Raw genomic sequence first — 69,529 nt, forward strand, 5'->3', positions numbered from 1 at the left:
GATGACAAGGAGAATAAAGCCAACTCCAATGTGGCAAAGAGGCAAAGCAAAGCAAATTATGCACGGTATGGAGAGATTGGACAGGGAGCTGTTTTTCTCCCTCTCTCATAACACCAGAACGCAGGGTCGTCTGCTGAAGCTGGAGGGTGAGAGATTCAAAACAGACAAAAGGAAGTATTTTTTCACACAATGCATAGTTAAATTGTGGAACTCCCTGCCCCAGGATGTGATGATGACTGCCAACTTGGAAGGCTTTAAGAGGGGAGTGGACATATTCATGGAGGAGAGGGGTATTCATGGATGTTAGTTAGAATGGATACTGGTCATGGTGCATACCTATTCTCTCTAGTATCAGAGGAGCAGGCCTATTATTTTGGGTGCGGTGGAATACAGGCAGGATGGTGCTGCTGCACTCGTCTTGTTTGGGGGCTTCCTAGAGGCACCTGGTTGGCCACTGTGTGAACAGACTGCTGGACTTGATGGGCCTGGGTCTGATCCAGCAGGGCCTTTCTTAGGTTCTTATGAAAGCCCCCTGCCCCGCAAGGAGTCCCTGACTCACCTTCGTGGGTCTTCTCCAGGAGGCCCTGCTGCTCCGAGATGATGCCCTCCAGACTCTCGATCAGGCCGAGCTTGTCCTTCACCCGCTGCCGGTAGGCCCTCTTCAGCCCCCGCAGCTGCTTGCGACGCCGAGTCTCCTCCTTGCGCAGGCGGGAGCGATACTCGCCAGCCTTCTCTTGCAGCTGCTGCAGCTGGGCGTAGTGCTCCAGGAAGGAGAGCAGGTGGGACATCACAGAGAGGAGGGGGGACTCGGGGGCCTGGCGTGGAGGGCAGAGGCCCAAAAGTGCACCGGACCCACGGTGAAAGTGGGGCAGGCAGGAGAGAAGATGACGGGGCAGCCGTGTTGAGAGACAGAGAATGAAGACAGAGAATGAAGTTAGCAAGAGACCCTGCAGAAGGAGCCATGGAAAGCGCGTCTCAGTCTTTCCTTCAAACCCCTCACCTTGCAACCCCTGTGGACTTAGGGTTGCCAACTCTGGTCTGAGAAATTCCTGGAGATTTGAGGGCAGGGCTTGGAGAGGGGAGAGTTTGGGGAGGGACCTCAGCAGGATACATTGCCATAGAGGCCCACCCTCCACAACCTCCATGGGAACTGACCTCTGTTGCCTGGAGATCAGCTGTAATATCGGGAGATCTCGTGGAGGTTGGCAACCGGTGGCACACTCTTCTTTTCTCATCAGACGGTGGGGAAATCCCCCAGGAAAGGGGGATTTATGCCCAATTCACATGCTACACACTCCTCATGTCCTCCACTTGGCCACCATGCACATCTTACCATTCAGACACGCGCTGGGAGTTCCATGCTCAGAACTTGATTCCCAGGAATGTTCTGAACCCATTTGCATCAGGTCTGTATCATGTTTGGTCCAAGTGAAGGAGCTTAAGCCCCCCCTCCCGCCCCACACGCACACACAATTTCCCCAGCCCAACATGGTCCAGAATCCCCCTCAGTGGGAAACCCTCTGTGTAGCCCACCATTCATGGACAAAGGAGCGCCTCTGAGGAGGCTAGATAGAGCAGTGGCCTCTATATAATATGGCCTTGCACATTCAGACGACTGCTCCCCTGATGTCCTGGTTTCTTGCAAGTCTTTGTGGAGAGAGGAGCAGCTGCTGGCACAGGGCTCAGCCTCTGGGCAATTCCTACCTATGACTCTGTGCCGAAGAGGACACTGGCATGCCTCCCGTCATAGTATCATAGAGTTGGCAGGGACTCCCAGGGTCATCTAGTCCAACCCCCTGCACAATGCAGGAAATTCACAACTACCTCCCCCCCACTCCCAGTGACCCCTACTCCATGCCCAGAAGATGGCCAAGATGCCTTCCCTCTCGTCATCTGCCGAAGGTCATAGAATCAACATTGCTGACAGATGGCCATCTAGCCTCTGCTTTAAAACCTCCAGGCCTTATATCCCTCAAACATTAGATATATGCTGCTCAAGATCAATGGATCAAGGAGCTACTATGGGGAAAAGGAAAGGAAAAACCTCCAGGGAAGGAGCGCTCACCACCTCCCGAGGAAGCCTGTTCCACTGAGGAACTGCTCTAACTGTTAGGAAATTCTTCCTAATGTCTAGATGGAAACTCTTTTGATTTAATTTCAACCCGTTGGTTCTGGTCCTTCTGCGGCAACAGAAAACAACTCGTCCTCTGCCCTGGTCACATGAACTGGTCTCTTCACTGTCACCCACTGTTCCTCTTAGAAAAGACACTCCCTCAACCCCCCCCCCCCGCCGAAAAGTCCCAGATACCAACCAACCTTATTGAGCATTATTACCTTTCCACCAGGTGATGCTTTCTCAGCAAGGCAGAGCTTTGCAGCAGCCTCTTCCTTAAGGATCCGGAATTCTGTGAGCGGTGTGGGGGCATCCTCCAACAGCCCCCAGCCGGGGCCTTCCTCATCTTCCTCCTCCTCAGTGCTGCCTCCTCCCTCGCTATCTGAGCTGCCTGAAGAAGGACAGGACCCTGGCCAGTGATGTAGCGGGGCATAGGTGAAGCTTCTGCCTAATGCAATCCTGCAACGCACCTAGCCTTTATGTGGGAAAGCCCTTCTCTCCGCAGAGGGTTGCATCCTGGTCTGATCTTGGCTATGATCTCAGAACGGAGGCACAGAGATCTGGCCAGCCGCCACCAGGGAGGGACTTTCTCTTTGGATGTTTGAGCCGACCGAGCTCAGCAGTCCAGAGACTGAGCACAGAGCGTCCTAGTTATTATTATCGTTCTAGCAAACGGAAAACCGGCTGGCCCCAGAGGGGAGGGCAAGAATGGCAGAACTGGGCCACCCACGAACAAGGCAGGGGATGCTATGCTCAGGACTCCCCCAGATATGCAAGTCAATTTATAAGTTAACCAAAAGACAAAAGGGGGGTCAACTTGCTCAAGTCCCTGAGAGGTTGAGATGGGGGGAGGATGACTCCAAAATTATCTCACATGCATGCACACACACAATTCCTCGCCAGCCCCAGCTTGTTATTAATTCTTACTAACTAAAGAGTGTTATGAGCAGTCTTGCTGGACCAGACTGGGGCAGGAAAGCTCCCCCTCGTGTTCTCCCCAAGCAAACTGGTATTCAAAGATATTATGCTTCTGTACATGGATGTTCCACCTGGCCATCATGGCCAATAAGAACTGATGAACCCCTCCTCTGTGATCTGACAAGATTAGGCTAGCCTGGGCCATCTAGGTCAGGGCATTGTAGATCTATAGGAAAGTTCTTCCTAATGTCTAGACAGAAACTCTTTTGATTTAATTTCAACCCATTGGTTCTGGTCTGACCTTCTGTGACAACAGAAAACAACTTGGCACCATCCTCTGTATGACAGCCCTTCAAGTACTTGAACATGGTTATCATATCACCTCTCAGTCTTCTCCTCTCCAGGCTAAACATACCCAGCTCCTTCAACCTTTCCTCACAGGACTTGGTCTCCAGACCTCTCACTGTCTTGGTTGCCCTCCTCTGGACACGTTCCAGCTTGTCTACATCCTTCTTAAATTGTGGTGCCCAAAACTGAACACAATACTCTAGGTGAGGTCTAACCAGAGCAGAGTAAAGTGATAGCATCACTTCAGGAGCTGCCCACAGTTCTAGACTGCAAAGGATGCTGGTGGGGAGGTGGAGGAAGGGCCGGGATACGTACTGTCCAGCTCCGTCAGCTCCGTCCAGAGGTCCTTGTGCGGGGGCTTCTTGCTCCTCTTTGGCACATCCGTGTGAAAAGCTGCGGGGCCCTGTGTGGGGTGGGGGTAAGAGACATGAAAATTGGGACTGATCAGAGAGGGGCCAAGGGGCTCTGGGGAAAGCAGACTGGGTGAAGGCTGGATTGAGGCTGGGAGACAGACAAGGGAAGAACCCCAACTCGGATATCTCATTACTGTCAGTACTGATTTCATGGCTGGGGAGCCAGTATGCTGTAGTGGTTAAGAGCGGTGGTTTGGAGCGGTGGAGTCTGATATGGGGAACTGGGTTTGATTCCCCACTCCTCCACATGAAGCCAGCTGGGTGATCTTGGGCTAGTCATGCTCTCTCAGTCCCATCTACCTCACAGGGTGTCTGTTATGGGAAAGATAAGGGAAGGTGATTGTAAGCCGGTTTGATTCTTCCTTAAGTGGTAGAGAAAGTCGGCATAGAAAAACCAACTCTTCTTCTAAGTTAATTCATCCTCAGCTAGAGCAAACAGGCATCTGCAGGCCTTTTATTTCAATCTTAGATCACTTTCCTGTAGTTTTCTCCCCAAGGAGGACCCAAAATGGCTTAAAATGTTCTCCTTTTCTGCATTTTATCCTCAAAAACATCCCAGAGTGTATGACTGGCCCAGGGTCACCCAGCAAGCTTCCATGGCAAGGATTCGAACCTTGGTCTCCCAGAACCTTGTCCAACACCCTTGCCACTACACCATGGTGGACCTGCTTTAAGGCTGGTGCAATATATTCTCTGTCAACATTGTGGGCCTGCAGTCTGCCTGCCCTGTCCAGGGCTGACTGATGCGGTCAAAACACATGTAAGAGGTTTGCATTGCAGTAACCACACCATGATGTGACCTGAGCATGGGTCGCCGAGGCCAGACGCTGTCTCTCAAGAAAGGTAAAAAAGGAGCAACATGCAACAGACACCCCCCCCCCAGGGACCGGGTCCTAACAGCACTCACAAGCAGCAACCCCCCCTCCTTTTGAGCAAGTGAAGCCCCCAGCCAAGTCTGGCAGCCTGATTCATCCTTGACCGGCCACATTATTGATCAGCCGCCTCTCTTGGGCTGGGCCGATGCTTACTGGCCGGCCTTCATCCAGCCCTCACAGCCTCCAGGCACTGGCTCAGCACTTCCTCCTGCTCTCACATGAACACATGAAGCTGCCTTCTACTGAATCAGACCCTTGGTCCATCAAAGTCAGTATTGTCTGCTCAGACCGGCAGCAGCCCTCCAGGGTCTTTCACATCACCTACTTGCCTAGTCCCTTTAACTGGAGAAGCCAGGGATTGAACCTGGGACCTTTTGCATGCCAATCAGAGGCTCTACCACTGAGCCACAGCCCCTCTCCATGAATCTCCAGGGTCTGAGGCAGAGGTCTTTCACATCACCTACTTATAGAATCATAGAGTTGGAAGGGAGCACCAGGGTCATCGTCCAACCCCCTGCACAATGCAGGAAATTTACAACTACCTCCCCCCCACACCTAGTGACCAGAAGATGGCCAAGATGCCCTCCCTCTCATCATCTGCCTAAGGTCACAAAATCAGCATTGCTGACAGATGGCCATCTAACCTCTGCTGAAAAACCTCCAGGGAAGGAGAGCTTACCACCTCCCGAGGAAGCCTGTTCCACTAAGGAGCCACTCTGTTAGAAAATTCTTCCTAATGTCTAGACGGAAACTCTTTTGATTTAATTTCAACCCGTTGGTTCTGGTCGAACCTTCTGGGGCAACAGAAAACAACTCGGCACCCTCCTCAATATGACAGCCCCTCAAGTACTTGAACATGGTTATCATATCCCCTCTCAGTCTTCTCCTCTTCAGGCTAAACATACCCAGCTCCTTCAACCTTTCCTCATAGGACTTGGTCTCCAGACCCCCTCACCATCTTTGTTGCCCTCCTCTGGACACGTTCCAGCTTGTCTACATCTTTTTTAAATTGTGGTGCCCAAGGGACTTGCCTAGTCCCTTTAACTAGAGATGCCGAGGGTTGAACCTGGGACCTTCTGCATGCCAAGCAGAGGCTCTACCACTGAGGACAAGACCACGTGTGACTCAACAGCACAAGCACCACTGGTGAGAGCAGACATAGCACTGGGTGCAAGTAGCAAGAGGTGGGGCTTTTTTTCCCCTGTGGAGGCCATTTGCCACATTAACATTGCTTCCAGGATGAGGTTTGCATATTGCTACACAGAGCAGCCCCTGGCTCTTTACTCAGTACATATTTCTTGTATCCTAGTAATGTTTCATTGTGGTATATTGACTATATTTGATGACAGCTGGGGAAGACGTGGTCGAAATGCGTCTGGTCATGCAATTCTGATCTGTGTTGATGTTCCATGCATGCAGAGATGTTTGGTTGATCATGTATTTCTGATTTGTCTTGGTATTTTGTATTCACTTTTGATGATATACATTTATATATATTGTTTCTCTCTGCAACTTCTTATTCTTTGGTTTTTGTATCAGGTGTTCCTTTTTTGTTCCATTCAGAGCAGCTGTCCTCCAGCACCACCCTCTAGGGTCGTGAGTTGGCCTCAGTAACACACAAGCAAAGACGTGTGAGCGGGTGGTTATTATTCTGGATGAATGCAGATTTATACATTTATTTTGAACACATGAACACATGATGCTGCCTTATACTGAATCAGACCCTTGGTCCATCAAAGTCAGAATTGTCTACTCATAGAATCATAGAGTTGGAAGGGTCCACCAGGGTCAGACTGGCAGTGGCTCTCCAGGGTCTCAGGCAGAGGTCTTTCACATCACCTACTTGCCTGGTCCCTTTAACTGGAGATGCCGGGGATTGAACCTGGGACCTTCTGCAGGCCAAGCAGAGGCTCTACAAACTGAGCCACGGCCCCTTCCCAAAATTTATCTGTTGCCTCTCTAGGGCACTGTAAGCCACCAGAGGGAGGAAATGCCATTTTGGCTGGCAAAATCCACCTCCTCATCAAGTGCCACCTTGCCTTGGGGGCCAGGTAAGCAATGGGCACAGCCGCCCCCACCCCCTTTCCCTCATCGCACAACACATTCGCCTTTAGAAACCAGCCTTTCCAGCGCAGCCAGAGAGAGCGGGCTCTCCGTTTGGCAGCTGTCTTGCTGCAGGCTCCCTGTTTCAGCTGGACAGCAGAAAACGCCTGCAGGGCATACTGGCCATGCGCTGTCCCCACGTGCAGAGCATTTTATTTGGCCCCGATAGAACAGGCTGGAAAATGCACACATTAAACAGGTGCACGGGTGGGGGTGGATGTGACGGCTTCTGAAGACAGCTTGAAAGATCAGGCCTCGCCCCTTCCACCCCCCACTGACGTCAGATGCTCCGTCATGAATGCTCGTCCCCAGTTTGTTCTCCCCTCCAACGGTGACGCTTCATTCCCCCAGCAATTAAGGGCCTTCGGCTGGCACAGAGAACCGAGTGGCTTCTGGCCAGAGCCAACGGCTGCTGTTGCTGCACCCCGTGGGCGGCCAGAGAACCAATTCCCCGTCCACCAACAAAGGCTTTGCAAAATTCATTTCCAACTTGACGCTAGCGAGGGGTAACGTTAGGCCCACAGATATTTTTAAATAAAATAATGCACATGTGTGAAAAACGGCCCAGAGTTTCCATGTGCACACACCCACAAAGAGGGAGCCTTCTCAAATAGCAAGCCCCAAACGCCCCCCCCCCCAAAAAAAACAGCCATGGCTGCCTGGTCATCCTAGTTAGGAAGCTGCTCTGCTTCCACGGCGACAGTTGCTATGGAAACACCATCAGCAAGCTATGGGCCTGATTGCTGATGAGAAGATCCAGATTGATTCCTCTCGTCCACATCTGACAGGAAACAACCACATGCTCAGAGCATGGACACTACAGCTGCGGGGGGAGGGGGAGGGGGAGGGGGAGGGGGAGGGGGAGGGGGAGGGGGGCTTTCTTTAAAAGCCTAGGGAAGGCAGACATGGGGCTCTGCAAAGGAGGTGGGGTGGCCTCCTTGAGCCAAGAGAGGCAACCTCTCTCCCTGCATGGTATATCACAGTCGCTGCTGTCCATTAAAGGGCTTAATTGAGCCCTTTTGTATGACAGACTGATAAAGGACTTCTGAGCATGTGCAGAGTTCCCCCAAAAGCGAGTGTCAGCAACCAGCCCACAATCCGCTGCTGTTTAAGGCCAGTTCTGATGGATTTCCTGCACAGAAAGCACATTCATGCACAGAATGGCGTGAAATCCACACGGAGATTGCCACATTAAAGAGATTGTGCCTGCGTGGTGTAGTGATTAAGAGTGGTGGACTCTGATCTGGAGAACTGGGTTCTCCGGGTGTCCCCCCCCCCCTGGGTCCCTCCACTCCTCCACTTGAGCAGTGGACTCTATCTGGTGAACCGGGTTGGATTCCCCACTCCTCCACATGAAGCCAGCTGGGTGACCTTGGGCTGGTCACAGTTCTCTTTGAGCTCTCTCAGCCCCACCTACCTCATAAGATGTCTGTTGTGGGGAGGGGAAAGTGATTGTAAGCCGGTTTGATTCTCCCTTAAGCGGTAGAGGAAGTCGGCATATAAAAACCAACTCTTCTTCTTCTTCTGCCTCTTTCTTACCCACATACCACACTGCCTTGCACCTCTCTTTTTACAAAATAAGTATGGGGGCCCTTCCGTGCTCTGTGGGGTGGCCATCCTCACCACTCAGAACCAGGGAAAGAGGCAGCTCCCCCCTCCACTTTGATCTTCACTGCCAAGGAACTAAGAAAAGCCCCCAGCTCTTTGTCCTGTCAACGCCCACTCCTGCCGACTCAAATGATTTTCCCTTTGAAGAACACCCCCTCCACCCCTTCTCCCCCCTGAGCGGCAGCTCCCCAGAACTTCCATTTCTTCCTGCATGCGCCCCACCCATGCCTCAAGTCACTCCCGTCCTCCCTGGCAGTCGGCATGACCTTTGCAAAATCCTGGGGGTGGGTGGGTTTCTAAACCAGCCCTGGCAGCGCTCTCTTGCAGCACAACCTCAGCGACAGATGACGGGCCGTGAAAAATCCACAGACCTTTCCGTGAACTCCTATACGCACTCATCGGGAATGACAACCTTTCTCAGGAGAAAAGCCGGTGAGAAAACCACAGCTTCCTCTGCAAAGAAAGTCCCAGGTTCAATCCCCGGCATCTCCTATTAAAAGGACCAAGTAGGTTATGTGACAGACCTCTACCTGAGACTCTGGAGAGCTGCTGCCGGTCAGAGCAGACAATACTGACCAAGATGGACCGATTCGGTATAAGGCAGCTCAATATATACAGAGGCAGCCAGTACAAATGAACACATGAACACATGGAGCTGCCTTATACTGAATCAGACCCTTGGTCCATCAAAGTCAGTATTGTCTACTCTGACCGGCAGCAACTCTCCAGGGTCTCAGGCAGGGGTCTTTCACACATCACCTACCTGCCTGGTCTCTTTAACTGGAGATGCCGGGGATTGAACCTGGGACCTTCTGCATGCCAAGCAGATGCTCTACCACTGATCCACGGCCCCTCCCCTGTAGTGCCACATGTCTCCCTCCATCTTGTACTCCACGGCATTCTCTTAAGGTGCAAACCACAGAGCAAGAAGGGCAGGGGAATGGGCACATTTGGGCAAAGCACCCTAACTTGCATTGTGGATATGTGACACCATCCACTACAGGTACCTTTGCCCCTACCAGGTCCAGCAACACAAGCTTGCTGGCTTATTAAAACACAGCAGGGGGGGGGGCACTTGTCAGTGGCCCAGACTTAGTGGGCGTGACACAGGCCAGTGCAGAATGGCTTTGGCCCCGGAATGAACAATGCATATGCAGCAAGACAGGCTTTCATGCAGTGGGTGGACATATGAACTCTACCCCTCAGTTGTTCCTGGATTCACTTTAGCTGCCTTTTTATACTAGCTGACAGAACGGCACAATGATAAAGCTCCCCCCCTCTTTTAAAATGCATTTTCTGTCTCTTGGCTCATAAAAAATCCCCTAAGTGGCCAACAGCTTTGCCATTAAAGCCAGACAACGAGGCCCAATAAAGAAAGCCATAAAACCTGGATCTTGACAGATGATGCATCTTTATGGGCACAGCAGGGCAGCTCATCCACTGGAGAAGTTGTGAGCATTCTCTGGGAGGAGGGCCAGCAGTTCTGCTGGGACATTAATGTGGCATGCCAAGGGTGCCTTGGTACCACTGGGGGCTGCCCTGTGGGATGCCAAGTCTAGCCAGTAAAGGCTCTGAGCACCACAACTCCCTGGGGAGCCTGGGGAGGGGCCGAGGCTCAGCGGAAGAACCTCTGCTTGGCACACAGAAGGTCCCAGGTTCAATCCCCAGCATCTCCAGTTAAAAGGACTAAGTAGTAGGTGATGTGGGAGGGGCTGTGGCTCAGTGGTTGAGCATCTGCTTGATATGCATAAGGTCCCAGGTTCAATCCTCAGGATCTCCAGATAAAAGGACCAGGCAGTAGGTGATGGGAAAGACCTCCGCTTGAGACCACTGCCAGTCTGAGTAAAGACTGCCCTTGATGGGCCAAGCGTCTGATTCAGTAGAAGGTGGCGGTGTAGAGCCTCTGCTTGGCACGCAGAAGGTCCCGGGTTCAATCCCTGGCAGCATGTCCAGTTTAAATGACCAGGCAGGAGGTGACGGGAAAGACCAGCCTGAGACCCTGGAGAGCCGCTGCCAGTCAGAGTGCTCCAGACTGGCCTTCTTGGAGCAAGGCTTCAGTAGCAGCTGGACGGCCAGTGGTGCCAGAGGCCCTGGCAAGCTGGAAGCTCCGCCTCCCCGAGGGCACCCCTGCAGCCCCAGAGAAAGGGGGCGGGCCGGGGGCCAGCGCGGCAGCCGCCCGCCTCCCCGCTTGGCACAGGTGGCGCAGAGAGGCGCCCCTCCCGGCCCCTGGGGACGAGGAGGGCGCGTCCTCCAGACGGGCTCTGGGCCCCGTGGGGGGGCCGCGACCCCCAGCACGCCCTGCCCCCTGCAGGCGGAGGCTCCCCGCCGGGCCGATCCAGCACGCCCCCCACCCACCCACCCACTCATCCCACCCCGCGCAGCCCCTTCCTTACCCGGGGGCAGCGCTGGGCGGCGGGGCGCGGCGGCCCCCCCTCGCCGTCGGCCGGGGCTTGCCGCGGGCCATCCTTGCGGAAGAGGCTGTAGAAGATGTAGACCAGCAGCGAGTAGAAGGCGTACATCGGGCCGCCGCCTGCAGCCGCCGCCGCCCGCAACAGCCCTGCTGCACCAGCCGCCGCCGCCTCTCGCCCGCCCCCCCTGCGGCAGGCGCGGGGCCAGACCGCACCCCCCCGGCAGGCCCACGCCCCCCCCCCCCAGGGCCAACCCCCTGGGGCTGGGACCCTCGCTCGCTCGCCCGGGGGCCGATCGCCGCCCTCGACGGCGCGGGAGGCAGGGGAGGCGCTCCGGCGCTTGCAGCAGCTGCGGGGCGGGCAGGAGCGCAGCGCCGCCGCCACAAAACCGCCTGGGGGTCGCGCTGGCCAAAGCGGCAGGCGGCAGGGGAAGAGGACGCCCCCGCGAGAGAGGGATGGACGGGCTCCCCGAAGGGAGCCGCAACCCCCCGCTTGCAAGATCTGAGCAAGGCGGTTCAGGAGAGGACGCTTTGGAGGACATCAGAAAACCGAACCTTGATTGGCATTTACAGTAACAAAACCAACAGGTAAAGCAGCTGGATAGGGACCAAAAAAAAGAATGAATACACAGTTCATCAGGAAATTTTGTAATAAACAATTAAATGAGGGCTCCCCTCCTTTTTTCTCCCTCCTTTAGGACCTTGGCCAGGAACTCGGCTACTTGAGTGGTAACTTCGAAGCTTTTGTCATCCAATAAATGGCCTGTTTCCAGTAGTTTGGAGGACATCCGTTCATAGGGTCGAACATGAGTCAGAAGCCCCTTGACTGCCCTGAACACACAGACACGCCACACCAGGGGGGGCAGTCACTGCTACACATTTTGGGGCCTTGGGCCATTCTCCTGCACCCCGTTTTTTTCTTGCAACAACCCTGCGAGGTAGGGGAAGGGGGCCTGGCTCAGTGGTAGAGCCTCTGCTTGGCATGCAGATGATCCCGGGTTGAATCCCCGGCATCTCCGGTTAAAGGGACCAAGCAAGTAGGTGATGTGAATGACCTCCACCTGAGACCCTGGAGAGCCGCTGCCGGTCTGAGTAGACAATACGGACTTCGATAGACCGAGGGTCTGATTCAGCACAAGGCCGCTTAATGTGTGTGTTCATGTAAAGGGAATACTGGCTCAAGATTACGGATTGGGATTTGAACACTGTGCCCCCGGCAGCACTCCAGCTCCTGCTGCATCTTACTCTTCTGCTGCCACTGCCAGAGAACGTCAGCAACCTAGAGGGGTGGGGTGTCACTCCAGGTTGATCTAGCCCAGCCCTGTTTCTGTAAGGCCCATCCCTCCAAGAAACAGAATATCTGGCCATCGGCGCAACATCCCATTGCTCACTGGCTGGTTTTCAGAGGTATACTGCCTCAGAACAAGGAGGCTCCATTAGTTCATCAATGCCTATTTACCAGGACAGCTAATATATTAAAATTTATTTATTTACAAAAATGTTTATCCCACTTTCCTTTACAAGGACCACCAAGGCAGCCCCAATTTAAAACATACATAATAAAATCACATATTAAAACCATGTGGGATGCTGTGGAATGATTCTATGATTAAAAACAGCCCCCCTCCACATCTTGTGGCTGTAAGTGCCACATGTGAATTGCACCCAGCCACCATCCTGTTCCTGCCTGTGCAACGACTAAGAAGGGAGGCGGCCTCTTTACTGGGACACACCAAAAAGCTTTTGAGCCATCCACAGTGCTCCCTGGTTCGCATTTCAGGGCAACACAAAGGGGGGGGAGGGAGGGAGGGAGGGAGGATGACCATGGCATTGGGTGCCCCCCCCCTACTGCCTTTCCAGACCTTTTGTTCAGACTTCAGCTGGTAGGATTCATGAGGCAAGAAGTCCTTAGAGCATCGGCCCTATGAAGAGTGGTTAAAGTTCTTGGGGCTGTTTAGCCTGGAAAGAAGGCTGTTAAGGGGAGACATGATAGAGGTCTACAAAATTATGCATTATATGGAGATAATGGACAGGGAGAAGCTTTTCTCCCTCTCTTAGAACGTGGGGGTCATCTGCTGAAGCTGGAGGGTGAGAGATTCCAAACAGATAAAAGGAAGTCTTTCTTCACACAATGCATAGTTAAATTGTGGAACTCCCTGCCCCAGGATGTGGTGATGGCTGCCAACCTGGAAGGCTTGAAGAGGGGAGCGGACATGTTCATGGAGGAGAGGGCTATCCATGGTTACTAGTTAAAATGGATACTAGTCATGATGCACCCCTATTCTCTCCAGGATCAGAGGAGCATGCCTGTTATCTTACGTGCCTTGGAACACAGGGCAGAGAATGCTGCTGCAGTCGTCTTGTTTGCAGGTTTCCTAGAGGCACCTGGTTGGCCACTGTGTGAACAGACTGCTGGACTTGATGGACCTGGGTCGGTTCCAACAGGGCCTTTCTTATTTTCCCTCCGGGGACAGTGGAGTGCTGTGGACTGTGAGAAACCGAGCAGGAGCGAGCCACGGCCCCAGAAGGATGGTCCGGGGCTCGGACTGCCAGGGCCAGCCCTCCTGCCCATGCCCCTCAAACGTGGGGGGAGCAGCAGAGCAATGTGTGGGTCACAGAGGAGCCAACGAAGCACCTTTGTGCCCCCAGCAGCCTCTGCAACCTCTTCATCAACCTGGCTCAAAACACACACAGCAGAGAGGTGTAGTGGTTAAGGGTCTGGGACTAGCATCTGGCAGACAATCCATGGCTTTAAGATAAACAAACATGAATTTAAAATGAGAGCCTTTGCAGATGACTTATTACTTATTTTGAACGACCCGAACCAATCTATAAACTCTTTGTTGGATTTATTGAAGCAATACGGTGAGGTTTGGGGATTTAAGTTCAATCAAGATAAGACTCAGATATTGTTTAAAAATCTTTCAAGGGGAGTACAAAAAGACTTTGTAGATATTTCAGGATGGGAGAAAACAAACAAAGCAAAGTACTTAGGTACTTGGATTACAAATAAAAGTAAAGATTTAATTGTCAATAATTATGTTAAATTGTGGGGAGCAATCAAAAAAGATAATATCTAATAAAAATATTTCCTTTCTGGGACGTATTTCAGTAGTTCAAATGGACGTATTGCCAAGACTGTAGTTTTTATTTCAGAATCTACCAATAATTACACAAGCAAAATACTTTGACATGCGGAGGAAGGATTTATTGAATTTTGTTTGGCAAGGGAAAAAAACTAGAATTGCTTATAAATACTTGGTGGACTCTAAAGAAAGAGGAGGATTTGCTCTTCCTAATTTTAAACTGTATGCGGAGGCTTCGGCCTTTGTGTGGCTGAAGGATTGGATTCAATTGAAGAATACTCATTTATTGGATTTGGAAGGCTCTGACAATAGATGCAGGTGGCATAGTTACATGTGGTATGATAAACTTAAAATACATACGGCATTTCAACATCATATTGTTAAATCTTCTTTAATAAAAATTTGGCAAAGGTATAAACATCTTTTAGAAACTAAAACCCCATTGTGGATTTCATCGCAAGAGATGTTGACTCTACGACCATTGAGACCTTCCCAATTTGTTATATTTCAGGACCTTTTAAAATGGGATTACAACAGATGTGCCCTAAAAGAACATGAAGAATTAAAAGAACACCTGACTTGGTTTCAATATCATCAAATAAAGTCTGTTTATGCTCAGGATACGAAGATAGGTTTTATCAAAGAAAAATCAATTTTACAACAAACGCTGCTGGATACCAATGATCATTTAATTTCAAAGATGTATAAACTGCTGTTAACTATATATACAGAGCAAGACCAGATTAAACCTACGATGGTTACCTGGGCACAGACGCCGGGTCACAACATTCCTTTGAATAGATGGGAAAGAGTCTGGTCACGAGATATGAAATTCATACTTTCACAATTATTGAGAGAGAACATATACAAGATGATTTACAGATGGTATTTGACACAAAAAAACTAGCTACAATGTATAAAACAATGTCACCAAACTGTTGGAAATGTAAGGACGAGATTGGTTCTTTTCATCATATTTGGTGGTTATGTGAAAAAGCAAAGAACTTCTGGGACATGATTTATAATGAATTAAGACTGATACTACAACAAAATATTCCTAAAACACCGGAAATGATGTTGCTAAGTATCATACCGGATTCTATTCTAACTCAGAGATCATTTTTGATATATGCCACCACGGCTGCATGACTGGTATATGCAGCAAAATGGAAATTATCAGAGACACCAGATAAGATACAAAAAATGTTAGAACTGGCAGAAATGGCTAAACTAACTGCATTAATAAATCAAAAAGAGAATACGGCATTTGTGGGAGAATGGGAAGCATGGACGACTTACTGTGTAAATGAACTGTATACGGGAGAAATTAAAGGATATGTATTGCTCTAATCCTGTTTACCAAATATTAGCATTAATGTTAAATTTTATATTTTAAGATAATTGAAAGTTTATTTAAATTTAAATCTACATTACTATAATGGATTAGAAATTAAATACAAAGGGAAGAACAGATATATCAAAAAAGATAGAGGAGGGGAGAGGGGAAGTCAATATTGTTAGGATTATATACAAAGATTGAAAAGGTAATGTTTATATTACAAATGTTTGAAATTGGATGATTGATTAATGAATATGCTATAACTAGAAAACAATAAAAAATATATTAAAAAAAGAGATACTCATTAAAGGTGGAGAAAAGCAGGGTATAAAACCCAACTCTTCTTCTTCTTCATTTTGAGACACTTAATTAAAAGAATAACGTTACTCTTAAAACACACACACACACACACAGCAGAGAGGTATAGTGGTTAAGAGTCTGGGACTAGCATCTGGCAGACCCCGGTTCGAATCCTCACTTGCACCATGGAAGCTCACTGGTTGACCTTGGGGCAGTCATACCCTCTCAGCCTAACCTACCTCACAGGGTTGTTGTGAGGATAAAGCAGAGGAGAGAAGGATGTAAGCCTCTTTGGGTCTCTGTTGGGGAGTGAGGCAGGGTATAAATCAAGAAATCAACTTCCCGCTTCCAGAGGGGTAACTGTGTTAGTCTGTGACAGCAAAAATAAACAGGAGTCGTGAAGCAGTTTTTGTGGACTTTTCATTTATTTAAAACAGAACTGAAAGCGGCTTACAGTGTACATAAAACAGCAATGATTTAAAAAAAAACATATAAAAAGAGCACAGTGTAACCTCTCCAATTACGGTAGGCTAGAGCCCATCTCTTTGGACACAAAGAAGGGCACCCTCATTAGGCAGACATTTTGTGCAGGATTTCTTTTTTTTACAGCAGGGTCAAAGGAACATGAAATGCAGGGGAAATGTCTTGATATAAAATCCAGATCTGCCCAAGAAAGATACAGGGGCCATTTGCTAGTTATGCTAAGCTAGTTATTACCTGGGGAGAGGCCTCCTTCTCTCGCAGTCCTTCGGGCCCAGCCAGGATGAACTCTCCAAAAGAGATTCATCTTCTAGAGCCGTGTTGGCGAACCTATGGCACGCGTGCCGACTCCGGCACGTTCACCCTCTCTGCTGGCACGCAGGCTCAGCTGGGCGGCGGGGCCCCTGCCCCTGGACTCCCCGCCGCCAGCTTTGAACTGCTCCGCGCTGCCAAAGGCCCCACCCCCTTCCCTGGACTCTACGCCGCCCAGCCTTTCCCCTCTCCCCCACTCCCCAGCCAAAAATCCCTTTGCAGGGCACACGAGGCGGCTGCCGCCCTCCAGCCCCCTTCCCTCTCCCCCTCGGCCAAAAACCCCCTTTGCGGGCGCACGAGGCAGCTGCCGCCCTCCAGCCCCCTTCCCTCTCCCCCTCGGCCAAAAACCCCCTTTGCGGGCGCACGAGGCAGCTGCCGCCCTCCAGCCCCCTTCCCTCTCCCCCTCGGCCAAAAAACCCCTTTGCGGGCGCACGAGGCAGCTGCCGCCCTCCAGCCCCCTTCCCTCTCCCCCTCGGCCAAAAAACCCCTTTGCGGGCGCACGAGGCAGCTGCCGCCCTCCAGCCCCCTTCCCTCTCCCCCTCGGCCAAAAAACCCCTTTGCGGGCGCACGAGGCAGCTGCCGCCCTCCAGCCCCCTTCCCTCTCCCCCTCGGCCAAAAAACCCCTTTGCGGGCGCACGAGGCAGCTGCCGCCCTCCAGCCCCCTTCCCTCACCCCCTCGGCCAAAAAACCCCTTTGCGGGCGCACGAGGCAGCCGCCGCTCTCCAGCCTCCTTCTTCCTCCCCCCCCCTCCCCGGCCAAAAAATCCTTTGCTGACTAAGGAGGCCAACACAGAGCGGCAGCGCCTCCTTAAAAGCGGCCGCACATGGCTGGCCTCCACTGTTGGCTTGCTAGTCGCTAGAGGAGGTGGTAGGTTGGTAAGTTGCTCCTCCTAACCCGAGTCTGCCTCCCTCCCTCCCCGAGTCCCCGGGGTAGTTCTCCCGACCTGGACTGGAGTCTGCTGGGTTTCCAAGTGCATCTCTTCCCCCGCCCCCGTTTCCTTTCCTCCCAGCCTGGGCTGCAAATGAAGCAGCAACTTTCCTTAGTTGGAGGGGGAGGGTACTTCTCCCTGTAAAGAAAAGCAACCTTGCTCTTCTTCTGATCACCAAACTTTGGTTCAGGCTGCAGCCTTCTATGTCTTCAATGTCTTGATATCAGACTCTGGGAGCTGATGACCAGCTCTCTCACAAACAATTCCCGTGAGAAACCATTCCCATTTCCCATGGGAAGCCACTTCAGTTTGGGGGAAAGGTGTGGGGTGCCACCTCCACTTCAAAGCACCTCCATTTCAAAGCCTTCCTATTGTAAATCAGCTATCTGTTCTTTTGGTGAAGCCTGATATCTCAAAAGCTTGAAGAAGCCCAGATGTTTTGCATTGCTGCAGAGATGCAAATACATCCGTTACTTCAAAAGGACTAGAGGCGTCATGCCAAATATCTTACAAGTTTATTGCGTCCCCGACATCTCATTGGGCGAATGGCCATAACCCGATGAGATGGGAGAGATAAATATGGACTCTGTTCTAATCAAAAATCATGAAGCTTGGGAGGGGGACATGCTGGTCATGTCCCCGAGCTATCATCATCTTTTGGCAACCATGAAGGACTGACACTCTGCGTGTTAGGACCAAACCTGGGTCTTGGTAACTATAAATCAACTAAAACCTTGCATTTGTTACTCTCTTGGAAACTTTGCCTATTTTGCCTGAAACTTAAAGAATTACTGTGAAGTTAGAGACTGCTAAGATTTCTTGTTTTTATGCTATCTGCCTCACAAATAATTTCCTTTCCTGTAACGAGCATATTTTATTAAAATAAACTTATAGACTTTATATTGAAGTCTGAGAAACCTTTTTGGGTCTCAGGGCTAAATCCAAGTGCCTGAGTGTGTGTGTGTGTGTGGGAAACCACCTACCTTAGTGTTTTTTGGCAACAAGCCTCTCCTGGCAGAAGCTCTACTCTGCAGGGACGGTTTTTGCTTGTTTTGACTTTTGGGAAACGGGCTGGGGAAGAGTAGCTCTCAGCTCATCCCTGGGAAAGCCAGCCTTTTGGAATTGAGAGCTGGTGGCAATATACCTGTGCTGCGCTCAAAGGGGGAATCCTGGAGCTCAGTAAGGGATTTGGGTTTTCTTAGGAAAACATTTAGTGACTTTGAACTAAAGAGGAACCGGCCTGCTGGAGAGCAGACCGGGTCTCCTCAACATGGACTGCACTCAAAGGGGGAATCCTGGAGCTCAGTAAGGAATTGGGGTTTTCTTAGGAAAACATAAGGTGTCTGACACCTTAACCACTACATCATGCTGGAGAACAACCAGGAAATTGTTAATCATTTAAGCTAATTAAAACCTCAGTATTCAGGTTAAATTGCCATGTTGGCACTTGGCGATAAATAAGTGGGTTTTGGGTTGCAGTTTGGGCACTCCGTCTCTAAAAGGTTCGCCATCACTCTTCTAGAGGCACCTGGTTGCCCACTGCGTGAACAGACTGCTGGACCTGATGGGCCTCGGTTTAATACAGCAGGGCTTTTCTTATGTTCTGATGTTTCTTCCAGGGACAGTGGAGTGCTGCTGACTGTGAGAACTAGCGTGGTGTAGTGGTAAAGAGCGGTGGTTTGGAGCGGTGGAATCTGACCTGGAGAACCGGGTTCCCCACTCCTCCACTTGAGCGGCAGAGGCTAATCTAGTGAACTGGATTTGTTTCCCCGCTCTTACTCATGAAGCCAGCTGGGTGACCTTGGGCTAGTCACACTCTCTCAGCCTCACCAACTCATGTGGCTCTGCCTTAAAGAGCCACACCCTTCCTAAGCAACAGGTCTTGCTGGTCAGGGGATCTTGCAGGCAGAAAGGGGGGGGATGTCTCAGGCCTCCTCCACCTTGCTTCTGACGGCTTCCAGGGTTCTTGCCTTGGACTTCTGCTTCTTCTTGCATGGCTGGGTGTTGGGGGCCTACAGAGAGGAGTGACCAAGCCAGAATGAGTGACACTTTTGCCCACTCAAAGCCAACACCAGGTGTTCTGTGGTAACATAGCGACGGTGTCCATCTCCTCACCAGTTTGAATCATGGCCAGCACATCTCAGAGCATGCAGTTATTATGGCCGTTGCTTATCTATCCTCAACGAGGACAATATCGTATTTTAGAGTGGGGGAAACTGAGGTACGCTAACCTCCAAGGGAATACCTGGGTGAGACAGGATTTGAATCCAGGGCTCCCCAGAATGGACAAGGATCTGCCTTAGCTGGTGCTGAGTGTGGGGCCGTGGCTCAGAAGGAAAGCTTCTGTTTGGCATGCAGAAGGTCCCAAGTTCAATTCCTGGTATCTCCAGTTAAAAGGACCAGTAGTAGGTGATGTGGGAGGGGCCGTGGCTCAGTGGTAGATCATCTGCTTGATATGCAGAAGGTCCCAGGTTCAATCCTCAAGATCGCCAGTTAAAAGGATCAGGCAGTAAGTGATGGGAAAGACCTCTGCCTGAAGCCCTGGAGAGCAGCTGCCAGTCTGAGTAGACAAGACTGACTGATTCAGGGTCTGATTCAGTATAAGGCAGATTCATGTGGGCTCGTGTGCTAGCCATCCCCCTTTTATACGAGGGTCTGTGGCTCAGTGGTAGAGCAGAATGTCCCAGGTCCAATCCCTGGCATCTCCAGTGGAAAGGACCAGGTAGGGGGTGATAAAAAAGACTTTCACCCAAGACCTTGGAGAGTCGCTGCCACTCTGAGTAGACAAGACTGACCTTGATGGACCGACTGCTCTGCATCAGATATAAAGATGGCTTCATGTGTACTCAGTGCTGTCTCATCCTGTCATTTATCTACGTAGAATCTTTTGTATCATGCCAGGGCCAAGCTAAGTGCTTTCGATCCTGCGGCATTTGATCATGCCAACCCCTTCTCCTCCTCTCCAATACTGATCTCCGTTTGTTTAAGATGGAACATTTGGTATTAGGAATTTCTAAGGGGGTTGATAATAAATCTCAGCATCCCTTCTGCTGGTCCCATCATTCCACTTGGAGGGGGGGAATAAACCCTCCTTACCTTGCTGTGTCGTTTCTTGACCTGGTAGAACTCCCCGAGCTTCCTCTGCTTTGAGATGCCCTTAGTCACGGGGCCGGGCAACTGGAGCTTGGCACGCTTCAGGCAGGCCTCCTGCCACCTCTCCATCCGGCGAATAACTCTGCCCTCGCTGCGAAAAAGGGGGTTCCGATCAAAGCAAAACTGGATAACCAGGATCATAGAATCATAGAGTTGGAAGGGACTATCAGGGTCTTCTAGTCCAACCCCCTGCACAATGCAGGAAATTCCAACCTCCCCCCACACCCCCAGTGACCCTGGCTCCATGCCCAGAAGATGGCCAAGATGCCCTCCCTCTCATGAACTGCCTAAGGTCATAGGATCAGTATTGCTGACAGATAGCCATCTAGCCTCTGCTTAAAAACCTCCAGGGAAGGAGAGCTCACCATCTCCCAAAGAAGCCTGTTCCACTGAGGAACCGTTCTCAATGTTAGAAAGTTCTTCCTAATGTTTAGACAGAAACTCTTTAGATTTAATTTCAACCTGTTGGTTCTGGTCCGACCTTCTGGGGCAACAGAAAACAACTCGGCACCCTCCTCTCTGTGACAGCCCTTCAAGTACTCGAAGAAACAGACACTGAGGGGGAAGCCAGAGGGGCAGGTTGGTCTGCTCTTCTTGGCAGCAGGGGGGAGGAGGGAAAGGAACAGGTGGGGGGAAAGCTGCATGGGAAAGGAAACCGCCCCTTCCTTAGACTTCCATTTGTTTATTCTATGCATTTATAGACCACTTTTTTATATAGCTCCATACATCCTATGGAGAGAGAGCCCGATTGGTGTAGTGGTTAAGAGCGGTGGATTCTGATCTGGAGAACCGAGTTTGATTCCCCACTCCTCCATATGAGCGGCGGAGGCTAATCTGGTAAACTGGATTTGTTTCCCCGCTCCTACACACAAAGCCAGCTGGGTGACCTTGGGCTAGTCACAGCTCTTTTAGAGCTCTCTCAGCCCCACCTACCACACAGGGTGTCTGTTGTGGGGAGGGGAAGGGAAGGTGATTGTAGGCCAGTTTGAGTCTCCCTTAAGTGGTAGAGAAAGTCGGCATATAAAAACCAACTCTTCTTCTTTTTCTTCTTCTATATGGCAAGCGCTCCTTATTCCACTGCTGGCGTGCCCTGTGAAAGGATTTGCACCTGGGATGCTGCTTATGTGTTACCCAGAATATGCCACCCCATTCAGAGCTTTGTATGCACTGCAAATGTTCCCATGAGCTCCTGCCTTCTGAGCCTACCTGGAGGGGGACAGAGGGAAAGTTGGCTGTTTTGGTTCACTCCCTTCCAGGACAACACGCAGCCTGAGAGACGCAGCTCCAAGATACCTCCTTGCAAGGTTGCTAGGGTGGGATGCACAACCTGAGTTGGGCTGCTCACTTTGGTCTGAGTGCAAAGGGCCCCAGAGTGAGATGCCAGCCTTTGGCACAGAAGAGAGAATTTTGGCAGGAGTGGCTTTCCCCCCATCATAGTGGCAGAGTAGGGAGAGAAGTTGCAGGTGCCAAAATTCTCCCTTCCCACCATCTCTTTCCCCACCCCAGTGCCCTTTGCCATGCTGCCTTCTCTCCCTGTGTGGCCAATGGCTGCTCTCTTTTCAAAACCTGCATCTTAGGGAAAGACTCCCTACCTGTTCTCTGTTTCCGGCTGTCTCCCCATTCCGGACCGCTCTCCTCCAGGCCCAGGCCAGGGGGTGGCTGAGAGGGGACCTCAGGTGCCAGTTGGAAGAACTGCACTCTGTCTCCTGCCATGGATATCAAAGGCTGGGGAAAGGCAGGTTCTGGTTCTGCGTGGGAAGCTGGAAAAGTCCATGGCACCCCCTCAGCAGGGAGGGTGGCTTAGGTGGGGCTGAGAAAGTTCAGAGAGAACTGTGACTAGCCGAAGACCACCCAGCAGACTTCACCTGGAGGCGTGGGGAAACCAACACGGTTCTCCAGATTAGAGTCCACCGCTCATGTGGAGGAGTGGGGAACTGAACCCGGTTCTCCAGATCAGAGTCCACCGCTCTTAAACACTGCGCCACACTGGCTCACCAGAACACTAGAGCAATTGCCCTGTGAAGCTTCGTTAAAACACTTAGAAAAAAAGGCGAATAAGGGAAGACTTTTTTTTTTTGCCATGAAGTCACAGCTGACTTATGGGGACCCTATAGGGTTTTCAAGGCAAGAGACATTCACAGGTGGTTTGCCATTGCTTGCCTCTGCATCAAAATCCTGGTGTTCCTTGGAGGTCTCCCATCCAAATACTAGCCAGGGTCAGGATAGAGGTCTATAAAATTATTCATGGTGTGGAGAGTGAGGACAAAGATAGGTTTTCTCCGTCTCCTACAATCCTAGAACCTGGGGTCATCCACTGAAGCTGAAGGGTGGGGGATTCAGGACAGACACAAGGAAGTACTTCTTCACACAGCACATAGTTAAACTGTGGAACTGGCTGCCACAGGATGTGGTGATGACTGCCATCTTGGAAGGCTTTAAAAGTGGCGGTGGACAAATTCATGGAGGACGGGGCTATCGATGGCTACTAGTCATGATAAATATTTACTCCCCTCAGTTCCAGAAGCAGTATGCCTCTTTATATCAGTCGCCAGGGAGCACACGTGGGAGGATGCTGTTGCAGTCATCCTGTTTGTGGGCTTCTTAGAGGCAGCTGGTTGGCCACTGTGGGGACAGAATGCTGGACCCATAGTCTGATCCAGCGGGGCTCTACTTATATTCTGACAACACTCACTTCATGTGCTTCTCATGAGCAAGAAACCGCACCAGCTCAGCCTTATCTGGCTCTCTCCACTCCAACGCCACCTGGCTCAGCTCGGCCACCTCCGGCTGCAGGAAGAGCCGGCGTGCCTTCTCCAGGGGCCAATTGGCAGGCGCCGGGTGTTTCTGCAGAGAGTAAAACACCAGCAGGTCTTGAGCAGGCAACAGGAAGCATGAAGTGTACCTGCCTTGCCTCCGTGCTGGTGCAACAAGGGCAAACTGCAAAGCATCGAGAGGGCTGGGGACCGGGGCACATGGCCAGTGCATGTGGGGCCGGTGTGTAACGATACCCTTCTATACCCCGTAATATGGACACCCTTGGACTCTCATGTCTGTACACTGGGACTGTTGCTGAATGGCAGGGGAAGCATGGAGAGAGACAGCAACACACTCCAAGACACAGGAGCATCCCAGACACCCCACCGGATGTCGCTGTACGGAGCCAGCAGGGACCTGCGAATGGCACACAGCACCTGAACCCGGAGAAGGGAAGGGGACCTGCACTCCATCTTGGATCTGAATGCAGAGCAGAACAGAGAACTCCAAAATCTGTTCCTGATCCTCTCTGCCAGAGACTCGCCCCTGGAACAGCTGCCTTCCTGGATACCTTTTGCATAACCAAAGAAACGGCCAGCATATCAAGATCTGCCTGACGACTTCAGACTCAGAACAATAGTGTTTTCCCCTTACACACCTTACATTCCTTCTCAGGGCAAGCTAATCCCATCTTCTCCTTCCCCCCTCTGCTTCCAGTTCCTGCCGGTTATCAATAACACAATCACTGAGTGATTGGCAGTCATCAATAATCCCCTCATATTCCGATCACCCTGGCTCCCACCTTTTCACCACTCAATCTTTCTCCAATTTTGAAGCAATCCTACCTTTGTGCCCCACTGCTCACATGCCCTGTGAGTCAGTCTGCCCCAAGGGCAGAATTTGACTATAAAACAGAGAGACCTGGCACATGTCAGTCGCTTCTCATTTTGGATCCAGAACACAAGATGTGAGTCCTACACCTGGCATGTAGTCCTTTTTCCCCTTCCCTCGTGCAGCTGCTATTCTGGAACCTTGCTCTGCAGGAAAGGTGACTTATGACCCGCTTGGGAATCTCAGAATCTCCGCTTTCTTAGCTCTCTGTGTGTTGGGAATTAATTGTTTGTGTGTGTGTTGTTACCCTATTTGATTACTTTTAATAAAACCCTTAAAATTCATAAAGGCCTCCTCGTTATTGGGTTGCTCTCCATTTTGGCTTGCTCACCTAGGGGCAGAATTGGTTTAGAAAGATCCCCACGCCAGCCTCTTGCAAAGCTCTATTTAGTCTCCAGCTAATTTCCCCAAATAAAAGGAGACCCCCTCTGTGATTGGCGTAACAGGTGAGTTCCCAACCCCCCTCCCCCCCCCCACAGTTTCAGGATAGAGTAGGAGTCCAGTAGCACCTTAGACTAACAAAATTTCTGGCAGGATGTGAGCTTTCGTGAACCACAGCTCACTTCTTCAGATACAGCTAGAATGTGATTCCATCTATCTTTAAGTAGAGAGGAGTGACTTAGACACACAATGACAATGTAAATGTCAAAAGCAAGTTAATGACATAAGCAGGCATGATTGGAGTAGGTGTAATATGCAGAGGGGTAGTAGGCATGGAGAAATCGGCATTGGTAATGAGACAGCAATCCCAGATCTCTATTAAATCCTGGAGAATGCATAGTCTTGAGTTTCATTATTAGTTGCAATTCAGCAGTCTCTTCTTTCTAATCTCCCTTTGAAATTCCTTTGTAAGAGGCTTTTCTCTCTTTGTAAGAGAACTGCTACTCTTAAGTCAGCAACTGAATGTCCTGGAAGGTTAAAATGTTCCCACACTGGTTTCTGAATGTTGTGGTTTCTGATGTCAGACTTATGTCCGTTCAATCTTTGTCAATGCCTACTACCCCTCTGCATATCACACCTAACCCAATCATGCCTGCTAATTTCATTTACTTACTTTTCACATTGCCATTGTGTGTCTAATTCATTCGTCTCTACTTAAGTATAGATGGATTCACATTCTAGCTGTATCTGAAGAAGTGAGCTGTGGCTTATGAAAGCTCCTACCCTGCCAGAAATTTTGTTAGTCTTTAAGGTGCTCCTGGACTCATACTGCCCTTGTACAAATCTATGGTGAGACCACACTTGGAATACAGTGTACAGTTCTGGTCACAACATCTAAAAAAGGATATTGCAGAGGTTGAGAAGGTGCAGAAAAGAGCAACCAAAATGATTAGGGGAGTAGACCAACTGTCCTATGGGGAGCAGTTAAGACGCTTAGGGCTGTTTAGCTTGGAAAGAAGGCGGCTGAGGGGAGACATGATAGAGGTCTATAAAATTATGCATGGTTTGGAGAGAGTGGACAGGGAGAAGTTTTTCTCCCTCCCCCATAATACTAGAATGAGGGGTCATCTGCTAAAGCTGGAGGGTGAGAGATTCAAAACAGATAAAAGGAAGTATTTTTTCACATGGCGCATAGTTAAATTGTGGAACTCCCTGCCCCAGGATGTGGTGATGGCTGCCAGCTTGGAGGGCTTTAAGAGGGGAGTGGACATATTCATGGAGGAGAGAGGTATTCATGACTGTTAGTTAGAATGGATACTAGTCATGCTGCATACCTATTCTCTCTAGCATCAGAGGAGCATGCCTATTATTTTGGGTGCAGTGGAACACAGGCAGGATGGTGCTGCTGCACTTGTCTTGTTAGTGGCTTCCTAGAGGCACCTGGTTGGCCACTGTGTGAACAGACTGCTGGACTTGATGGGCCTTGGTCTGATCCAGCAGGGCCTTTCTTATGTTCTTATGTACTCTTTTCTACTGCTAGTGACAGATGAACACAGCTACCCATTGTGTTTTAGGGGGAATCAATCAGATGAGCCAGCTGCGAGGCAAGACACATTTGCAGGATTGCAGCTGAGAGCTCATATTCTTGGCAGGGTGCAGGTTCTATGCTGGACTCCAACCCTGGCCACGTCCCCACAGCTGTACACAGCTGCGGCACAGGCCCCTTTAGGGACATCCTGCCACAGCAAAGTTGGATCTGTGCCAAAGAGTCCTCAGACAAGCAACAGAAGCCAGCCTACACAGCTCTGATCTGTACCCCTCTTAGTTTCCAAGTCCGGCTCACCTGCAGATTATGTTTTTAGGTACACATCATAAAAAAGGAAGGAACTAGATGAGATCCTGAAGTGTAAGGATGGGTCGCTGGTGACCAAGATCGTTAATTCATGCCGTGTGTGTGTGTGTGTGTGTGTGTGTGTGTGTGTGTGTGTGTGTGTGTGTGAAGTGCCGTCAAGTCACTTCCGACTCATGGCGACCCTATTCATGCCATAGTATCCCCTATTACAATATATGGGTGTGAAAGCTGGACCATGAAGAAAGGTGACAGGAAGGAAGTTGAATCACTTAAAAAAGTGGTGTTGGAGAGTTTTACAGATAGAGTCAAAGCTGTTTAAAGTTATGCAGGGGGTAGAAAAGTGTGGGGGGGAGACATCCCCTCCCCGGCATAATGCTAGAACTGAGGACACCCAAGGAAGTTGATGGGCAACAGGTTCAGGTACTGGCGAGAATGAAGTCAATGACAAAAGCAGACAGGAAGAAAGCAGATTCCTTTGAAATGTGGTGTTAGAGGAAAGTTTTACAGATGCCACGGACCACCAAAAAAGACAAATCAGTGGGTTGTAGATCAAATCAAGCCTGGACTCGCCCTAAAAGGTAAAGTAACTAAACTGAGGCCAAGTCACGAAAAGAGCAGAGTCACTGGAAAAGACCATCATGCTGGGAAAAGTAGAAGGCAGCAGGGAAAGAGGAAGCCCAACATAAGATGGATGGGCTCATGGTAGCCAGGGCCCTCAGTCTGCAAGAGCTGAGCAAGCGATTAATGATAGGATGTTTTGGAGGTCGTTAATCCACAGGGTCACCATGGGTCGGAAGCGACTTGACAGCACATAACATATACATACATGGAAAAAAGCTTGGGTGTTCACCCCAAAAATTTAATGTGCAATCCAACATTTTTAGGATGACCATTTTTTGCAGACCCCTCCCTGTGCTTTTCCAGAGCAGCTGGGCCCACAAAGATTTCTCAGGAGAAGCTTCTACTCCACTCAGCTCCCTACCAGCACACGCTCCACCCAGGGGAATCTCCCAGAGGGCTGCTTTTCCGGAGGGCAGGCGGGGACACACGGAGCCGAGTCCCAGCACTGCTGGCCACTCTGCAGGGGCTGGCAGGATATGGGTCTTGGCCAGCCACCCATCACTTCTGCTGTTGCAGAAGTCTTGGCCAGCCACCCATCACCATTGTGCAGCTACCCCCCACACACACCAGAAGACCTCATCCTCTTAGCAGCAGCTGGCCAAGGAAAAGGAGAGGGGTCAGGGGATCCAGGAAGGACGGGGGAAGGAGCCCTGGTACCTGCGGACTAAGGTGCTCCAAGACCTGCTCGATGCTCCCGTGTTTCTGCAGCAGCTTCAGGGCCTTTTTGGGGCCAATACCCCGGATCTTTCCGCAGTAGTCACAGCCGAGCAGAATGCAGAGATCCACAAACTGTGTTCGGGGAAGGAGTGGAAAGTCGAACATCATTTCACAAAGCAAAGCCAGGAACTTTCTGTTCTCTCAGTGCCATGCGCCCCCCCCCCCCCCGCCGAGTCCTGGACGAAAATGGCAGAAAGGCAGTTGCTGAAGCCGGAGAAAACAGCAGAAAGCTGGAGCCCAGCAATTCAACTGGAGGTCAAAGAAAGAAACGCTCCAACCACCCCGGCTATGAGGAAGAATGACAGAAGAGATGCAAAGCAGGCTAACGCCAGGGCAGGGGTATCCAGGCACTGATCCATGCGCGCACACACCCCCGGTTCACGTTTAAGGAGGGGCCTGACTTCCTTTCCTTTAACCAAGGATGGAGCACATCATGGAGGGGAGCAAAGTCCATTTCTGGGCGGGTCTTGCGCTAATTTAAAGGGCCGCCTCTCCTCAAGCAAAACCACTAGCCATCTCAGTTCCACCCAACAGTTATCATTGAAAGTTCCCTCCCTCCAGAAGGCTCAGTCGGCATTTTCCGTACTGGATCCCACCCCATGGATCAGGTTACCAGAGGGGCTCCCAAACAGCCTTCTCTTTGTTGAGATTCCACAGGCTGTGGCATCCTTGACTTCACCCTTGCTCGAATCGGACATGAGCCATAAGAACATCAGAAGAGACCTGCTGGATCAGACCAGTGAGGGTCCATCTAGTCCAGCGTCCTGTCCCACACAGTGGCCGACCAGTTCCTCTGGAGGGCCAACAACAGGGCACAGAAGCCGAGGCCTGCCCCTGACGTTGCCTCCTGGCACTGGGATTCAGAGCCTCCCTGTTGGGCTTTGGATCCAGCCAGTGGGTCTCAGAAAGTTCTGTCTGTAAAGCCCCCCCCCCCCTTCACACCTGCTCCTCACCTGCTCCTGAGTCAAGGCCAGCTTCTCCAGAACGACAGGCAAGGAGATCTCTTCCAAGTCACTAGAGAAGAGGCAGCAAACAGCCTGGTTGTGATTTTGACCTACAAAGTCCAACTCAGCAGCTTCACACAGGAACATTCCCCTTTGAAACACCTTTCCTGCAGAGATGTCTTTTAAGCCTACTGCTGAATGTCCAACGGGTTTGAAATTATTCAAATCTACAATGAGAGGTCCTGGGGTTCATATGATCTTCCTGGAAACCCTTCTCCTCCCTTGTCCCCATATGGCGGGACGGCACTCTGCACACGCCCAGAGACATTATTACAATTTCTTCTCCTGTTGCAGGGCTCCAAAAAAAACCCTTGCTTATAACACTTACCGTTTCTTCGCGTTAAAATGCCGCAGGAGGAGCAGGCTCCCAAAAGGCAGGGCGTCCAGGTCCTCCGTGGCTGTGCAGTAGGCGTGGCCGGACTTCACCAGAGCCGCACAGGTGGCCTCTGCCTCTGCTGGAGCCTGAGGGGGGGAGAGAGAGAAGGGAAAGGGGACCGTCTTTGAGAAGTAAATGCTAAAATAGTCCATTTTTTGGTCCTCTGTCTCCACCTTCATCTTGAGTTTCCACCTGGGCTGCCGAAGACCTTCAGGCCAAGATACAACCAGTTGAGTAAACCAGACATTGCTACCTATTAGAGGTCAGGAAGTGATAAACACCTGAAATGTTGTTTGGCTTGCTTTTTGTTTCCGCAGGTGGGGTGCCAAAATACCTTGATTTGGCCTTGTTTATGCAGGGGACAAAGCAGTGTTTCACGCTTCAGGCTTTGGCTCTTTCAAGAATGCAGTCCTGGGTGTAGCCCCCACGTCCAACAGGAACTTTTACAGAAACTGTCCTGACGTAAGGGCTGCAGAATATATGAATGGGGTCTGCACACCAAAGTAAAAAGCTGTCTGCTCTGAACCCCCCAACTCCCTACAACTCCAGCAGCAGAGTAACTTTCCCCACAGGAACCTAGGGAAAGGGAGGGTCGAGGGGAAGACTCAGCCCCTCCCTATCTCCCAGCCAACTCTTCTCAGAGTGAGGTGGTCACTGAGAAACACGCATGAAGCTGCCTTATAATGTATCACACTCTGGGTCCATCAAGGTCAGTACTGTCTCCTCAGATTGGCAGCAGGTCTCAGGCAGAGAGAGGTTTTTCGTATCACCTACTGCCCAGCCCTTAACTAGAGATGCCAGGGATTGAACCTGGGACCTTCTGCATGCCCAGCAGATGCTCTACCACTGAGCCCCAGCTGCTTTACACCAGGTTAGACCCTTGGTCCACTGGGCCCAACAACATCTACTTTGACTGGTAATGGTTCGCTCACAGACAGGCAAAGGTCTTTCCCATCACCTGCAATCTGAGCCAGCAGGGAATGGATCAGGGACCTTGTGCATGCAGAAAAGGGCCACAGAACTGTGATCCTTCACCAGGAAAAGACCTCTAGCTGATACCTGAACATAAGGCACCCCCAGGAGTCTCAGAAGGGTCTCAGAGTCTCGTCTCGGGAACCGTTGCGGAAGGTCACCAGTTGAAGAACCTAGCAGAAGAAGCAGAAACAAAGTCAGAAGTTCTGTTAGTATGACTACCGCATCCCCCCCTTTGCTTTTGGGATTCTAAGGAACCAGGGTGTTCCATTCAGCACTAGACGGCCGTTGGATGAACTCTTCGGGTGTTTAGGTTTTCAAATACGATGCTGTCCTTTTTCATCCCAGACGGCTAAAGGAGAAACTCACCACCTGCTCCACCAAATCTAATCAGCCTATCCTGAATAAGCTGCAGGTCTGAAGACTCCCCCCAATCCAACCTGACAAAGAAGAAGAGTTGGTTTTTATACCCCAATTTTCTCTACCTTTAAAGCAGTGGTTCCCAACCTTTTTTTGACCAGGGACCACTAGGACCTTTTTGTTCGGTGCAGGGACCCCAAGGTTCAAAATAAAAATTCTGAGAATTTGAAAATAAACTTTAATCATAACTGTTAGTTAAACATTAAACTTAGAATAATATTTGAATATATATATTTTATAATAGAGAACTTTTAATTGAAAATATTAATTTATTATGGGTTTATAACTTTGTTTCGTGGACCTTAATTTAGTTCTCGCGGACCCCTGGGGGTCCACGGACCCCTGGTTGGGAACCAGTGCTTTAAAGAGTCTCAAAGCGATTTACAATCTCCTTTCCTTCCTCTCTCCACAACACCCTGTGAGGTGGGTGGGGCTGAGAGAGTTTGGAGAGAACTGTGACTAGCCCAAGGCCACCCAGCTGGCTTCATGTGGAGAAGTGAGGAAACCAACCCAGAGTGGGGAATCAAACCCGGTTCTCCACATGAGAGTCCACCGCTCTTAACCACTACACCACACTGGCTCTCTGGAGAACTCACAAACTTGCATGCTATTGTGAGATATTTTGGTTGGTCCTCATAAAAGCTTTGGACCACATTTGACTTTGGATCACCACAGCTACCTGCAACCTCTGACACCCAGAGGTGGGGTGTTCCTGAGCACCTGAGTGTCCGCTAAAAGGATGGCAGTTCCAGCGGGAGAATCTCAGTTGCCTTTACCTGCTGCTTCCCTCCTGGTTCCGGTGGCTGCGGCTCGTTTGGCCAACTGCAGGGGGAGAAAGAGGGTTACAAAGCTGTTTTCAACTGGCCGGGGCTGCATCTGCTCTTTGTCACATGAGTTGCAAGCTCTCCCTAACCACTAGGCCAGCCAGAACCTTTTCCCAATGTTGGTCTGACTTTGCTAGATCACAACATGTTTCAGGTTCTCTTTTTCCCACTGAAGCAGCCCCATTCCCTTCACCTTCTAGCCACAACCTTCCTGCCACCTCCTAGAATTAAAAGCTGGAAGGGGAACAAGGACCGCCCAGTCTAACCCCTTACACCATGCAGGATCACCTAAAGTAGGGATCCCCAACATTTGAGCCTGCACGAGGCACAGCCAGCCACAAAATGGCTGCAGCAGTTTATCTTCAGTCACATGGGGAATATCTTTGTGTTGTGGTGGCAGCTGCTACCAAAGCAACATTTTAAAAAATCTACACAGCCAGTCAAATCTCCAATGGCCAATCAGAAGCCCTGCTAGGCAAAAGTCCCACATGGTCTTGCCCACTTTCTAAAAACACACCTGGCAGGCACCTGGAAAGGTATCCAAGGGCACCATGTAGCGGACCCCTGACCGTAAGCATCCCTGACAAATAACTGTCCAAATTCCGCTTAAATACCTCTAAGGAGGGAGAACCCACAACATCCCTGGGCAACTGATTCCACCAGTGAACTGCCCTTATTGCTAAAAAGTTTTTTCCTCATCAGGAAATCTCTCTTACGAACCACGGGCTCCTTGAGGTCCGGCGGCCGTCCGTCAAAGACGTAGACTGGTTTGATGCCGTTTTCCAGGAGATGCAGCGTCCGGTAAAACAGCCCCTGCAAGTGACTGGAAGAGAAAGAGAAGCAGTTCAGCAGAGTGGAGTCCAGCAGGACTCACGTAGAAGGAATCAGATATTCGGTGTGTGTGTGGAATATGCCATCCTGGCATAGCAGGGTGCCAACTTGGAAGGCTTTAAGAGGGCAGTGGACATGTTCATGGAGGAGAGGGCTATCCATGGCTACTAGTCAAAATGGCTACTAGTCATGATGCATACCCATTCTCTCCAGGATCTGAAGAGAATGCCTATAATATTAGGTGCTGTGGAACCCAGGAAGGACAACGCTGCTGCTGTAGTGGTCTTGTTTGTGGGCTTCCTATAGGCCCCTGGTTGGCCACTGTGGGAACAGACTGCTGGACTTGATGGACCTTGGTCTGATCCAGCATGGCTTTTCTTATGTTCTTATGACATGTGCAAAGCACTAAAACATGAGACTGTTGATGCCAACAAGCCATGCCACTGTGAACGTGGTTCCAAGGGGAGCGGGATGGAACAGCCCTGCCCGCATCATGGCTGGCTGCCTGGCAGCGCCAAGCATGACGGCCACAGAGTTGTCAGCTGGCCTTGGGTGCCCTTTTCGTCCTCTTTTGCTCCTTTGTTTGCAACGATTTATTTATTTGCAACACCTAGTAGCTGCCTCTCTTCCTTATGGAGCTCAAGGCAGCCTACAGTATAAATAAAATACATAAAATATAGAGTACATAAAAATACATAAGAACCAACATTTTAAAACCACAGTTTAGGACTGCTTTAATCAAATGCAGTTCTACATAAAACCATCTTCAAGTGCCTCCTAAAGATCGACAGCGAGGGGACCAGCCGCACCTCCCTGGGGAGGTTGTTCCATAATCCTCGGGCTGCCACTGAAAACGCCCTCTCTTGTGTACCCACCAGACAAACTTCTTTGGTCCATAGGACAGACAGGAGGGCTTCTCCCTGTGATCTTAATTCCAGGGCAGGAACATATGGGAAAAGACGGTCCCTCAGATACCCAGGTTCCAAGCCATGTAGGGTATTATTAAAACCAACGCCTTGAATTGGGCTCAGGAGCAGAACTACCCACCTGATATTCTGTCCCTCGCGGTTCACGATATTTGGCATGGCTTTGCGGAACTGGTAAATAGCCACTGAGACATCCACGGCCACAACATTGTCTGAGACAAGGGGGGGGGAGAGAAAAGGCCACTGTTGATGCCATCATGTTGATGCCATCATGGAGAGACTTGCTTGCCATCTCCTCACGCTATCCGAGGGAAGGATCCATGTGCCCACTTCCAACCGGTGCAGACTCAAGGCCACTGGCCATGGATGGTTTACCACTTAGACCCCTGAGCCTCAAACAGAGCACTGGGGCCTAGAAGACATTAGGAAGAATTTTCTAACCCTTAGACATGGAGTGGGGCGTCACTGGGGGTGTAGGGGGGAGGTGGTTGTGGGTTTCCTGCATTGTGCAGGGGGTTGGACTAGATAACCCTGGTGGTCCCTTCCAACTCTATGATTCTAAGTGGGTAAAACAGAAGGGGAGGGGAGACCCAACCTAAAAAACAAAGTTGGGTACTGAAAGGTTGGGTGGAAAAGAACTCTATAAAACTTTGAAATATATTTATTATAAAGCGCTCATGCGTATATTCAAAACAAGGTTGATAATCTAAAACCATGTGCCAAATGCGTTTTGGCCCTCAAGCCTTCATCAGTGGTCTAGTAAAACGTATGACGCCTTGATGGCGCTTAATTATTATTAATAAAGAAGGCAGCTCGGCGGCACAAATCGGTGAGTGCCAAAAAGTCCGGACTGTGCGGGGAAAGCTAAAAAAGCAACAAGGAAGAGCTTTTCTAGTTAAGCTGAAAGGAAGGATGGAGCCAGGCCCCCTGCTCCAGAAGGATGGAGAAACATTGACGGGTGACGAAGAGAAGGGCACAGTTGCTCATGCTTCTGTCTCGCCTCTTCCTTCCCCCAAAAGCGGAACTGCGTGCAACCTGCCAAAAATCTAACACGGAAACTGAAAGCGAGAAAAAAGAACTGGGGGGGGGGGCTTTTCCTTCAACCCATAATCAGGGTCCAGTTAACCCTTTACTATACATTTTCCTACACTAACCCCAAGCTGCCAGCCATAGTTTTCGATCCACAAGGAGTGGGCAGCTTCCAGGCAGGGGGGGCTCTTGGATTGACAGCTGATCTCCAGGCGACAGAGGTCCGTCCCCCTGGGGAAAACAGCGTCACGTCCCTGCCGAGACCCCTCCCCAGGCTCCCCCCCCCCTAAATCTCCAGGGACTGCCCCACCCGGAGCTGGCAGCCCAGCAGGATCCAGCCCCCCCATCCAAGCGCCAGGCGCGCCTTTGGGCAGTGGGGCGCATCCAGACCCCGCGGGGCGGCGGGCGACCCATCCTGGGGGGGGGGGCCAAGGAGGGCCCGGGGCTCGCCCCACCCCACGGCTCGCCCCTCGGAGGGGCAACTCACCGCGGTAGCTGCCCAGCGGGACGGCGCGCACCGCCTCCGGCGCCTCGTCCTTGATCAGCTCGGCCAGCTTGGCGATGCCCATGGCGCGCCGGGGAAGCGGGGAGGCGGCGGGGCGGGGTTGCAAAGGGGGCCGGGGGGCAGGAGGCCTCTGAGCCGGTGCAGAGGCCCCGGCGTTGGCAGAACGCGAGCCCGGCCGCCGCTGCCCCGCCGGCCCAGCTTGGGGGAAAGGGAGCGGGGTGGGCGCGCCGGGAACCGGCCGGGGGCGGCCGGGTACGCGGACCCGTGGGAAAGTGCGGGGCGGGTGCAGCCTGTGCGCGTAGCCATCCGTCGGACCCAGCGGGGAGGTGCTTCCAGCGGATTAGGGACCCACGAAGGGACCCGTGCCGTGTACGTGCATCCAGGATTTTTGACACTTCGGAATGCTCCTCCCCCCCCTGCCGTCACGGGTTATTCGGGAGGCGGTTCTGGGTGCCATTCCGGGGAGGCTGACGTGGAAGACTGGGTGGATACGTCTTAAGGTTTTAGGAAGAGTCAGTTCCACAGTGACGGGGTTAATGATCCGGGCAATGGGACATGGCCCTATATACTTGGCGCTGAGTTTGTGGCAGGGGCGAGTGGATCGCAGGTTCTTGGTGGACAGATACACTAATTCACCAACCTGGAAATCCTTGCTGGGGGAACGATGCTTATCTGCCCGCACCTTATATTTGCGCTTGGCTCGATCTAGGTTGCTCACCAGCCAGGGCCATGTGGTGCGGAGGGCATGCGCCCAAGAGGCCACGTCAGGATCCCCCTCCCCATCGGTTACCTCTACAGGGGCAAGAGGACCGAAGTCCTGACCATACACAGCGTAGAACGGGCTGAAACCTGTAGATTGATGGACAGCATTATTGTAAGCATATTCTGCAAAAGGCAACAATTCTACCCAATCATCTTGGTGGTAATTGACATAACAGCGTAAATAACATTCTAGTACAGCATTGACACGTTCAGTTTGCCCATCCGTCTGGGGATGATAGGCACTAGACAAACCTTGCTCCACCCCCAAAAACTTGAGAAAAGCTTTCCAAAACTTAGCAACAAAACTACTTCCGCAGTCGTAAATTATCTTGCGCGGGAACAAATGGAGACGGAAAACATGTGACACAAAGAGGCGGGCCAACTTGGGAGCGGAGGGAATGCCCGCACATGGAACCAAATGTACCTGTTTGGAAAATGAGTCAGTAATCACCCACAGTACCGTTTTGCCTCCACTAAGTGGGAGATCCGTCATAAAATCCATGGCAATCACCTCCCAGGGTTTGCTGGGAATTTCTAGCGGTTGTAGCAGTCCCTGGGGCTTGCCTTGAGATCGTTTGACCGTGGCACAAATAGGACAGCTGCGAATGAAGGAGTCCACATCAGAACGCATTCCCCCCCACCAAAACTGTCTGCGCAATAAGTGCAGGGTTTTCAGGAACCCAAAGTGCCCTGCAGTTTTAGCTCCGTGGGCTAACTGCAGGACTTCTCTTTGAAGCAATTTCGGCATGTATAACTTCGAGTCTTTGTACCAGCAACCACCCTGCTCAAGTAAACCTTGGGGTAGGGTCTGGGCAGTGCGTTCGGCTACGCATTGGGTACGAAGGGAGTCCAAGAAAGAGCTGGATAGGATCACCCCCCCCTTCCCGCAGAAGAGGGCGGATCGGGAGTAGGTGGCGATTGGGGGGGGGATTAGGCTGCTGCGGGGCGCTGGGTACAGGCGGCGCAAGAGGAGCCGGCGAGGGAAACGGCTGGTCAGTGCTGGACGCTTTGTCGGCTGCTGCGCGATTTCCAGGCCGGGGCTGGGTTTGAGACCGGGTTTGCACGGCCAGAACAGGCAGGGCCCCTCTTTGCACAGGGGTGAATAAAGAGTCTGTTGGTCGCTCAATCTTTGCTGGGTATTGCCGCAACCTGGACAGGGCATCAGCAAGTACGTTTTGTTTTCCGGGCACATGTTTGAGAACAAAACGGGATTGAGCAAAGAAGTCCGCCCAACGCTGTTGTTTTGCGGACAGTTTGTGGGTCCCCGTGAGGGCAGCCAGATTTTTGTGATCGGTCCAGACTTCAACGGGGATCCTGGACCCCTCCAGGAATTGCCTCCACAGAGTAAGGGCATGATGGACGGCTGATGCCTCCTTCTCCCAAATGGGCCAGTTCAGTTGGGCATGCGCAAACTTTTTCGAGAAGTAGGCACAGGGGTGAAGGAGACCTTCTGGCCCTCTCTGGAGAAGAGCCCCCCCCCCCATGGCTACATCGGTCGCATCAACCTGTACAATGAACATTTGGTTCGGGTCCGGGTGTTGTAGTACAGGTTCAGAAGTGAAAAGCCGCTTGAGGGCCACAAAGGCGGATTGACATTGGTCAGTCCAAAGTATTTTGGCAGAGGGCACCGTTGCAGAAACTCCTTTACCCTTTGTTTTCAGGAGGTCAGTAATTGGCAACGCCACCTGAGCAAAGGCCCAGTTTCACTGGCTCCCCTCAAAGTTGCCTTGAGCAGATCTTCAAAGAGGCAGCATCTAAATGTTGTTATTAGATAACGAAAATAGTTTTTTCTGCCCCTGAATGTCTACTTTTGTGGCTCGTGCAATCGAGCCAGTCTTGGTTAGACGGACCCTTCCAATGGAGCGTGTCAAACCGGCCTCTGTCTTCCTTTGCAGAGCTGGCGGATTCTGTGCTGGATGTTAAGCAGGCTGGATGAAGGGGCTGGCGTGTTCTCCAACCTTCTGCTATGTGCTGTTTGCCTGAATTCCGCCATGCAGACCTACCAGGTTTGAAACGGATGGAGAGGGTTCTGCCTGTCCTCCGGGGGCCCCAGTTTGGACTGAACTGGGACTCCCTGTGTTTTCTGGCTGTCTAGTGGTCTGTTAAGGCAGCCCTTGGCCTGCAGCAGGGTCTGTGGGTGCCCTGGTGCCTGGCAGCACCTTTCCTGGCATCCACCAACTGTTTTAAGATGGGGCCAGATGGGGCTTCTGTCCAGCAGGGCTTCTGATTGATCACTGCCGATCTGATTGGCTATGCAGACTAAAATAACCACAGTGCTGGTTTCATTCTCTCGCTCTTTCCCAGTGTATTTTTTTTTAATTACCAGTAGCCCTCTTGTCCCCTGCATTTGGGCTTCCTGTGTGTGTGTGGCTGGCTCCACCTCCTGTGGTGGCCATTTTGTGGTTGCGCCCACCAGTGTGTCAGAATTCCAGAGGTGCCCAGAGGCTCAAAAAAGTTGGGGACCCCTGGCCTAGAGAAACTAGGAAGTAGTTTGGAAGAGGGGGGCTTGTGATAGAGGTGAGGGGGTGGAGTTCCCATTGCGGGGGTGGGATCAACCAATGGTGCCACCACTCTGGCTTGACCTTCTTGGTGTAGCCAGCGTGGTGTAGTGGTTAAGAGCAGTGGTTTGGAGCGGTGGAGTCTGATCTGGAGAACCGGGTTTGATTCCCCACTCCTCCTCCACATGAGCGGCAGACTCTAATCTGGAGAACTGGGTTCAATTCCCCACTCCTCCATATGCAGCCTGCTGGTTGACCTTGGGCTAGTCACAGTTCTCTCAGCCCACCTACCTCTCAGGGTGCTGTTGTGGGGAGGGGAGGGGAAGGTGATTGTAAGCCAGTTTGATTCTCCTTTAAGTGGTAGAGAAAGTTGACATATAAAAAACCAACTCTTCTCCTTCTTCTTCCCGCCTTTGCAGATCCATCGAGGGGCTGGCCTGGGATTCCTTCTCCAAGCTCTGGTGCCGCTCCTGGAAACTGCTGCTCTCTTCGCTGCATCCCTTGGGCTCGACTGGGTTTTGGGGTCCCCGTACAATGCCTGGGTCTCCACAGTAATCAGTCTCCCGCTGCTGGCCTTTGCCTTCCACTGGCTGAACGGTGACCACTCCACCGCCAACGTCCTCTTGGGAGGGGTGCTGCTGCTGGCCGCCAGCTCGGACTACTTGACGGAAGAAGGCAAGGACGTGGCGGCCCATTCCGTCCTGATGGTAGCCTCCGTCACCATCCTGATCGTGTCGATCTTTACCGGGAACGCCTATGGGATCGCGGGCAGCCTTCTGGCCGGCATAGCCGGCCTGCTGGCAGCTACCCGGCTGCTGCGGCTGCTGATGCTGCGGAAGAGGGATGTCCTTCGTTGCCTGATGGCTGCAGCCAACCTGAGTTGGCGGTGGGCTCTGCAATTGCAGCACCAAGTACTGGAGTGGGGGTCTGCGGGACTACTGGCAGAGACAGCTGACTGAGGCCGGTGTGTACACTTCAAAGGCTGCCCCGTGCCCTTCAAGAAGTGGGTCTCCTAGAAGCCTTTGCAGGATTGCCAGAGCACTGTGACGCATCTTCAGGATAGTGTTTGGCACCCTCTGTGATGCTGCAAGGCATGCTGGGGTATTGCATTGGCACATCAGCGCACCTTGGGGTTATGTGAAGCTGCCTCTCTCCTCCTGCTTAAGGGACGGGTCTTGCCGGTTGCATGGCGAAAGTTCTGCAGTCTTCTGCCAGCCCCAGTGAATTCTGTTTTTTTGTTCCAGCAACCAGGAGTTTGGGCTAAATAGCACTCCTTTCGGAACTTGGAATCTGAGAAAGGCGCAACAGGAGAAAGGGCACACTGTAAGGCACCCCAAGATGCAGGTGGATCCAGAAAGGGGTCCTCTGTTGGGTTTTATTCCAGGGCAGAGAAAATGGGAGGAAGGCAGTTACGGGTGTCACCATGGCACCAGGAGGGGAGGGGCTACCACCGAATCGCCCAGGCACTGTAGGGTGCAGTTGGGGCGGAGCGTCTGTAGGGTCCTGGCAGACTGTCAGAAGGTAGGAATGTGTGCCGAGTCCCCTCCCTAGGTTAGTGGCACAAGGCGTGCAGGTGGCTGTCCGCTTTTCTGTGGGTGCATCAAAAGCCATTTGCAGCAAAGGATTCTGGGCCTCTTTCCAGTGAGTTGGATGCACCTGGCCGATTTGCTGCAGCTTCTTCCCTCCAGGTGGGATCTGAATGACCTTCTTGAGATGAGTGTGTTGGAGTTGGAGGTCAGGGCCAGGAAGAAAGCAGATACTGGGCTTCCATGTTAATATCAAAATAAACTGGGCACGGTCCCACAGTAGGCTTGTCTGGAAGATGCTCAAGAGTTCTTTCTCTGCTGGGGCTTGTGGGCTGCTCAACCATAGAATCATAGAGTTGGAAGGAACCACCAGGGTCATCTAGTCCAACCCCCTGCACAATGCAGGAAATTCGCAACTACCTCCCCCCCACACACCCAGTGCCCAGAAGATGGCCAAGATGCCCCCCTCCCATGAACTGCATAAGTTCATAAAATCAGCATTGCTGACAGATGGCCATCTAGCCTCTACTTAAAAACCTCCAGGGAAGGAGAGATCACCACCTCCCGAGGAAGCCTGTTCCACTGAGGAACCGCTCTGTTAGAAAATTCTTCCTAATGTCTAGATGGAAACTCTTCTGATTTAATTTTAACCCGATGGGATATCACACACACAGTGTGGTGGGTTACAAGTTGGGAAGGCCTAGGTTGAGCTATACGGTGTTAGGGGTTTAGTACTTCATGTGCAACCAGCTTTGCCAGGTCAGAAGTTGGTATGAACACATGAAGCTACCTTATACGGAATCAGACCCTTGGTCCATCAAAGTCAATATTGTCTACTCAGACTGGCAGCGGCTCTCCAGGGTCTCAGGCAGAGGTCTTTCACATCACCTGCTTGCCTAGTCCTTTTAACTGGAGATGCTGGGGATTGAACCTGGGACCTTCTGCATGCCAAGCAGATGCTCTACCACTGAGCCACGGCCCCTCCCCATAAGTTAACATAAGTGTGTTAACTTAAGATGAGCTCAAGCATAACAGTATACTCACGGTTCACGCTCCAATTCCCCACATGGAAGCTATGCCCAAGTGAGAAATCATTGCATGCAAAGCCACCCTGTGGTTGTTGACCTAGCACTTGAGGTTTCTTCCCCCCCCCCCCGCTCTGCAGCCCCATCTTGGCCTTTTCCCACCACTCAGCCACCTTCAGGGGCCCTTGTTAGTACTTTGGACTCCTGCTTTTCCCAGCACACACACTCCGCCTTTAGGAGCTCAAAAACCAGACAAGGAAATGATTCTTCAAGACAGAGCAAGGCTGTAAATCTTATCACAACCCCCCCCCTCTCTGAAAAACCAACAAATACCCAAGTTGGCAGCAGCGACCTTGGGGTGGAGTCTTTGAGGACTCTCCCGCTTCTTGCCATCGGCTCTCAGAAACAGCAGAGGGGGTTGGATCACGGAAGGGTGTCCAGAGCTGCCCTAGCCAGGAACTGGCTGCTGCCTCTCCAGATGCTCCCAAGGGAGACCAGATGGGAATTTCTGCCCCCGCCCTTTCTGTGTGCCCAGCAGGAGCATGACTTTCATGTGACCACCAGGACACCGAGAGCGCTGGGCCTTGCGGAGGAGGAAACCTTTTGCCTAATGGGTGACTGACTTCCATCGGCACGAGGACAGACCCGCTCAGGGGCAAGGTAGTGGAGTTGGGTGCCTTGGCCAACAAACCCTGCTTTGTTTAGCTGCTAAACAAACATGTTTGGGCCTAAAAACTGGATTCTCCTGGGAATGCAGAATCCAAAGGAGATGAAGAGCCAGGGTGGAGCTGGGATACCTAATTCTAGCCCTCCAAACGGAGGGAATCCTTTTCAGGCTTCTGTTCAGCTGCTGCTTGAGTTGCCAAGAGGGGGTGCTGTTGAGTCAAGAGGCAGCCTGTTCTCCCTTATGGAGGACCAGCTCTTAGACCCTCCTCTCTGGTGGGGGACTGGGGTGGGGGTCCACAGGCTCAGTCCATCCAATAAATTTGTAGCGGATTGGAAGGCAGGAGACCCCTGGATGAGAGTTCACGGTGTTATTACAGAGGCTTGGGATTCTTATATGAGCACGGTAGCAGTTTCCAGATCTCTGCCATGTTCCACCAGGAAGGGCAGGCAAAGAGCTGGGTGATGGAGGTGGGGGCTCTGCCAATTTCCTCTGACAGAGCTTTCAAAAGCTGGGTCAACTTCTGTCCAGGATGGTTCCAAGCCAGACCACCGGTACCAGGGGAAGGGCCGTAGCTCAGTGGTAGAGCATCCCCAGTTGGCATGCAGAAGGTTCAATCCCTGGCATCTCCAGTTAAAGGGATTAGGTGAGTAGGTGATGTGAAAGACCTCTGCCTGAGACCCCGGAGAGCCGCTGCCGGTCTGCATAGACAATACTGACTTTGATGGACCAAAGGTCTGATTCAGTTTAAGGCAGCTTCACATGTTCATGTGTTCAAATCCACCAGAGGCCAGGTGGCGTGGGCATCATTGGGCAGAGCTGGGCCGATCGCCTGAAACTCCTGTCCGTTGCCCTACTTATGATAAGGGAGGCTGGTCTGATGCTAAAGGCCAAAAAATGCCCAGGGTCCTTGTAGCTGGTGAAGTATCTCAGATGCATTGCAGGAGGAAGAGTTATAAAAACTAGAGGTGCACAAGGTGGCAGCCGTCTGCAAATTACCTGGGCCCTGCCAGATGCTGGGACCAGGACGGCGGAATGCCAAACCACTTTCCAAAATGAAAGAACCTGAAGCTGTGAGGGCTTCCAATTTTTAAAAAGCTTGTGGGGCTGGGGGTGGTTTTGAGTCAGAGTGGCCCCGATGGACAAATGCATCCAGGGTTATTCATGAGCCAACCAGGGAACGAACCCTTTCAGCAGTGGGGAAGGAGGGCTCGGCTATTGTTGCGGGCCTTAGGGAAATGGAGTCCACGTGTGTGTGTGTGGTTGGTACAGGGTTGGGCGGGGGGGAGGCAAGCACAAAGTATGCCTCTTTGCGGGGCGGGGGGAGATATAAAACCCAAAAGGTTGGGTGAAACAAGACCTAAATAAAACAACTTTTGGTTGATAATTAGGTGCACACTCTGAATGTTATGCCAGCCCTGTCCAGAAGGAGTTATTGTAACTACACTCTTTGGATGTGTACTTCTACATTTCTAAATATAATTTAGCAACACTCACTTGGAAGGTGATTGTAAGCCGGTTTGATTCTTCCTTAAGTGGAAGAGAAAGTCAGCATATAAAAACCAACTCTTCTTCTTTTTCTTTTATTCTTTGTGGGTGAACAGTGTAGGGAAGGAGCACGTGGCCCTTTTGTTTCTCCCCAAAGTGGCGTCCTTGATGAGCTGTCATGGCAAAAATGGGTTTGGGTCCCCCTGCGTCCTGCCCTGGCCCAGCTGGCTTCAATCCCTGCTTTCTCTTTTGCTCTAGTTAAGTCCTTGCAAGAACCACCAGCCTGCACTGCTTGGAGAGATCCTTATCCCATCTCCCCGAAATCGGGAGCAATGGATTCTGTGCCCACCTGGAACGTGGCACCCTGCCACTAGGAGTCCTGTGCCCGACCCAGAGAGCTTGGCAATGGCCTCTCCCTCCCACTGGAAATTCAAGCTGATCTTTCTGGGAGACTTTGGGGTAGGGAAGACCACACTTTTCCATCGCATCAGAACGGGGCATTTCTTGGAGGGGGCGCATACCCTCGGCCAGCACATGGGCATGTGTGAGAAGACCCTGCCGCTGAAACACAACCGCAGCAACCTCCAGGTCCAGGTAGGCTCTGTGGAAACACCGGGGAAACTCTGCTTCCAGAGGGAAACAGTGTATGTGGTACTGAGATAATTTTCCAGTGTTGCATAGTGACTGGCGTACCAGACTAGGATCTGGCCCAGGGACCCCAGCAAGTTTTATGGTTGAGAAGAGATTTGAACCTGGGTCTCCAAGTCCAACTACTACGCACACTGGCTCTCTTCCTGAAAAGAGGTTAGATGACAGAGAGAGGGCTCGGCTACATCGCCCTTTGTGTGAGCCAGTTTGTGCTTTCCTTGGGCACCAGCTCCAGCCTTCAGTTTGCCACCTTCAGGGTGTTCCCTCAGAAAGGGTGGCCTTCCTGGAATTGCCAACGCTTGTGCTCCTACGTTATGGAACAGGAGGTGAGGGTGCACTCCCTTGGAAACTCTTTTGGACGTGCTTTGGGGCTATTTCCCTGACCTGGGTGGCTCAGGCTAGCCTGATCTCATCAGATCTAAGCAGGGTCAGCCCTGGCTAGACCTTGGATGGGAGACCACAGAGGAAGTCCAGGGTCGCGATGCAGAGGCAGGCAATGGCAAATCACCCTTGAACATTTCTTGATTGAACGCCATAAGGGGTCGCCATAGGTTGGCTGCGACTTGATGGCACTTTCCACCCAATACTGCAAGTAATACTATTGGCCTGCCCTGGATGGCCTAGGCTAGCATGACCTCGTGAGATCTCCAAAGCGAAGCAGGGTCTACCCTGGTTAGTACTTGGATGGTAGACCACCAAGGAAGTCCAGGGTTGTGACGCAGAGACAGGCGATGGCAAACCACCTCTGAATGACTCTTACCTTGAAAGCCCTACAGGGGTTGCCATAAGTCGGCTGTGACTTGACAGAAAAATAAAAAAAAAGAAAAAATCAGGCTGCTTCACTCAGGAGAGCTTTTTTATAGAATCATAGAGTTGGAAGGGACCGCCAGGGTCATCTAGTCCAACCCCCTGCACAATGCAGGAAATTCACAACTACCTCCCCACCACAAACCCAGTGACCCCTACTCCATGCCCAGAAGATGGCCAAGATGCCCTCCCTCTCACGATCTGCTTAAGGGGATAGAATCAGCATTGCTGACAGATGGCCATCTAACTTCTGCTGAAAAACCTCCAGGGAAGGAGAGCTTACCACCTCCCGAGGAAGCCTGTTCCACTGAGGAACCGCTCTGTTAGAAAATTCTTCCTAATGTCTAGACGGAAACTCTTTTGATTTAATTTCAACCTGTTGGTTCTGGTCTGACCTTCTGGGGCAACAGAAAACAACTCAGCACTCTCCTCTCTATGACAGCCCTTCAAGTACTTGAAGATGGTTATCATATCACCTCTCAGTCTTCTCTTCAGGCTAAACATACCCAGCTCCTTCAACCTTTCCTCATAGGGCTTGGTCTCCAGACCCCTCACCATCTTTGTTGCCTTCCTCTGGACACGTTCCAGCTTCTCTACATCTTTTAATGCAGTGTAAGTTGCAGGCATTTTAAGAGGAGGGGTTGGGGTGTTACTGTGAACTTGTAAGCCTCAAGCCATGGAGAAGGACAGGATATGAACGTGTTAATCAAGGAAGTAAAATTCTGGAGCCAAGCCCAAGGGTTGCAATCTGATTCTGGCTGGGGCTGACCTTGAATTGAGCTCCAGTCAAACAGTGCCCAGCAAAGGGCCAAGTCAGGTTACCCTGGGTCAGGTTTAGGCAAGCAAGTTTGGAGAGGCAGACGGGCACCCTGTGGAAGTTGCTGAGTAGGGAATGCATTCCAGTCTTCACTGTGGCCTCTGAGGGCTCTAACACAGGGTCTCTGCAGGCTGGATTCCTTCCTCATGTCCTGCTTCTTTGCCTGGTAGCACCCATGGGACCCAAAGATGGTGTTTTTGTGCAGTTTGAATAGATGCAGTTAAACCGGCTGGGTGCATCAGCCTTCCCTGCAGGGATCTCGACCAGTCAGTTAAGATTTCTTTTGGGAGGGAAGGCAGCATGGTATAGCCTGATCTCGCCATATCTTGGAAGCTAAGCAGAGTCAGCACTTGGATGGGAGACCACCAAGGAAGGCTCTGCAGAGGAAGGCGATGGCAAACCTCCTCTGCTTCTCACTTGCCTTTGAAAGCCCCTTGCTGGGGTCGCCGTGAGTTGGCTGTGATTTGAAGGCACTTTTCTCACTCAATATTTCTGACATTTCCCCCCAGGATTGTCCATAATATTCCTCAACCATAGGGGTGCTCAAGTTATAAACTGAGGGTGGAAAGGTACCAGCTGGATATTAGGATTTTTTTTTTACATCAATAGTTGTACAACAGTGGAATGGGCTGCCTAGGGAGGTGGTGAGCTCGCCCTCACTGGCAGTCTTTAAGCAGCATCTGGACAAGCACTTGTCAGGGATGCTAGGCTGATCCTGCATTGAGCAGGGGGTTGGACTAGATGGCCTCTATGGACCCTTTCATCTCTATGATTCTATAATGCCTGCCTCTGTGTCTCTGTCTGCTTTGCAGGGCTCCAAGTGAGATGCTGCCTCTTCCTGTTTCCAGCACAGACCATTTTCGGTCATTCTCTGGCAACAGAGAATCCTCCAGCAGTGTCAGAGTTAATAATTGATTGGCACATGTCATGTGGCGGTGAGTTCCCCTGCCCAGACCTCCATCCGTACTGCTTTTGTCTTCTGTGCATTTAGATCTCCCTGTGGGACACAGCTGGAGAGGAACGGTTCCTGTCGCTGAGCAGCTGCTATTACCGGGACACGGACGCTGCGCTCCTGACCTACAGCCTCCAGAGCCCCCCCTCCTTCGACAGCCTCTCCCACTGGCTGTTTGTGGCTAGGCAGTACTGCATGGACGGTAGGAAGGGCAAACCAGGAGGGGGAGTTGCTGCCTAAAAGAGCAGGCAAAACTTTCCCTGCTCTTCGCCTCTGCCATGTCTGTCTGCTCAAGCTAAATGAAAAGGGGGGGGCAGCCAATGCGTGAGCTAACGATGTCGTTGAGCTGATGAATTTTAAACCCAGTGTGTGGGATTCCAACCTCCCCCCTCCACTTACAAATTTTATTTATTTAAAATATTTATACCGGATCCAAGTTTTGCTCCCAAGCAACAGGACTCCAAGAGAAGAAGAAGAGTTGGTTTTTATAGGCTGACTTTCTCTGCCACTTAAGGGAGAGTCAAACCGGCGTACAATCACCTTCCCTCCCCCTCCCCACAACAGATACCCTGTGAGGTAGGTGGGGCTGAGAGAGTGTGAATTGCCCAAGGTCACCCAGAAGGCCTCATGTGTAGGAGTGGGGAAACCAACCCGGTTCACCAGATTAGCCTCTGCGGCTCATGTGGAGGAGGAGTGGGGGACTCGAACCCACTTCTCCAGATCAGACTCCACCGCTCCAAGAGGCCAAGCAGCGATGTTGCGGCTGGAGGTGAGAGATGGGGCAGGCAGAATAGGGATTCCTGGGACAGAGAAAAGTAAATAGGCGGTATGGGGGAACATTAGCAAGGACCCATGAACAGGGGCTCCAGCCCTTTGGAAGCATCGCCTCTAAGTTTGGAAATTCCCCAATCCTGATGACTAGACACCTGCCTGTACAGACCACCCCTGGTGCTCTGTAAGCTGGTGCTGGTCTCAGGACCTGAATTCTGCAACAGCACCTGGATCCCCCCTTTTTTGGGGGGGATGCAGTGAACATCTCATTTCCTGCTGACTACACAGAAGTCTCCTCCTATCCCAACAGAACTTCTGGGGAGGGGGCATGGCTCAGTGGAAGCACCTCGATTTGGCATGCAGAAGGTCTCAGGTTCAATCCCTGGCATTGCCAGCGAAAAGGATCAGGCAGTAGGTGATGGGAAAGACCTCAGCCTGACACCCTGGAGAGCCGCTGCCAGTCTGAGTAGACAATACTGACCTTGATGGACTGAGGGTCCAGCATCAGGCAGCTTGATGTGTGTGGTGTAGTGGTTAAGAGCTGTGGACTCTAATCTGGCGAACCGGGTTGGTTTCCCCACTTCTCCACATGAAGCCAGATGGGTGACCTTGGGCTAGTCACAGCTCTCTCAGCCCCACCTACCTCACAGGGTATCTGTTGTGGGTAGGGGAAGGGGAGGTGATTGTAAGCTGGTTTGATTCTTCCTTAAGTGGTAGAGAAAGTCGGCACATAAAAACCAACTCTTCTTCTTCTCGACAGCCAGCATGGTGTAGTGGTTAAGAGTGGTGGTACTCTAATCTGGAGAACCGGGTTTGATTCCCTGCTCCTCCACATGAATGTTGGACTCTAATCTGGTGAACCAGGTGGGTTTCCCCACTCCTCCACATGAAGCCAGATGGGTGACCTTGGGCTAGTCACAGTTCTCTCCAAACTCTCTCAGCCCCACCTACCTCACAGGGTGTCTGCTGGGGGGATAGGAATTGAAGGAGATTGTAAGCCGGTTTGATTCTCCTTAAAAGGTAGAGAAAATCGGGGTATAAAAGCTAACTCTTCTTCTGTTCTGTGCTTCGAACCACTACCCCCTCCTGCCCCCCTGCTCACGTCATTCTCTGTTCCCTCCTTGTCCCCCTTAGCTGACATCTTCCTCCTGGGCAACAAGAGTGACCTGGAGAGCCGCATCCCTGAGGAAAAGGCGGAGAGGTTTGCCACGGAGCACAACACGTCCGGGAGGTTCAGAGTGTCGGCAAAGACAGGTAGGCTGGGCGGGGCCCAAGGCCCCTGGCTTGCCTGTTTCACACCGGGTTGTTGTGAAGATAAAATGGAGGAGAGGATGATGATGTAAGCCACTTTGGGTCCCCGTTGGAGAGAAAGGTGGGGAATAATTTAAGCAAACAGGATGACCAGGGGCCTGGAGAACAAGCCCTGCAAGGAAAGGCTGAGGGAGTTGGGAATGTTTAGTCTGGAGGAGGGTGAGGCGGGACAGGATTGCTCTCTTTCAGTTTCTGAAGGGCTGTCACTTAGAGGAAGGCAGGGAGCTGTTCCTGTTGGCTGCAGAGGATCATAGGACTCTCAGTAATGGGTTTAAAGTGTGGGCAGAAAGGTACCGGCTGGATATTAGGAAAAAATATTTTACAGTAAGAGTTGTTTGACAGTGAAATCGGCTACCTGGGGAGGTGGTGAGCTCCCCCTCACTGGCAGTCTTTAAGCAGCGGCTGGACAAACACTTGCCAGGGATGCTCTAGGCTGATCCCGCATTAAGCAGGGGGTTGGACTAGACGGCCTGTATGGCCCCTTCCAACTCTATGATTCTAAATAAATAAATAATAATATTTCCAGCCTTGCAGAGCTGTGGTGACCCACACTAGAAATATTACGCATTGTACCAGGCCTTCTATGAAACTGCAGAGGTTGTGACAGGGAATCACTATAATTACCCACCTGGCAGCCGAGCCCAAGGCGGGTCTCTCTACCACGAAGAGTGATTAAGCCAGTTTTACAGGGAAGGAGAGGGAGGGTGGGGTCACCCAGCGAAATGGGTTGCCCCGTGGAACAGCTTCCCGGACCGCGGAAGGAACGTGCAGGTCTCCGAGAACAAATAATGAAGGGGAACAGAGCCTGTTCTGTTACAGGCGCCTTCCAAGAAGGATGCTTTGCAGCTGCGCATCCCAGCCCAGGGGCAGGGCAGAGACCAGGCTGTGCAGATGAACCTCCCTCACTGCACTTAGTCTCCATGTTGAACTGGTCTTTGGGATCCTTGGAAATGTGTCTCAATTGTGGCTCACCAGACTCTGCTTCAAGCACGCTTGAATGGGTGTGGACTGGCCCTTTAATTGACTATTCTAGAGATGGAGGCTGCAGTTCTGGAGGCCTGCTGGTGGCTGGGAGCAAGTGGAGCCGCACCACAGTGGGCCTACAAGAAAAATCATAGAATCACAGAGTTGGAATGCACCCCAGGGTCATCTAGTCCAACCCCCTGCACATTGCAGGAAACTCACAACTACCTCCCCCCCGACACCCCCAGAGACCCCTACACCATGCCCAGAAGATTGCCAAGATGCCCTCCCTCTCATCTGCTTAAGGTCTACCCTGGTTAGTACTTGGATGGGAGACCACCAAGGAAGTCCAGGGTCGTGACGCAGAGGCAGGCGATGGCAAACCACCTCTGAATGACTCTTACCTTGAAAGCCCTACAGGGGTTGCCATAAGTCGGCTGTGACTTGACAGCAAAAAAAAAACCAGGCTGCTTCACTCAGGAGAGCCTTTATAGAATCATAGAGTTGGAAGGGACCACCAGGGTCATCTAGTCCAACCCCCTGCACAATGCAGGACAATCACAACTGCCTCCCCCCTGACACCCCCAGTGACCCCTACTCCATGCCCAGAAGATGGCCAAGGTGCCCTCCCTCTCATCATCTGCTTAAGGTCATAGAATTAAAAAAAAAACACTCATGCTAATGAATGACTGGTCGAGAAAGAAAAGGAAAGCACTGATGGCTGCATCAAAAATCTAATTTGCTGCTATGCAACATGTAACATACAATTATAAGGACACAATGTTAATATCACAATGCAATACAATTATCATATGTTCAACACAATACTGTAAAGTCCCGAAATGGTGGAAATAGAAAAAAATCAGCCTAGAAACCTAGGGCTGCCACATAATGTCTTTCAATTCCTCAAGTGGAGGAGACCTGATCCGGGTGCTGTGTTTGTCAGTCCAGCAGTCGAATCACTCCTGCGTGTATAGAAGCGCAATTTCTTCACCAGGAGCTGCTTTGCAGAATCCCGGACGATAAGAAATCTGGTTAAATCCCGAGATGGGGACCCGGTGTAACTCCCATTTCGCCAATGCTTTATCTTTCGGGAAGATATCTTATGTGGCAATAGATGAATGTCTATCATATTGCCAAGGAATACATGACCCACTTCGAATGGAAGGGTTAGGGTGTGACTAGCCCAAGGTCACCCAGCTGGCTTCGTGTGTAGGACTGGGGAAACAAATCCAGTTCACCAGATTAGCCTCCGCCACTCATGTGGAGGAGTGGGGAATCAAACCCGGTTCTCCAGATCAGAGTCCACCACTCCAAAGCACCTCTCTTAACCACTACACCACGCTGGCTCTTAAGAAGTGGGGACCGGGCCAGTGGTGACTGGCTGAATCCTAGCCAAGTGGCCGTGACACCAGAACACCTTTCTCCACCTCCAAGTTTAAGAATCCTTCCCATGCAGGCAGCACACATTACTGCTACAACCCAGCAAAATCCTAAGCATGTGCATGCGGCAATCTTAGAGCCATGTATGGTGGACTGTTACTCATAAGAACATAAGAAAGGCCCTGCTGGATCAGACCAAGGCCCATCAAGTCAAGCAGTCTGTTCACACAGTGGCCAACCAGGTGCCTCTAGGAAGCCTACAAACAAGACGACTGCAGCCACACCATCCTGCCTATATTCCACAGTACCTGATATAATAGGCATGCTCCTCTGATACTGGAGAGAATAGGGATGCATCATGACTAAGACCATAAGAACAGCCCTGTTGGATCAGACCAAGGTCCATCATTTCCAGCAATCTGTTCACACAGTGGCCCAACCGGGTGCCTCTAGGAAACCCACAAACAAGACGACTGCAGCAGCATTGTCCTGCCACAGTACCTGATATAATAAGCATGCTCCTCTGATACTGGGGAGAATAGGGATGCATCATGACTAAGACCATAAGAACATAAGAAAAGCCCTGTTGGATCAGACCAGGGCCCATCCAGTCTAGCAGTCTGTTCACACAGTGGCCAACCAGGCGACTCTAGGAAGCCCACAAACAAGACAACTGCAGCAGCATTCTCCTGCCTGTGTTCCACAGCACCTAAGGCACCCTAGGCAAGAAACCCTGCAGCATCACAGGGGCGGGAACCTCAGCTGTCTCACTTTATAAGTCAGTACCTTGATTCTTGGGTATTTTTCTAACCCTGATGTCAAACTTTGAGGACGTCTGTCCTCTCCAGACAGGGACACCTGCCTTTCAGGTATGCGGTCACAGAAGTTCTTATTCACCAGCTCTCCCTCTTTGAGTAGGCAAGGGTGATGTTAAGGCTGATCTTTATTCCCATCTCCATATCTGCTGGCCCCCTGTGTCTTATTTCAGAACCATTTTGATTTTCAAAGCAAGGTTACTGTCAGATAAGGAGAACCGCACAGGAATGGAGCTGGGCGTGCCAGTTGAAAGCAAACTGCTCAAAGGCGGGTTAGCACAGCTCTGCTCTGAGTTTTGAAGCTTGTTTGCTGCACCTTTAGTCTATCAATTTTAAGATGATGATCCTAGATCAGCTGAGCTCCTCTGATTGGATAGCTCAATCAAGTCGGATTTTGGAAGCTAAGCAGGGTTGACCCTGGTTTGTATTTGGTGGGAGAACACCAAGGAAGTCCAGGGTTGCTACACAGAGGAGGCCAATGGCAAACCACCCCAACCATTTCTTGCTCTAAAAACCTTGGGGAGGGGAAGGACTTCACCATAAGTCAGTTGTGACTTGAAAGCAAAAAATAAAATAAAATCAACTGAAGCACATTTATTAAATCAGAATGGCTAGATAGCTGAGATCTGGACTGTGGATCTGAGCTCTCTGCTCTGGTTTAGCAACGGCTGTTCATCGACTCCTAATTTCTCCTTTCTCAGCAAGCCAAGCTGGAGATGCCCAAATAGGAACAATATTTTCTTGGTCATGGCAATGCAGAGCTCTTTAATGTTTTTGGGAATATTTTATGATCAAACACTAACAGGAAAATATCATTCCTGATGTCTTGCCTTTCTCGTGATAGGCAGATTAGGTGGCCACAGGCAGCCAAGGTGATCCGAAGAAGGACCATTTAGTTTAGGCCAGCGTGGTGTAGTGGTTAAGAGCGGTGGTTTGGAGCGGTGGACTCTGATCTGGAGAACAGGGTTTGACTCCCCACTCCTCCATATGAATGGTGGATGCTAATCTGGTGGATTTGTTTCCCCAGTCCTACACACGAAGCCAGCTGGGTGACCTTGGGCTAGTCACAGCTTTCTCAGCCCCACCGACCTCACAAGGTGTGTGTTGTGGGGAGGGGAAGGTGATTGTAAGCCGGTTTGAGTCTTCCTTAAGTGGTAGAGAAAGTCGGCATATAAAAACCAACTCTTCTTCTTTTCTGAACATGGCAACTACCATATATAGGCTGCAGAAGCCCACCTCGTCTCCTCATGCCTTGGCTGTGCTGCTTCCGATAGCTAACTGAGGCTTCATCCACTTCCCTTCCAGGTGAGAATGTGGACCGGTGCCTGCAGGAGGTGGTGCAGGAGCTCTTCCTCAAGAAGGAGTTTCAGCGCAGCGGCCTCCAGACCCCACTGCGAGAAGATTGCTACTACAGTCAGTGTGGGTGCTGAGGGAGTTGGCCGGCAAATCCCCACCCTTCTGCAAGGAAGGAACCTCCTGCTTCCGTCTGACGGGGACATAAGAGCTTCCTTGTGACTTCTCTGGAGGGTCTCGACGAACTTTCAGCGCTCCTGCTTGGCACGCATTCTGCTGGCCACTCAGACTCCCGCTACAAAGAGAGCACTGCCATTTGGATAGCTGTGGGATGTCTCCTGCACAAAGCTGACCCATCAGCTGATGCCCGACTAAACGTATTGCCTGTGTGCCGTCTCTGGGGAACAGGAGATTCTGGGGTTTTAAGAGGGCGTTGAGATGTGCACGCCCTCTTCAGTTCTTGTCTTGTTCCTGCTCATGATAATTTTTCCATATGCTTCAAACTCTCAAAACTTCCTCCTCTTCATGTAAGGCTTTGCTTGTCCTCTTCAATGGGCTGGTTCTCAGCCCTCCACAGATTAACTCATGGAGTCAGGCCTGGAAGACGGCAGAATGTCCACTGGTTTCTTATTAATTCTTCAGAGTGGAACTCATGAAGCTGCCTTATACTGAATCAGTCCACCAATGTCAATATTGTCTACTCAGACTGGCAGCAGAGGTTCTTCACATTATCTCCAACTCTATGATTCTATATTTCTACTGCCTGGTTCTTTTTAACAGGAGATACCGGAGATTGAACCTGGGATCTTTTGCATGCCAAGCAGATGCTCTACCACTGAGCCACAGCCCCTCCTCCACAGAATCAAAATATGTCTGTGCTTGACGCATCTTGTTTGTGAAGGCTGGGGATTTGATGTCATCTTTGTTGATTCCTTGAGACCAAGCTTGGAGATGTTTATGCCCTGCCTCCCCCTGAGGCAAAGGGTGTGACAGACACAGACAGAATTTGAGGATTCAACAGTATGAAAAATATGGGAGGAGTAATCACATGTTTTGTTCAGGGGAAGATGCGTCAGTTTTAAATGTGCTTGTTTGGTTTGAAGATTTATACCGTTATATTCTCATGGGCATCTCATGAATTGTTTTGAATAAACATCTCTTTAGCATTGCCTTTTAAATTTAATTTTAATTAATGGCCGATTTCTCTCCCCCATAATGCATACCTAGATGATCGCAAACAGTCCGTTCTACAAGTTTGGATTGTTACTGGTTTGGAGGTGGGAGATCATACAGCTTTTTAGGTTGAGGAGAAGCAGCACAAAACACAAGCTGCGTACTGTAGTGTGAAATGCGAAGGGGCAGAGCCCTGGAAGGATCTCCTCCGCTGCTGAGTGCGTGAGCCTCTCTTGGTGGGCATGCACAGTAGGGTTGCCAGGTCCCTCTTCGCAACTGGTGGGAGATTTTGGGGGTGGAGCCTAAAGAGGGCGGGGTTTGGGGAGGGACTTCAATGCCATAGAGTCCAATTGCCAAAGCGGCCATTTTTCTCCAGGTGATCTGATCTCTATCAGCTGGAGATCAGTTGAATTAGCAGGAGATCTCCTGCTACTACCTGGCAGTTGGCAACCCTAATGCACAGGGAGGCAGAAAGTGTGGCTGTGTTGGTGCTTGAGACCCAACTGAAGGCCCTGACCCGTGGGCTGAATCCACTTGGGATTCAGAGTGACTGAGACCCCTGGGGGATAGTGGCAGGAGGGGTGGGAGGGCAAAGGCATAGATGCTGGGTAGCTGGAGAAAGTTGTGCCCTAGGGTCGCTAACTCTGGGTTGGGAAACACCTGGAGACTTTGGGGGTGGAGCCTGTGGAGGGAGGGATTTTGGGGGGCCATAGAGGCCCCCCTCCAAAGCAGACATTTTCTCCGTGGGAAATGATCTCTCTCGTCTGGAGATAACTTGTAATTCCAGGAGCTCTCCAGGACTCAAATGGAGTTTGGAAACCCTATTGTGATCTGGGAGGTCCTTGGTTCAAATCCTGCCTCTGCTACAAATTCACTCAGTTGAGAAGCCACGGCCAGGAAAGACTGGATTGCAAGAAGCAGATTGTGTGAAGTTCTCTGGACACTGAAAGTGCTGTATGGGTGCTATTATTTATCCGTTTTGTCACTGCACAGATAATGAATTTGTGGTAAGTTTGCAGGGGTAGCAGCCCGTGGCCTTCTGATGAGTGAAGCATTCTGCAGTGGTGTAGGGCCAAAGTTTGTCTTGACTTCAGCACTCATCTTTAGCCAAGAGAATGCGAGCGGTGGCCAGGAGCTCTTTGCATGGCTCCAGTTTTCTCTGCCTGCCTCCAGAAGGACCTCTGCGTTCCTGGCTGGGATTATAGGATTGCCAAATCTGGTTTTGGAAATTCCTGGAGATTTGGCAGGTGGAGTCTAGGGAAAGCAGGGTTATGGAGGGACCTCATCAGGAATGTGACTCCATTTTCTACAGGGGAACTGATTTCTGTTGTCTGGAGATTAGTTGCAATTGCAGGAGAAGACTGAGAGGTGATATGATAACCATCTTCAAGTACTTGAAGGGCTGTCATAGAGAGGAGGGTGCTGAGTTGTTTTCTATTGCCCCAGAAGGTCGGACCAGAACCAATGGGTTGAAATTAAATCAAGAGAGTTTCTGTCTAGACATTAGGAAGAACTTTCTGACAGAGCGGTTCCTCAGTGGATCAGGTTTCCTTGGGAGGTGGTTAGCTCTCCTTTCCTGGAGGGTTTTAAGCAGAGGCTAGATGGCCATCTGTCAGCAATGCTGATTCTATTACTTTAGGCAGATGATGACAGGGGAGGGCACCTTGGCCATCTTCTGGGCATGGTGTAGGGGTCACTGGGTGTGTGTGGGGGGGAGGTAGTTGTGAATTTCCTGCATTGTGCAGGGGGTTGGGCTAGATGACCCTGGTGGTACCTTCCCACTCTATGATTCTATGAGAACTCCAGGCCCCACATGGAGGTTGGCAGCCCTAGGTGCTATGAGGATTTGGATTGGTCCTGCAGGCCCCACCACTACCCACGTGAGGGCTCTTCTGAGAGGTGCCGGTGTACTGCCCTGCCAGACACGTGTCTACTCTCAGAGACCCATTTCACGAGAGAATACCTATCACAAGGGTCAATGGAAGGAAGGCAGCGAGCAGGGCTCCCCATTGACGTCACTGACCCCGCCCACTGAAGGAGGGGCTCCCCGACACAGCAGGACCCAGCGACGCGATTCGTCTTTTGTGCTGTCCAGCCGGCTCCGCCTTCGGCGCGTGGCGATTGGCTGAGCGGATAGTGTCCGAAGGAGGCGCGTCCTGCCGGCCGTCCATCTCGAGGCGGCGCTCCGGATTGGAGGCGGCGGCCGCCTATCTCCCCGTGCCGACCCTGCGCGGCGCCATTGGCGGGCGAGGCCGGCTGAGGCAACAGAGAGGCTTGCTGCGATTGGCCGGGCCTCCGGGTGGGCGGGGGGGGAAGGCGGGGCGTCCGGCTGGCTGGCGCTGGCGGAGTCGGGGAAGGAAGGAGCGCGGAGGCCAAACAAAGATGGCGGCGTCTGAGGCGGCCGGGCCGGGCCTGGGGGCGGCCGGCTGAAGGAGCCGCGCCTCAGCCGCAGCAGCATGTCGGGGCCGGACGAGCGGGAGCCCGGCGGCGGGGGCGTGGCGGCGGCCGCCGTCGTGGCCGCGGGGGCCGGGGGCGCGCTGGGGGAGGCGGCGGGGCCCGGCCCGGGGGGCGCGGAGGAGCCGGGGCCGCCGCTCGGGGCGGGCGGGGCGGGAGGGGGCGGCGGCGCCCGGCAAGGGCAGCCCGAGCCCGGCGCCGACCGAGACTCCGACGCGCCGCCCAAGAAGCGACTCAAGCTGCCGGGCGGGGCCGAGGGAGGCGGCGGCGGCGGCGTGAAGCTGGAGGAGCGGCTCTACTCGGTGCTCTGCTGCACGGTCTGCCTCGACCTGCCCAAGGCCTCCGTCTACCAGGTGCGCCGCCGCCCGCCCCTCCCCCCCATGCGGGCACCGTTGACACGGGTTTGGGGCCGTGCACGTGGGAAGGCGCGCCGCGCGCCCGTGGTGGTCAGCCCACGCGCGTGCACGCGAGAGGGGGAGGGTCGCGCCCTGTTTCCCCCATCCCCCCCTCCTTCCGTGCACGCGCGTGGCCCGATCTGACATCCCAAAGCCGCACCTTTGACTCCTGCTGGACGCGGGACTCGTTTTATTACCGTGTCTTCAGCGTGTCAAGATCCCTGTAAAAGAATGGGGGAGGGGGGGAGACTCTGAAACGCGTGAAAAGACGCGTGTCGAGCCTCTAAGGCTGCTGCTGTAGGGGCCCTGTTGCGCCATGGATGGTAATTCAGGTCCTCTAAAAAGGGTGACATGTCGGGGGGGGTGTCTCTTTGTGCATACTCAGGGGTCGCCCCCCCCCCAGCAACCCTTTCTTGGTTGTATGTCTAGAGGAAGGGGAGCTTTGTGGTTAACTGTGGCGGGGGGGTTGCAATCTTCCGCATTGGAGGGGCTTATTCTGCTTGCTTTGGGTCCCCTTCTTGGTCGAGCACCATCACGTTGCATTATTTTGTGGGGCGGGGGAAGCCCCCAAAGCATGAGGGTGGACCTGGGGAATTGGAAATATCTCCCTAGGCCTTCCCTAAAACATAAGAAAGGCCATGCTGGGTCAGACCAAAGTCCAGCAAGCTGTCTGACCACACTGTGGCCAAACAGGTACCTCTGGGAAGCGCACAAACAAGACGACTGCAGCAGCATTGACCTGCCTATCTTCCACAGCGCTTAATATAATGGGCCTGCTCCTCTGATCCTGGAGAGAATAGGGATGCATCATGACTAGTAGCCATTTTTGACTAGTAGACATGAATACCCCTCTCCTCCATAAGAACATAAGAAAGGCCCTGCTGGATCAGACCCAGGTCCATCAAGTCCAGCAGTCTGCTCACACAGCGGCCAACCAGGTGCCTCCAGGAAGTCCACGAGCAAAACGACTGCAGCAGCATTGTCCTGCCTGTGCTCCACAGCACCTCATATAAGAGGCATGCTCCTCTGATCCTGGAGAAAATAGGCATGCATTTTACTAATAGCCATTTTGTTTTTTAAGATCAGGGCTGAAGACTGCCTAGATATCATGGCCCGCTTTAACACCTAGCAGCCAACTGCTAACATGTCATACCTCTGTGAGTGGAAAACTGTGAAAAAAGCTAAAGGGAAAGTAGGGGCATCTTTTACAAGCGGCTTCCACCACTTTTTGACTGGCTCAGGCTTCCTTGGGGGCAAAGCGGCTCCACCCAGCCTTTTCCTTTCTCCCTCTCTGTGTGTGCCCTTTCCCTGCCCCGGTGACCCATCTCTGCTTCGTGCCTTGTTGCCAACAGGCTTAGCTTCTCACTTCACCAACTCTGGTCCTGGCTTGGCTTCTCTCAGGTTGCTGTGATCATGTCCTCTCTCTCTCCCCCCCCCCCTGTGTATTTGTTTTAAATTTCTTGGAGGAAAGGCACAGTGCAAAAGTAACTCAAGAATAAGTTACTGTATGTCATCATTCATATTCTCCTTTCCTCAGGATTTTTGCACTGTCTCTGCACTCCATATTTGGCTTCTTTGTAGTAGAGCTTGAGGCGTCTCCATTCTCTCCCCCCCGCCCCACAGGCTGTTCCCAGTTGCCACTGGTTCTGCATTCCCAGTTGTTGTTCCATACACGTACAACCAGAGGACTCACAAAGGGAGGGGAAATTGTGTCTGTCCTCATCCTCTCCAAGTTCATGGCCTGTCTGCCCCCTCTCTTGGTCCCCTGCCTAATCACCCACTTCCTCACCCACCCTGTTTTCTGTTTTGCTCGCCTTGTCCAATTGCCTGGCTGCCCCCTCTGCCACCTGCCCAGGGCTCCCTTCCCCCAGCCAATTGTCTACCTTTTATTTTCCTTTCTTCTCCTTTCCCTGCAGCATCTTGCGTTGCCAGGCAACCCAAGGTATCATTGTTTACTTTGGGTAGGGGTTTAACACACACCCCATTTTTCAAGTTTTCATATTCTCTGTAAACCTGCACATTAACCTGGGTTTTTAGAAACATACCGAAGCAACTGTTTGCTTCCTCTCCTTTGCAGTTTTTGGGGCCACCAATTGCCATTAGATACAATGATTAGTGCTGATTTTTTTTAACACTGTGTACAGGAGTGCCCTGACCTGGATGGCCCAGGCTAGCCTGATCTCGTCAGAACTCAGAAGCTAAGCAGGGTCAGCCCTGGTTAGTATTTGGATGGGAGACCACCAAGGAAGTCCAGGGTTGCTGTGCAGAGGAAGACACTGGCAAACCACCTCTGTTAGCCTCTTGCCATGAAAACCCCAAAAGGGGTCGCCATAAATCGGCTGCGACTTGAAGGCACTTTACACACATACACACAGGAGTATTAGATATAAGCACGGCTGTTGTAACTGGGGATTTAAGTCATTAGGAAGCTGTTGAGGGATGGGGTATGTGTGGGGAAAGGCAGAGCCTTGGGGCCTGATCTAGCCTGTGGATCGAGCATCACTTCCAACTCATTCCCAAATGTCTGATGTGGCACTACAGCAACACACATTTGCCAGTCTTCCCTCTGCCTGGGCTGTAGAACTCTGACACTTTTCCTACAGAATTCTGAGGCCAACTTTCTTCTCTCTTTTTCTTCTGCCTGTCTTCTTTCCATCCTGCCTCCAGGGCTTCCACCCCCAAATGAGACCAAGTACCCCAAGCTCCCTGCCCCTCCCTTGCATTTTAATCTATGCGTATTGCTTTCAAATTGATGCAGTCCTCTTTGAGAGTCCATATTTGGCCAGAAAAACAAACAAAAACAAAACAAGAGGTTCTGCCTTGTAAAAAATGCCCCTTTAGCTTTTCTCTTAGTCTTCCACCTCACAGAGGTATGACATCTTAGCAGTTGGCTGCTAGGAGTTAAAGCGGGCCATGATATCTGGCCAGTCTTCAGCCCTGATCTTAAAAAACAAAATGAAAACGACAACAACAATATTTTTAGACAGGTAGGCATGGCTGGCTGGGGTCTGAATCTGAAACAGCGAAAAGCTATCAAAATGCTTGGGGGGTACCTGTCTCCCTCCTCTGTCTTCTCTTGGTGATAGCAGACAGTAACTGGGAGAAAGGGGGGCTTTGATACGTAATGGGAGGGGCTGTGGCTCAGTGGTAAGGCATGTGCTTGGCGTGCAGAAGGTCCCAGGTTCAGTCCCTGGCATCTCCAGTTAAAGGAACTAGGCAAGTAAGTGATGTGAAAGACCTCAGCCTGAGACCCCGGGGAGCTGCTGCCGGTCTGAGTAGACAATACTGACTTTGATGGACCAAGGGTCTGATTCAGTAGAAGGCAGTTTCATGTGTTCAATGCAGGTTGGCATCCTGCCTTTCTCCTTGCTGACTGAAAAGAGTCAGGTGTGTGCTTTGCTTTGTGGGCCCCTGTTTGGAGAGGAGCTGCCAGGGGGTCTTTGTTTCCAGGACTCTGCGGTTTGCCTCTGTTTTGGCCTGGAGTCGCCTGCCTGTGCCAGGAAGCATCCTGCCAAGGAGCTCTTCTGCAGGTGGCTCTCTTGAGCACTAACTAGTTCTGTACTTGCTGAGATTGCCTTTTTTGGGCTCCGTTGAATCCTGCAAACGTTTTTGGAATGAAGAAGCCACAGAGGACTCCTCAGGCAAGCAAAGCAAAGAAACCAGAAGGCAGCAGTCAAATGGACTTTTGTCCAGCTGGGCCTCAAAAGATGGCTCCTTTTACTGCGTGAAAACAGCCTGTTCTCTCTGCTTCACCCCCCCCCCCCGGCTTGCTTAATTGATGCGGAACAGGGACTTGAACTTAAAGCCAAGTGCGAACCAGAAGCAGAGAACATGTGATGGAAGCATGTGACTTGCCTTCATTAAGTCCCTAAATGCAAAGGTCATCGCCTTGGTGATGTTACACTTTGGTGATCACACCCTAAGAATATCCGCAGCGCCTTTTCTGCCCAGCTGTAGCATAAAAGAAGTGGCAAAGCTGTGCTGCCTGACAATTCCATGCTGAAGAACGGGATGGGGACGGGTCCTCAGTTGGAGTCGAGGGAGATAAATGTGACATATTGGCAAGAGAAGCAGTGCCCCGCAGGTCTGTGAGAGACACAGCCAGGCAATTCTGTGTTTGCCTGTTAATGGAAGGATTTTGTGTTAATGTAGCAACCTTTTCCACAGACCCTGGGAGCTCCGGATTGGGTGGCAGTTTCTTAATACAGCCACCTCTCACCTTCCTCAGTCCTCACTGCAGATTGGCTGGCGGGCCTCAGAATTAATTTTCAGAACCCTATAAAACCAGTAGGTTCTGTTCTTTGTGTATAATTGGAGGAGCAAGTGAAAGCTGCTATTTTCTTCCGCATAGTATGGATGGGAACACGAGCGGCTTAGAACAATACAGTAGCTGTTGTTGAGGGAGGCCCTTAAGATTGAAGACAGCCTCCTTCTTGTGTTACAGATTACCAAAGCAAGCGGAGCGTTTGTTGGTGGGGGAAGCTAGTTCAAACTGGCCTACATCTACTCCAATAGCTGTGGCATTTTCTTGCCAATTTGTCCAGGGAGGAGATCTTAACAGCCACAAAAAGCATACTGCCATCTCTGTCCATTTGGAAGAGAGGATGAAATATATACTGTTCAGTGTCTGTGTGGGATTTCTTATTTGCATGGACTGAAATGCTACAAATGCTCAGCTTTTTCGCCGTTTTCTGTGCTGAAGATGTACAGCTATAAATCTTAGATTCAAGTCCAGTAACACCTTAAGAGACCAACAAGATTTTGGGGGTATAAGCTTTCGAGAGTCAGATCTGATAAAAGGAGCTTTGGCTCTCGAAAGCTTATACCCTCAAAATCTTGTTTGTCTCTAAGGTGCTACTGGATTCAAATCTAGCTGTTGTACTGCAGACCCTCTGAAGCTATAAATGTTGGATCTGTTACTGGGAAGGCTAGTATTGAGGAAGGCATGTGATCTGTGTGGTATTTCTTGTCACTGAAGGGCTATATTTCACCCTCTTGCCGTGGGACTGAATTCTCAGCTCCGTCTGTGGTCAGTGCTTGGGACTTTCGTCTGGTACCTGCTAGTTAGCACTCAAATCCTGTCTGTATTCCATATTCTCTTGGTCTGAGGACCAGTGGCCCATTGCTCAGCAGTCCCTCTGGCAAGTGGCTAACCAGTGGCGTCATGGAGAAGTAGGTGTCTCTTACTCCATTTGGGCCACTGCTCTAATGTCCAAGTGGAATTGGAGTGGGATTTGTCTGTGGTGTTGCCATGGGCTCTAATCACTCTGATGAAGTCACAGAATATATAAAACAAAATGTATAAAATCTCACCCTCCTTGACTGCCTCTTAAAGGAACCGCCTGCTTGGTTTGCTTAGGCTTAAGATGAGTATGATACAAGAGGCTACACTACTACTGCTTGCCTTGCTCCTCCAGTACTGACAAGGAAGATGCAGTTTGCCTTCGCCAGGCCATAGTTCTTTGGTGGTAAGCTGTAAGTGCCTTAGTGTCAGCCTTCCTTGCTGGCAACAAGAAGAGCTGGGTTCTCTCTGATGGGCGAACATGCTTTTGTCTGAAGGCACTTTGTGAGTCATGGGACTAAGGGAATCCTCACGAGTTGGCAGGCACTAGTTAAGCTGATGATATAGTAACTTATAGTTAGAGGATACTGGGACAGAATGCATCACTGTTTCCATAAAGCGCAAATCCTTGAGTACAAATCCAGTTGTTGTTTTTCAGTTCCTGATGATGATCAATCATGTGCTAGTTTGCTAATGTATAGGGAACAATGGCCTTGAGTGTGGAGCAAGGTGAGGAAGAAGAGAGTGATGCTGTGCAGTTACTTTTCATAGGGCTCCGTTTAGTCATTGGCTCTAAAGAGGCCGCTGGTGTGGAAGAAGACAACATGTGCCTTTAGCGCATAAGCAGATTAATGGCAGGGTGCATTGATTGGGCCATCCCCACATGCTGGGAACATTTAGGAAAGGTTGTCCTTCCCAGAGGGTCTGGGGATAATTTATGGTTAATACTTGCTGTTTTAGGTAACATTCACAGTGGGTAGCCGTGTTAGTCTGTTTGCAGTAGTCAAAAAGGGCAAGAGTCCAGGAGCACCTTAAAGACTAACAAAAATATTTTCTGGTAGGGTATGAGCTTTCGTGAGCCACAGCTCACTTCTTCAGATACCTGAAGAATACCTGAAGAAGTGAGCTGTGGCTCACGAAAGCTCATACCCTACCAGAAAATATTTTTGTTAGTCTTTAAGGTGTTACTGGACTCTTGCCCTTTTTGACTTAGGTAACATTGTGATGGTCCAAAGTGCCTTGGAATCTTATTTTCACAGCAGCAGCTTTGTGAGCTACATTGGTAGCATTTTGGTTTTATAGGTGAAGATGCTCAGTCTGAGAGGCTGACTTTCCCCAAACCATCCAGTAATCCTTTGGATAAAAAGGGATTTGCACCCATGTCCAAATCCAGCATACATAAAAGGGCGCATCCTATTTTGGCTTGGCTAGAGCCTCGTAGTTCCTTAACTGGCTCTTTCAGAATCCGTGGTCCTGCGGACCTAAAATTGTGTGCTTCTTGTCTTTAGTGTCTCCTCTGTGAGGTGGCTAATGGCTGCCTTTGCAATCTCATAATTTTGTTACACACAAGATCTTGTTTGCATTTTGAATTGGTTGGGATGGCTCTGGGTTGCTTCTTTTTCCTTTAATTGTCTGGGGCTGTTGACCTCAGCTTTGGTTTCTGCCCTCTGTTCAGTAGAATGCCTTTTTTCACAGCATCCAGTTGAAACGCTTTAGACCTGTTAGCACCTCTTTGTGATGTGGGCAGTTTTGGCTTTTGCACTAATCTGGGCAGAGTAGGAAGAGCTGAACTGGGCCTTTATGTGTGTCACCTTTGTGCCTGCACAAATGGAGCATTTCTCTCTCTTGGCACTCAAGTGCTTCTTTGCAGCTGTGGAACAGAGTGATGTGACTGTGTTGTTGGACTGTAGGATCGTGAAGGGAGGAAGCATTGGCATGCCAGTTCATTCACTGATGATATTACGGGTACAGGTTAATTTAGCAGTTCACGTGGTCGTCTCGGTGAAAAGCATGGATTGCTGTGGCCGCTCTTGGACTGTTTGGGAGCGGGCAGAGAGGAGGTAGCTATTGTATACCCTTGACCGAAGAATGGTGCACTCCTATCTGGGATGGTCTTCCTCTTCCACTGAGTGCGCAGCTTCGAGAGGGATGCACATGGAGCTGTGAGGAAAGTAGGGGACACCCGCCTAGCCAGCCAGATCAGCTGAATCAACCCTGGCAATCAATGGGGTGACAGATGTCGCAGCCAGATCGCCCTCACATCCAAGGAGGTAGCTATACTTTATTAAAAATGGAGGCAGCCAAGACCTAGATTTCTGGCATTGCCTAGTTTCTTCACAGCCATAACACTGCGGTCCTGATCTCATGGGCAGGCTATCAAAATGCAGTGGTGGCTTTTGCTGGCCGAGGCTGTAGACTTAACCAGAGCTAGGGACGGACACCATGCCTGGGTCTTTTTCCCCACGTGACCTGATGCGGTGGTCTTCTTATTGGGCCCTCTCCCAGTTTGGCATTCTTGTCTCACCATGCTTGCAAATGGCCTCTTGCCTGGCCTGGGGGTCGGGCAGGGGCAACCTCTGACCCCTTTAGTGGTTCTGAGGGGGCTTCAGCTCAGATTTGCTCCGACATCCCTCCTAACCTCTTCTTGTTGACGTTGCTGTGCACCAAAGTCGCTTCCTGTGTTGCTGCCACGAAGGTGAAATTGCCCACAGTGAGGTGTGTTGTGGTAGTTCCAAGTGAGAACAAGAAAAACCGGCCTCTTTGTTTCCCTAGCTTTCTGCCTCCCCATCTGGCAGACTGGCGGAGGTGGGACAGGCCGGGCTGTCCCTTGCAGTCCACAAACCTGCCCCTTCCCGACACACAGTCCTGCCTTTGTTGCTCAGGCGCCACATCAGGAACCAGTTTGGAGCTCCCCTTAGCCTGCCCGGTGCTGCTGCTGCTGTTCACCTGCTCTTGCACTAAGGAGCCAGAGGCAACATCGTGCTGCCTGTCCATTGATCGAGATGCCCAGGGATGTGGCTTTTGATCTCCTGGAATTGAAACCAAGGCAGAAAGCTGAGCGTTGGGATAATACTCCTGCTTCTTGAGTGTCTGTTAACTGTCTTGCTCATTTTGCTTCAGTTTTGCTCAAGTAAAATGTTTTATTCAATGTTCACAGTTAAATTGTGTAACTCCCTGCCCCAGGTTGTGGTGATGGCTGCCAACTTGGAAGGCTTTAAGAGGGGAGTGGACATGTTCATGGAGGAGAGGGCTACCCATTGCTATTAGTCCAAATGGATGCTAGTCATGATGCATACTTATTATCTCCAGGATCAGAGGAGCAGGCCTATTAGGTGCTTTGGAACATGGGCAAGACAATGCTGCTGCAGTTGTCTTGTTTGTGGGTTATTGGATGCACCTGGTTGGGCACTGTGTGAACAGACTGATGGACTTGATGGACCTTGGTCTGATACAGCAGGGCTTTTCTTATGTTCTTATCTGTCCCCTCCCCCCGCCTCAAATGTCTTCAGTTAAAAAGGGCATGGGGGGCATGAACATGTTCATAACCTAGTCCATGCAGTACTCTTTCTGTATTGAGACACCTGAACTGTATAACTTGAGTCAATATGATGGTCTGTAACAGAAGCTTCATAAGAGTGAAGTTTGTGCCATTTTAATCCGTGTATCCAAACACAGTGCCCTGAGCTGGGTTGCCCAGGCTGGGCTAATCTTGCAGATCTCAGAAGCTAAACAGGCTGGGCCCTGGTTAGTACTTGGATAGGAGGACCACCAAGAAAGTCCAGGGTCACTGTGCAGAGGCAGGCAATGGGAAACCACCTGTTGCCTTGCAAACTTTATAGGGTTGCCATAAGTTGGCTGCGACTTGACCTCATTTCCTACCACCACCAAACACATTAGGCTACAGGTAGTGTCTGCGATGCAGGCAGTAGTTGGAGTGACTGACTACTCTTGGGCTCTCCCAGTCTCCTGCGGGTGATTTGAAAATAGTGTTTTGTAGGAGCATGCTCTTTGTGCATGAAAGAGGGAGAAAACTCTTGAGATGAGTCGAAGACACTAAAGTGACCAGACATTATGGAAGTTGGATAAAAGATGGTCATTCCTTAAGAATGCTTCAGATGTGGGTTGACAAGATGTGTCTTGCAGGCTTCCCAGCTGAGTGCTCAGGGATTTTAATTAAATTGTACCTGTTGAGATGTGAAACTGAAGATTGCATCAGCTGCTGTTGGACCGCAGATGTGCTTGGTCATTGTGCAGCACTGCTAGCAAAATAACTCTTGGATCTTTGACTTTTGAAATAGGATGAGAAAAAAAACTTGATCTTTCAGAGTTTGCAGCAGAATGTTCTTTAGGGTCACATGCTGGAACAGTTTAGATTTTGACCCTTTCTTGTTTGCAAAGATTGAAGCAAGGGCCATAATTACCAGAAAGCCATTTTGCTCGCCTCTTGCTGAAGATGGCAGCACGTTCCTTTTGGGATAACTCTTTGTGATTTGTTCATGAATGTTTGAACAAGCCAGGAATTCAGCAAAGTGCTTTGCGGAACAAACAAGGTTTTGAAATTTAAAAGACAGCCAGTGCCTTGATGGGAAATGTCATGTTGGCAGTTCTCTGCTTTCCAAGGAAGAGTGGGATTAGAAATATAAATATGATTGGCTAGCTAGAATTCAGACATGTGTCCCTTCTAGGAAGCTTCTGAAGTTCTGATTTCCCTTTTCCTGCAGTGCACAAATGGCCACTTGATGTGCGCTGGGTGTTTCATCCACCTCCTGGCAGATGCCCGGCTGAAGGAGGAGCAGGCGACGTGCCCCAATTGTCGCTGTGAGATCAGCAAGAGCCTGTGCTGTCGAAACCTGGCTGTGGAAAAAGCGGTCAGCGAGCTGCCGTCAGAATGTGGCTTCTGCATGCGGCAGTTCCCTCGCTCGCTGCTGGAGAGGCACCAGAAGGAAGAATGCCAGGACAGGTAAACACCCTTGCTGAAGTGCTGCAGTTGACTCTGAGGCAGGCAGTCCTCTGTGACTTGCTCCAGCGCTGGCAGGTTGGGCTGGGCAGGTCTGCTCCTGCACTCCGAGGGGGTCCCTTGACACACCAGCGGAGGTGAGATGCTTGTTGCTCAAGTCCATCACTGCTGTTTAATCTACTTCAGATGCACACCAGCTCAGAGAGAGCCAGTGTGATGTAGTGGTTAAGAGCGATGGTTTGGAGTAGGGGACTCTAATCTGTTGGCAGGGCAAGATAGGACAGCTCTAGGCTGCCCTTGCCCTGCGGTCCGGCATCTTTTATCATCTCTGTTGAGAAGCTGGGGCTGCTCAGAGTAAGCAGCAAAATAGATGCTCCTTGGAAGGGAAAAATGTGACGTTTGTGGCTCTTGCTGATCGGTTACAGGCATTCTTTGTTGCCCTCTGATTCATTGGGTCGTGAGCTTTTGTGCTGTGGTGTCTGCGTCCCGCTGATTTGGGCCTTGTCTTCCTTGCTTGAACTTAGGGTCTCTCGGTGCAAGTACAAGCGGATTGGGTGCCCGTGGCAGGGTCCTTATCACGAGCTAACTGTCCACGAGGCGGAGTGCACGCACCCGACCAAGACCGGGAACGAACTGATGGAGATCCTGGATGAGATGGACCAAACCCACAAAAAGGAGATGCAGCTCTACAACAGCATCTTCAGCCTGCTCAGCTTTGAGAAGATTGGCTATACAGGTAAATTATGGGGACGTGGCTAGGTGGTGGGCAGAAAAGAGCTAATGGTGATTGAAGTCACTGTTTGTTTTAATTTCTAGTTTCTCCCTTTTACACGTTGGTGTCAGTTTTCGACTTCTGAACTTTGTTTCTCTTATGCAACATGCAGCGACTGTTCCTCTAGGTCAGAAGAGCCGGACTGTGCTGAGCAGACAGGGCAGCTACGCCAAGTGTCCCTCCCAAGACCCCTCCCCTGTCTGCTTGAGGGTTCAGGTTCAAGAGTGGAGCCGGGGTGGGGGTGAGGGTGTCTAAAATATTACCTGTGATGCTCTAGGACTGAAAAGGAAAGGGGCAAGGGGGTTGGTTGTCACATGGTCAGTGTCCAACATCTGGCCCTTGGCCTGGTTCTCCGGCGTTCTTCCTTTGCTGTTTTGATGTCGCATGGAAGAAGGAAGGTCCCTTCCTAGCAGAAAGGTAAGGTGCTATAGTTGTATTTGATGGGCTGACAGTCAAGGCCACAGAACAAGAATTCAAGCCAGCATTGTCGTTTGGGAGTCAGGCACACTCTTTACTAGTCATCTGCTTTGTCTGGGAAGCTGGTCTGTCAGCAAACATCAGGCACTTGTGGGCTATTAATGATATACTGAAAATCCTTTCTTGTGGAAAAAAGCAATGTAGAATTCCCAGAGTAGCTATCGATTGGTTATTCATGTGATGGATTACATCATGTGATGGATTACATATTCTGCAAATTTTGTAGATAGTTCTGCCTCCACCTGCAGTGAGCTTGAAGCTGCATGTAGTTTTCTTGTGTTAGGTATGTTCTATCCTTGGTTCTCTTCACCTAGTACAAGGTTACAACATCTGTCTCTCTCCCCTTCCCCCCTTCCCTGGTGTGGAATCAACAAAGCTAAAGTAGCATGGGTTGTGACGGAAGAAACCAAACTGTCATTTAACACAACCAAGCTAAAGTACTTTTGCAGGTAAGCCTGTGCCTCCATGGGTGTGAATCCTGAAGTGGGCTTGAAAATGCCTTTGGCAGAACATGTGGAAAGAAGCAGTTAATGGCTCTGAGTTTCTTGAAGTTGGGAGGGAGGAAAGGTAGCGGAAACCACTTTCTTTGGCAGTAAATGTTCACTTTTCCTACAGAGAGAAACTGCTTGGATTTAACCTGCTCTCCCCTGTCATGAATTCTGCCTTTGACCAAGCAAGTTCTGGAACCCGAAATGATTGTGCTTGTCTTAGTTGAGTTAGCGGAGGTGCTTAGCACTTAGAAAGCAAAGCAGAATGGAGTCTGAATGAGCGGGAGCTCAGGAAAATTGAGCTCAGGTGATGAAGCAAGGTGACCGGCTACCTCCCTGCTGAAAAGTTGACCGCTCCCAGTGGGCACCCGGGAAAACAGCTGAAACTGGGCTGGCAAACAGTCCAGTGGGACACCCCAATGGTGCCAGAACTGAATGCAGGATGGAAATGGCTCTGCCGTGGAGCCAGGGGGCAGGGTGGCATGGGGGGTTCATCCTACACAGGGTGAAGGTGGGTGCAGGGGGTGGCTTTCCCCCATCCGGTGTTCTTGAACACTGGGGTGCCTCTGCCTGTGAGAGGAGAGGGGCAGAGATCCTTCCTCTTCTCTGGAAAGGAGATGGCCTCTAGCCAGAGAGGCACTCGCTGCTTGACCCGGAGCGATCAGAAACGCTGAGTCGGGATCTGGTTGTGTGGCTTGAATAACTCCATCGCCTCCTTTGTCCAGGTGTTGCTGCCGAGCGTTCCTTAATGGTCCCCTGGAAACACCGAAGAATGCTTAAATGTACACAGAGGTTCCCAGTCCCAGAACTTGTGCTGTGAGATTCCATGGGTTTTGTACACCAAAGACTTTAAAACACTGAACCAGCCATGTTGATAAACTTGAACAAAACAAAATACCTCCTTGCACTTTGGACTCTACTGGAGAAGGGTTTTTGACAGACGGACAGTGGACTCTGCTAAAACATTTGGGTCTAAAATTGGATAGAGCCTCAGATGATTCAGTGTACTGTTCTTTGTCTTTATGTATCTAACCCCAGGATTTTCTGCACTCTGTGAAAAAAAAAACTTGAAGATTTTTTTCCCCATGCCGTTTCTGATTTTTTGGATTGTGGTGGTACATAATTGTGCCTTGCTAATACACAGATCTGTATTGTTGATGCCAATAAAATAAAAGTGCAATGTTACAAGAATTGCATTGTCTGGCTTGGTTTTTATGCACCTATATTTGGGTGTGGACATCTGTAATGAATTCAAAACCAACTGCCTTTTCCTTCCGCAATGCTGAATTATTGTGTTCCTACTTCTAGTGATTGTCAAAGTGTCCCAAGAGGTCTTAAGCAGGTCTTCAAGAAGCCCCCAACTTGGAAGGTCTGGCTGTGTAACGAGCCTGAATGTCAGAGCTGTGGTATGGTTGTACATGGCGATCTAAGTTTGGTGGCGTGATGAGACTCAGCATAGCGTTCTGTGGTACCAGGCACCACTGAAGCAAAGAAGAAGCAAGGTGAAAGATGGCTAGAGACTCTCAGTGATGAGAAGCCACT

General features: G+C 51.0%; 5 protein-coding genes across 5 annotated transcripts in view; 3 read left to right on the top strand and 2 right to left on the bottom strand.

Annotated features, from left to right (window-relative positions):
- The window catches only part of KIFC2 (kinesin family member C2), a 23,127-nt gene extending 22,316 nt beyond the window's left edge, over nt 1-811 (bottom strand). The window contains exon 1 of the mRNA XM_056854600.1: nt 560-811. Within this exon, the coding sequence (XP_056710578.1) occupies nt 560-788 (229 nt within the window). The 5' untranslated portion in view covers nt 789-811. The remainder of the gene's footprint in view (nt 1-559) is intronic.
- A 9,930-nt stretch (nt 812-10,741) lies between these two features.
- Nucleotides 10,742-33,130, bottom strand: LOC130481820 (flap endonuclease 1-like). The gene is given in 12 exon segments (XM_056854601.1): nt 10,742-11,287; nt 19,171-19,242; nt 20,327-20,474; nt 23,076-23,227; nt 27,540-27,671; nt 28,553-28,613; nt 28,932-29,065; nt 30,039-30,124; nt 30,952-30,970; nt 31,125-31,193; nt 31,916-32,018; nt 33,074-33,130. Coding segments are annotated over 12 exon segments (1,560 nt in total). The 5' UTR covers nt 33,112-33,130.
- A 4,109-nt stretch (nt 33,131-37,239) lies between these two features.
- On the top strand, nt 37,240-38,705 carry TMEM276 (transmembrane protein 276). The gene is made up of 2 exons (XM_056854603.1): nt 37,240-37,254; nt 38,166-38,705. The coding sequence occupies exons 1-2, from the start codon at nt 37,240-37,242 to the stop codon at nt 38,703-38,705; spliced, it is 555 nt and encodes a 184-aa protein (XP_056710581.1).
- A 4,148-nt stretch (nt 38,706-42,853) lies between these two features.
- Nucleotides 42,854-52,350, top strand: LOC130481484 (ras-related protein Rab-19-like). Its single transcript, XM_056854140.1, has 4 exons — nt 42,854-43,043; nt 45,713-45,875; nt 47,579-47,698; nt 52,222-52,350. Exons 1-4 carry the CDS (start codon nt 42,855-42,857, stop codon nt 52,344-52,346), a joined length of 597 nt encoding a protein of 198 aa, XP_056710118.1. The 5' UTR covers nt 42,854; the 3' UTR covers nt 52,347-52,350.
- A 3,394-nt stretch (nt 52,351-55,744) lies between these two features.
- ZFTRAF1 (zinc finger TRAF-type containing 1) overlaps nt 55,745-69,529 on the top strand; it is a 14,796-nt gene continuing 1,011 nt past the window's right edge. The window contains exons 1-3 of the mRNA XM_056854136.1: nt 55,745-56,189; nt 66,015-66,253; nt 66,775-66,986. Coding sequence (XP_056710114.1) covers nt 55,839-56,189; nt 66,015-66,253; nt 66,775-66,986 — 802 coding nt within the window. The 5' untranslated portion in view covers nt 55,745-55,838. The remainder of the gene's footprint in view (nt 56,190-66,014; nt 66,254-66,774; nt 66,987-69,529) is intronic.

This window comes from Euleptes europaea, chromosome 8, assembly GCF_029931775.1.
Source record: "Euleptes europaea isolate rEulEur1 chromosome 8, rEulEur1.hap1, whole genome shotgun sequence".
In the NCBI taxonomy this organism is placed as follows: Eukaryota; Metazoa; Chordata; class Lepidosauria; order Squamata; family Sphaerodactylidae; genus Euleptes; species Euleptes europaea.

Excerpts from the sequence above, each read along its gene's own strand:
- LOC130481484 (XM_056854140.1), top strand. The coding sequence starts at position 42,855 with ATGGCCTCTCCCTCCCACTGGAAATTCAAGCTGATCTTTCTGGGAGAC. Across the intron at positions 45,876-47,578 it reads TAGGCAGTACTGCATGGACG|CTGACATCTTCCTCCTGGGC; the intron begins GTAGGAAGGGCA and ends TGTCCCCCTTAG. Across the intron at positions 47,699-52,221 it reads CAGAGTGTCGGCAAAGACAG|GTGAGAATGTGGACCGGTGC; the intron begins GTAGGCTGGGCG and ends CTTCCCTTCCAG.